The sequence below is a fragment of the Hyalella azteca genome, unplaced genomic scaffold (assembly GCF_000764305.2).
Source record: "Hyalella azteca isolate HAZT.00-mixed unplaced genomic scaffold, Hazt_2.0.2 contig10088, whole genome shotgun sequence".
In the NCBI taxonomy this organism is placed as follows: Eukaryota; Metazoa; Arthropoda; class Malacostraca; order Amphipoda; family Hyalellidae; genus Hyalella; species Hyalella azteca.
Window position 1 is genome coordinate 18,219 of NW_025940137.1, and position 68,209 is coordinate 86,427.

Below are 68,209 nucleotides of genomic sequence, written 5' to 3' on the forward strand. Positions count from 1 at the left end.
CAACAGCAAAATCCCATAAATATATTAGATGTCGGCAGTATCCTGACCGCTAACATACTGTGCTATGTGCACACTGATACCATTTATTAATATTCCCTTCAAAACTTAAACACGGTGGAAATTTACTTTAAAAAGCAAGATATGTAATTTAATTCTAACACAATGTTACAGGAATGAAAAATCGATTACTGAAGTAATTCTGCTTCAGACATCAAAGCGCTAACACTGCACAAAAAAGCTGATAAACATCAAAACTCGGCTGGGATGAATAGCTGAATGCTCTATTTCTTCTATTTTCACTTTTTCAGCACAAAGTCGCAGCTTTAAAAAAAAAGAAATGTTGCTTCGAGTTCCGTTTAATTGCTGCACATTTTTCTTGATTTCCATTGGAAGGAAATCGTGCCACATTACAAACATATCCTAATGCCACAAAGCTTACATATCTTCATGTTCGAGTAAATGTTATAGCTCAGAATACTGTGAAAAAAATTGAAATTTAACAGCCACAATTTAAATGATAATTTAAATGGCAGTGCCAAGTATCAACAAGGCACAGGCAACGAGTTCTTGATCAAGTTGGTGAAGTTCTTTGTCGAAGTTCTGAAGTTCTTGATCAAGTTGGTGAAGTTCTTTGTCGAAGTTCTGAAGTCTCTAATGATGCACATATTCCACATAGTCTCTACCAACACATATTCCATTGATTTCTAGAATTTAATAAAAACTTAATGCAAATAAATAATAGAGAATCTTCAGTAATTACTTGCGATTTATATATAAAAGAATACGGAACATAGAATGCAAGCAAATGGAATTGATAACTTATTTTTCCAATCGGCGCTTCATCTCTAGCATCTTCTTAATAGAAATCCTAGTAGTATCTCCTTAGCCCGCACATTGTTGGCACCTACAACAGAATATAATAAATTTTTTTTGTTATACGAGGCTCAAAAAACTCTCACGCGCCATTAACACTATTATGATAACATTAATTTCACGCGACCCAATATAACAGCTTGATAATTAACTCAGTCGAGTAACTAACATATCGTGATCATATTTATCGGATTGTAGTTTGCGATATAATGTAGATATTTCCAAGTAGGATTACATTTACAATATTATCGTAAGTTATATAAATATTGGTTCTTAAAAATGACGCATATCATCAAACAAATAACGTAAAGTATATATAATAAAGTAAGAATTCAACTGCAACACTAAAGGCATGGAGCTGTAGAGGCAACGTAAGACATCGGTCGCCACACTCTTACTTCTTACACGCACGTTTATTACTAATGTTATGTACAAGAAAAATAATTCCATTCGTCCGGAACTGTGATAATTAAAGTGAGAGTCTCGACCGTGTAGCTGTGGCACACGACATTCATAACCAATAACAGCACACGACATTCTCGACGAATCACAGCTGACGATATTCATGGCCAATCACTGCACACAACATTCTTGACCAACCACAGACCACGACATTCATGGCCAATCACAGCTGACGATATTCTTGGCCAATCACTACACACAACATTCTTGACCAACCACAGACCACGACATTTTTGGCCAATCACTGCACACGATATTGTTGGCCAACCACTGCACACGAAATTTTCAACCAATCACAACATGAGAAATTCTCGACCAATCACAACACACGAAATTTTCAACCAATCACAACATATGAAATTCTCGATCAATCGCAACGTAAGAAATCCTCGACCAATCGCAACGTAAGAAATTCTCAACCAATCACAACATATGAAATTCTCGATCAATCGCAATACAAAAAATTCTCGATCAATCACATCACACGAAATTTTCAACCAATCATAACATAAGAAATCCTCGACCTATAGCAACGTAAGAAATTCTCAACCAATCGCAACACACGATATTCTTGTCCAATCACAGGCCACATTCTCGACCAATAAAAAAGGGCATTATGTGGAGGGCAGTCGTGCAATAATCCAGAAAACTAACATTGAACAGGTAGCATCACAGTCTCTACTAATTTAAATTATCTCTTTATTAACACATTCCTTTAAAACAAGAGCCACATTAACACAGCCTACCCCCAAATAAACATAGAACATCAAACATTACAACAAAAAGAGCACCAAATAAATTATAATTTAGGATGAAAACGTGCCACCTCCGGACCCTTAATGTGTGTGAACGACGCCTTTAAACTTAATAAGTCTCAAATCTTAATAAGTGGCGACGCCTCAAAACTTAATAAGTTTCAAAACTAAATAAGTCTCAAATCTTAATAAGTTTCAAACCTTAATAAGTCTCAAATCTTAATAAGTGGCGACGTTTCAAAACTTAATAAGTTTCAAAACTAAATAAGTCTCAAATCTTAATAAGTTTAAATCTTATTGAGTGGCGACGCCTCAAAACTTAATAAGTCTCAAATCTTAATAAGTTTAAATTTTTATAAATCGCGACACATCAGAACTTAATAAGTAAACAACGACAATGGAATGACCGAGAGAACGTAAACCTTGACAGAAAAAATAATATTGTGAGCTTCGCAGCAACAATAACGTAATAAATTTAGAAAACATTGCAGTACAGAAGTACAATACATTCATGACGTACAATATAATAATAAAGTACAATATAATAATAAAGTACAGTAAACAAGAAGCGCACAACATAGAATACTAAGCAATGAGCAAATGTACATAATGATTCGGGGAAAAAATAAATGAATTTTCTGCATGAATATTGTTTTCATGAATATATAAATATTTACGTAGAAAATTTGTATTAGAATTTAGACACTTGCATACATCGGGTGATACTTTCAGCTGAAGGCAAATACATCGGGTGATACTTTCAGCTGAAGGCAAATACATCGGGTGATACTTTCAGCTGAAGGCAAATACATCGGGCGATACTTTCAGCTGAAGGCAAATACATCGGGTGATACTTTCAGCTGAAGGCAAATACACCGAGTGATACTTTCAGCTGAAGGCAAATACATCGAGTGATACTTTCAGCTGAAGGCAAATACATCGGGTGATACTTTCATCGAGTACACAAATGATCTCGATTTACTTCCAGATGGCGTTAGTAAAGTATGATGACATCAAAAGTATGAATAGGCATCATAAGTATGATGACATTATGAGCTGATTGTACTTTTCAACACATGCAACTCGAATATAGTGGTGCTTTCATTCATTATATTTCATGAACCGTTAAATCAATCAAACTGTTCAATAACGATGCAGAATTTTGAACGCGATTCAAGAATAATGAGAACAACTAAACACGATTAATAGCTTTTCTTTTTATAGAAAAACCTCGATTTTTTTGTTCGAGTCGCTCGGAGATTTCACTGCAAGAATTCATATTCAGTCGGTATAGAGCAGCGGACATTGACAAAGAGGAAATGAAAAAGAGAAAATGTAGTATAGGAAGTAAAAAAGAGGAAATAAAGCTGAGGAAATGAATTAGAGTGAATGAAAAAGAAGAAATGAAAAATAGGAAATGAAGCAGTATACGCGTCGCAGACGCCGACTGCGTAGGAGAAATATTCCGGCAGAATACAGGCGTTACTTGTAGATATTCAGGCAGAATACAGGCGTTACTTGTAGATATTCAGGCAGAATACAGGAGTTCTGCAGCTGTAGATGTTCTGCAGCTGTAGATGTTCTGCAGCTGTAGGGGCTCACTACACATGTGTAGCAGCTGTATTGAATGTAGCAGCAGATGTACTGGAGTCAGACAACGTCTGTATACAGGTGTTGAGCAGCAGCAGCTGCGCCTTAGCATGTTTCAGCTGCAGTTCTGCCAGCCCCACGAGGTTCTTACGGAAGTGGGCGACGCGACGCTGGCCGAACGTCGCCAGTTCTGCGGCGTATAGATCTCGGTCACGTACTAGTAGAACTTATATATCCTAAGTGCTACTGATTTCTTATGTACTAGTTATATCCTAAGTATTACCTATATCCTAAGTATTACTTATATCCTAAGTACTGCTTATATCCTAAGTATTACCTATATCCTAAGTATTACTTATGTCCTAAGTATTACTTATATCCTAAGTACTGCTTATATCCCAAGTATTACTTATCCCAAGTAATACTTATATCCTAAGTACCTATATTATTACTTATATCCTAAGTACCTATATTACTACTTATATCCTAAGTACGGCTTATATCCTAAGTATTATTTATATCATAAGTATTACTTATATCCTAAGTACTGCTTATATCCTAAGTACCAGTTATACGGTATCCTAAGATAGTGTACATAGCAAGTACCACCAAGTGTTCCTGTCAATCTACTTTAAACTACAAAAAGAATTCATTCTTACTAACTATGCGTAAAATCTCTGCCTAATTCAACACTTTTATAACCTCCTCACCCAGTGAATTTATTAATTAAATTATTATTTGTTTTAATTATTTAATTAATTTAATTTAAGCCGTGTCACAAGGCGGAAGTGTGGTCGTTTTAGTTCTAATGCATTTTGTGCTGAAGCGTTTCAGTAAAAATACTGAAGTGAAGTCAGTGAAAGAGAATGCGAATAAAGAGCGGAAGCGAGCAAAAAAATTGTTCCCCAATTTTCTTACTGAAAAATGAATTTAAGCTAGCGAGTGAGGGCTCAGTGTAACTTAACTTACTTTTTTAACTTAAATAACTAACTAAAAAGTAACTAACTTTTTAACTTTAACTTAAAGTTAACTTTTAACTTTAACTTAACTTACCCTCTTTTGCTTTCTCGGAGATCAGTTCGAAGCGTTCACAGGCGTTCTGTTGCGCAAGCTCCGCCTGTAAAAAACAAATACATTGGATTTCAAAAAAATTTAATCAAATTAATATTAAAATATACTAAGGCACTCTTAATAATCCTAGAAAAAATTAACTAGCGCAAACTCAGTCTGTAAAATACCAATAATTCAAGAAAATTTTATCGAATTAATATTAGAATATACCAAAGTAACCTTAATTTTTCTCGAAAAATTCAACTAAAATTAGCAGGCATCCATGCAGTCAGCTGTGCGTCCGAGCAAAGTAGGAATAAAAATAATAGGTTTTTAAACAAAGAATTTGAAGACAATTTGAAACAAGTAAGCATTTAAAATTATAATAATAATGAATTGTGCCATACAATCTAAATGAGAGGGATAGACGAATGTTGTTTATTGAATAGAAGAATGTTGTTTATTAAATAGACCGAATGTTGTTTATTTAATAGACCGAATGTTGTTCATTGAATAGACGAATGTTATTTATTGCATAGACGAATGTTGTTTATTAAAGACACAAATGTTGTTTATGTAGAAACCGAGGGCAAGAAATGCACATGCTACATTGAGGGTATTAGGAGCCAGTAACAGTGATACGAGGGTAATGATACTTTAGGAGGGTATCAGGAACCAGATAACAGAGATACGAGAGTAATGATACGATAGAGAGGTAACAGGAGCCAGATAACAGAGATACGAGGGTAATGATAAAGCACTCCACTTGGTCAGCTTTGATCTCGCTATTCTCATTGCTAACCACCCGCTTTTTGGCTGGCATTTGTTTGCCCATTATTGTTGTTGGTTTTATACAGCAATATGCCTTCTTATACAGCAACTCATCACACCATTAATGTTGGAGGGAAAAGTATATTCTGCCTAACCTATCAGTTCTGAATTTTTCTCAGATGAAACAGAAAGAAAAAACAGCAACAGCCAACACAGAGAAAACAGAACAAAAAAATGAACAATATACTTTGAATAAACTATCTTTGGTTAGGGGGCAGGGTGACAACACAAGGGAAATATTTACATTACTAGGTATTGTCACTTGATTAGTTTCACATGGTTACTTTGTTATTATTGGGAATGGGATTAAGTGCAAACTGCAAACCAGTATAGTAGAGTAGGTAAGCCTACATCATAGTGAAAAAAGACAGTAAGAAGCTAGTGAAAAAAGGTTAGTTTCTGCATGGAATAGGTGACAATTATGCAGATTGCAGACTTGCAGTTGCCGGCGCCGAGTAGGTATGGCCGTATTCATTAGTCACACAATTTAGTCAGTTAGCTATTCATGACCAACCACGTCCACCAAAGTCCAAAATCACACAAATTTCTTTTAATCACTTCTCACTCATGTCTCTTTCATTTACTTTTTTCTTTCATTTACTAGAACACACCACGGCGTCACGCGTGCGCCATCTTCAATTTTTGATTACTCCCAAATTTACTCCCTGAAATTTCCAATGGCAATTTCCAATTGTAGAAAATTTATTTCGGTTATTTACGGACGGATCACTTTGAAACTTGGTACACATATGTAAATGATAAATGTAAGACTTTTTTGTTCCTGTGAATTTTTCGAAAAAATGAAAGAAAATGTGAAATTCATAGAAAACCGCCAAAAAGGAGGCACTGTAGAAATTTATCTCCTCCGAGGATTTTCAAGCTACAACGTCGAGACGCATATCATTCGATGCGTAAGGACTATAGCTATATGTATCTATCGATTGGTCCTTGCTGTTTTTCGAAATTATAATTTTTGTGGGTGGGGTGGGCATTTTTCGAAAAAAATTTGATTTCTCCCCCCACCCTTTCAAATTTCTCCCCCTTTTTTCAAAATATTTTCAAAACTATAACGAAATTGAAAAAAGCTACTACCAATCTCTAGATCTTTTATTTGCGAATCGAACGGTATATCTCTCATTGCTGTAGCTTAAAAACTCTACCTAGGAGGAGGTAGGTTTGCAGTGACAATAAGTGTGAATGTTCAGTAGAGCGCGGCAAAGTCCCGAGCGCCTCGAAATAGGCATTCAAGGTGGTTTGGATGCAAGACTAGACGTTACTGGAGCTGAAATTCAGTCAAAGATGGTGTGAACGACTGCACGAGCACCATCCCACACGACAGCAGCCTGGTAACAAGATCAGCGTCTTCAGCCCTTCAGGTCGTCTATTTATGAGCCCGGCCGGTAATTTTTGCCTATATTAAATGTGAAAGAACTTCTTCACCCCAAACCCTTTCGCGAACTGTCGTCAAGGCATAAATCAACGTACAAAGATGATTTCGGTACCGTTGGATAGGTCAGAATGTCAGCTTTAAGGTGAGACTAAAAACCGGAAAAGTGAAATTTACGATTTTTGACGCAGAAATTCGGGCGGTAAAGGGTTATAGAGAGCAACTAACGTACGTCCGTCCTCCACGAAGTCCCGCGTCTACGTTTCGCTGAAGACTCAGAAAATGCTGATGAGGCGGACGACTGATCCCATGGAGTGCCGCGGCCGGGCGTATTCCGCTAACATCATACATTCCGACATTATTCATAATAAAGCATACACACTGATTACGAATTGTTGTAGGTCCTTATCTGCATGGTCCAACCATGATCACTTAACGCAGTGGAAATCTCAAATTTGTTGGCTATATTAAGCTACCGAGCAATAGAGCAATACACCAAGGAGCAGGTGAACAATGTTCATTCTATTTCCATTTTTCTTAGAATAAAGCAGATATTCAAAGCCCGAATTTTCGGAACTATTTATTGACATAATAAAGCGCACAGTAACATATGGTCATACGATTCATGTCATCATTCATCAGAGATATAAAACTGATGATTGATAAAAGCTACGCACGAACACACCAGAAAAGTCTCGGTCTCATATTTGTTACACTGAAATCGGTTCAACATGCCCGATAAGGTAGGAGTCCAGTAATCACAGTGACAAACTAGTAAGAGTATTTTTTTGTTTCTGGTCCTACATTTTTAACGATTTGCGTTGCTAAGAGCCATGTACTGACTGTACCACCTGTAATATGCTTACATTGTAGATAATCTTAATGCAGCTCTAGCAATAGCAACAGGGTGAGCATAAAATGTACCCAGCTTGCCACTAGGGTCCAGCTATTCACTACGCGCATCAAGAACAACCACCTCGGTAATAACAATAAGTATTCGTACAGATGAGTTCTGTACATAAGCGTATCACCTCTCCTAAAAATGAGGGTCAAAACAATAGCGAAAAAATTAAAACAAACACGTATGCCGTCACCATAACCTTATTTAAATGGTGAGGACATCAACAGAGGAAAGTAAATATTCCTTTAAGAAACAAAACTTAGCACTGTAACATGGTTACAACAAATTTTTCCATTGAATGATGTCAAACAGCAAAAAGTCGCAGAAGGTACATGTTTTGTCGCCACAATGAAAAAAATTTTAGGCTAATTTTATATCATCACCAATACTGAAATCTACAAACAAAACGTTCTCAAATGTGTTTACATAGCAATCGTCATTGGTTGAGCATCTTGTCATTGCAATGGTAACGTGACAATAACGTAACGTCCACGTATTATTACTATTGCTTCGAAGCATTACAGCCATTTTGCTATCACGGCTAACGAAATAAATGGGATAATTTGTAATCCTGTTATTGGGCTCTACTAAGCTAAGGCAGAGCTACGTCTAGACGTACCTGCTTACTCATCCTGACTTTACGTTTATAGTTTTGTACTAGAATAAACAAACCCTAAAAACATACCACAAAAGAACAGAAAGAAGTAAACAAAAATCAACCATCATCACCTCGAAACTGGGTTGAATCATAGCGACATTGCGAGGGACGACCTCATAAATAAAAATTTAAGAAATTTTTTTCATTCTTACATTAGAAAAAAGAAATGTCTCCACAGTGCTCGAGGATATCTCTAAAGGATAAAAATTTCTCTTATTATAAGATTAGAAGTGTGAATTTAAAGTGAATAGCGAAAGGAGATTTGAATGTGCCAAAATCTCAGTTCAATCAGGTGGAAAAATATTATTAATAAAAAATCAAGACCTCACAACAAAAGCACCCACACTTAAATCATGCACGCAGAGAAGTGGATTGGTGTATTATATACGAATGGCAATTCGAGAAAATTCAAGTAAATTAACTGGAGTCGCGATGCTTTCATGGTGAATAAATCAAGAAGTCATAATATCCTTAAATTTTGTAGCTGAAACGCGTTTTTTGATGACACCAATTAATGAAATTCATGGAACTGGTGCTTAACTTTGTTGATCCCGGAAAGCCTTATAATTTATGGCTGTAACAACAAAAAAAATTCTACGCCCCAACATAACTTTGGGAGGTTTATCCATTACCAGCAAAGTTATTTGGAGCAAAGAAATGAAAAAAAAATACTAATCCAGTTAACCATCATAATGTTTCTTAAGACATGTAAGATCAGTCGTTTTATCTCACAATAATGTACAAAGTAATATGTTAGAGAGAAAAATTACATTATAATGCCATGTCAATAAAAAAAACTTTAAGCAAAACGTCTCATGTCAGCGAGAAAACTGCTATCTTCCGTTTTTCACTGACACATTTACAGTTTTATAGAATAGATAATCATGTGTGGCATTGTACACACAAGTCAAACACAACAAACTGTTGAAGCTTTAGACTGTCTGTCCAGATAAACTCAGTCCAGTCAGATTACTTTTCCTATTAAGGTTATAATATCAAAACCAAAACAAATTACAGGAAATGTGGTTTGTCCATCATGATGACTATTGACCCGACTATGCAATAGAAGGACCACATTTGTAGAGCCTCAACAACACCTCAAGATTGAGAGACGTAGGGCGAACAACCTTCCCCGTGGACGAAGGGTGACCCGTTCAACACTGGGAATGGAGGCATGTTTGTTGAGGCATCATAGGTCTCCATAAACGGGGACGACCCATCGTTCAGGTCAAACCTCGCTCCCTGAGGAGGAAATTCGTTGGGAGTGTGGGGGAGGGAAGTAGGAGGTTGGGGGTGGGTGTAGAGAACCGCAGTGCCAGGCTCGGAGAGCGTATAATGGGCGTAGCCAGGATACAGAAAAATGGGGGTGCATCCTGGAGGGGGAGATGTCGGAGGTGGAGGGGGAGAAGCGCTCAACGCATCTTCTTCGTTCATCCCCTCGAACTGAAAGAAAAGTGAAATCAAAATCAACGATGCACGAGCATTGCAAGGTTAAATCTAAGTTAATACAATTGGTGTTATTAGTAACTTCCCATTTAAAAACATAAAACCACTTAACAACTAATAACTTTTAAAGTCATGTTTGAAGCACTAGAACCAGAGTAAAGTCACAGCTGTGTCACATTAAGGACACCAAAACCATGTCGAACAAAACAAACAACTGTTAAAATCTATATTTATCCAAAAGTTCTCATTTCTTCAATTAGATTTGTTTTCTGTACATAAATTTTATGAAATGCCCCAGCGCAGCCCGAAATGCTCAACTATGCAAATTAATAGCTCACACAGAGACATAAAATTTCAGGATTTGCATCCTTGTAGACTATCAGCATTTACATCATTCAGGATTTAGAACCAAACCACGTATCAAGAAAAAAATTTGCCTTTCACGATTTCATTAAAATAAATTTAATTAGAAATTGTAGCACTACCGCATCTTAAAAATAAAGAGCAACACCATCATGGAACTTTGCTCTACACTACACTTCGGTACAGACAACGTCATTAATAATTAGACCCACCACTTTGATGACGCGAGTGCGAGGCTTGTTTTTCTTCCTGAGTTTCTTCTCACGAGGAGGACGGACTCCAGACGTGCCATCGCCATTGTCCTGTTCCTCGGAAGGTGGTGGGGGCGGGGAGTGGATTTCCTCTCCTCCCGATGGCGAGGTCCCTTCCCCAGGCAGCACACCGTCAGCGAACCTGACGTTCTTCCCCGACGAGACTCCGCGTATTCTGCACACCCGGAAATTTTTCAGGTAAACCCAACTTGCCAAATACGCATGGACTGCAGAACAGATAGAATAAGATAGCTGGTATCTCTGATACAAGGCATATGGTTTTCAAGGCAAACAAACGAAGAGCGCAGATGCTTCTTCACACAAGCCGACCTAAATGGAACTCATAACATCTTTCTGCTATGCCGCTATGCTTCCAATCAACTGCAGCCTGAATCTGTTTTCCTTAACCAAGCCATATAATCATTATATTTGAGAGTATCTCACCAACTACCCATTTTTGAACAAACCAAAGATATGATAGTTTTGTCCCCCAGAATCTTTACATCAAAACAACACATAATACTCTACCAGCTCTCTGATTATTACATAATAACCAAACCATCACTGTACTATGAAATATCTTGTTTTGGCAGACATTGCTGGGCCATACAATACATTGATTAATTCCGTCGTTTGAGGTTCACAGTCGATTGAGTGACAGGTCAGAATTCGTGAAAGCAACGTTATCAAAGAAATCTATTCTTATGTAACTTCGTCGGGACATAAACAATGTTGGTTTCAGTTCACTTGGCAAAAAGCCAAGTGAACGTCATTGATAATGACTCATGTACGAAGCTCACCTGTAATTGGGACTCATGAGGATGCCGCGGTCAGGTGCGGGGGCGGGCATGTATTTCTGAAGCCTCTTCTCCATGGCCTCCTCCGCCTGCCGCAGCGATTCGGCACGCGCCTCTTCCGCCTCGGCCTCGAGCTCGTATTCGGCCACCGGCGAGCCCAGGTTCGGTTCCTCGCTCATGGCTTCCTGAAAATAGAGACATTCAACAGTGGAATTGTGGAATTTCTTCTCAAGTGGCGGGAAATTCGTCACGGGAAATATTTGGGCAATTGCAAGTTCTGAAGAAAAAAAAAATTTTTCAAGGTCTTAGTAGAAAAAACGTTTTATAAATTGTTCGAAGTGGACAGTTATATGAATTCAGCAACCTGAACAGCTTTTGATACTAAAATTAATATTTTAAAATATCTAAATAAAATAATTTCTCCATTTCCTAACTGAATTTAGTTGAGATAAAGAAGATTTAAAAATTCGATAATATATAATGAAAACAAATTTGAATCGATAAAATTCGTGTAAGAGAAAGACCATGAAACGATGACACACTCTGATGGTAGCCTCATCATCATCGCTGTCCTGCTGCTGCTGCTGATCAGCAGTTCTCTGCTCCTCGGCAGTGCGTCGCGCTTCTCGTCGAGCTTCGCGCTCCAGTCGCCGCCTCTCACGCCGCTCCTTGCGAAGCTTGCGCGCGTGCTGCTGTTGCTGCTTCAGCAGTTCAGCTTGTCTCTCCTGCTTCAGAAGTTCTTCCTGCTGAAGTTGAAGCTCTTCAACCGACGGCTGTGCAGGAGGCAAAGGAGGAGCCGGAACCGGTATAGCCGAAGTCGCCGGAGCACGGCCAGCAGTCTGGAATGTTCATCCGCATATGAAACTTTATAATATCGATTTCATGAGCATTGGGGTATACTCAATCATTCTTTATATCGCCATACAATTTGGTATGAAAATACATAACATTTGTAGAATATAAAAAAAAATTCCGCGCCAGAACAAAAAATATTCATTATTTTTTGTACCATGCATGAGTACAATCCAATCATATGCGTAAGCAGCATTCATACACGACAATTCACCGCAATGTAGTTCGATATGCGTCTTTAACTAAAAATAACTCGTACCATACACAACATTAAGACTATGACACGCGACTCTACCTGGAAATAACTCGTGCCATACACAACACTAGGACTGTGACACGTGACTCTACCTAGAAATAATTCGTACCATACACATCACTAGGACTATGACACGCGACTCTTTCTGGAAATAACTCGTCCCACACACAACACTCGGACTATGACACGCGACTCTTTCTGGAAATAACTCGTCCCACACACAACAATAGGACTATGACACGCGACTCTACCTGAAAATAACTCGTATTATACACAACACTAGGACTATGACACGCGACTCGACCGGGAAATAACTCGTACCATACACAACACTCGGACTATGGCACGCGATTCTACCTAGAAATAAGCAAATAGCTCGTACCACACACAACATTAAGACTATGACATGCGACTCTACAAGGAAATAACTCATACTATGGTACCAAACACTAGGACTATGACACGCGACTCTACCTGGAAATAATGCATATCATACACAACACTAATACTACAGCCCAGTGAAGGAACCTGCTGCAAGAGGGAGATGAGCTGAGCCACGGCGCTGGGGTTGGCGCTAGGGCTGCCAGCAGCGGCGGCGGCGGCAGCAGCGGCGGCGCCCGCCACGATCAGCGGTAGGATGTCGGCGCCCGAGTCTGTTTTACCGTCCGCGCTGGTCGAGGAGCTTTTCTCGAATCCAGAAATCTGAGTACGAGAATAAATTTAGTCTGAAATAGATTAACAATTATAATAGGTGGTGAGACTAACAGTGATAATGGCGTTCAGAAATAAATAGAACATATTCTTTCTAAATCGTAGTCTAAAATGAGTAAAATATATAGCGCGTACACACAATACTTAGTTAGTATCTGGATATAATCTGGACCACTACATTTATTCTTGCTGGGAGAATAGTAAAGCACTGCAAAACTGGGAGGAAAAGATTGAAGCAAGAATTTAAATTAAATATTTTCAATTGTAATACACAATTTTAATTTAGAAAAAAAAAATTTGGAAAAATTGTAACAAGAAGTCCAAGTAAATAAAATGCGAGTTTGAACAGGACTTTCATTAATTAGCATAGATTATTGTTCGTCTTATTAACGGTTTTTGGATAACAGAACATTAAAAATGCAGGAATTATTGATCCAGGGCAATGCAGGGCTAACTGCTTTTAACGATCTATATTGTAATATATAGATCGTTATTTTATTTTTTATTAATAATATGTATTAATTTATTATTTTTTATTAATGTAATAAATGCGATGTGTATAAATCAATTGAATCTACGCTGTTGCCTTTAATGAATCTTCCATCTTGTGAACTCATCATAGGCAAATTATAGAATCTTCTTCTCACTTCCTTTGAACGGCGAAATTGCAGGACTTTTAACGTACCGAAAGTGAAGTTTAAGCCGCTTCAATTGACAGAAGACTAGTAACACAACGAAAGAAAATTCACATTACTAAAGAAATTTTTTAAGTATCTGCAAAATCGGAAAAGTAAGAAGGCAGAACAATGAACCGCGCACACGAAAACACTTTTCACTCGATGCTTGCATAAATTCTCATGTGAGAATAGTGTAGTAAAAAACACACTATAGTCAAATTAAATATCAAATCGTTATAATTTTCTACGCTTTTAACAAGTAAGAATATGAAAAGCAAGCATGACAGGTAAATGCACAGGACGCGATTAAATAGGACACATTTGACTTACATCAGTAAATCAAGAAATCTAAATGATATGATAAGCAGAAATAAGTGCAATTCCTGAAATAAACCTCAAACATGTACCTATTGTAAAAAAATAATGCCGTATTAATTTTATGCATCATCGAAGCCAACAACCTGACATCTAAACTTGAAAGGAAACATTGCGATTTTTCAAGCCTCAGCACGAAATGATATGGATAATCATTCGTAAAAAATCGGAAAATGGCCATTAAGCTACGATTCCTGAGCAGAACTACGTAAGTACGAGATTCTCTAAGGAAATATTCACCACTTTGAAGTTCTGGGGCCATACTTTCAAAACTCGCTAAGTGAACGTAAGTACTTACGCTCTATTTTCTTATCTATGATTGGTGGATTTTGCTTGAAAGGCAGTCAATGATTGGCAGATGAACTTACGATCTCTTAACTTTTATTGAAAGTATAGGCACAGGAAACTTATGTTTGACTCTTAACCTACGCCAGGTCGTTAGTTCGTCCGTTAGGCGTGTCAGGTCGCAATTGTCAACACTCGCTTCCAAGAATTTCGATCACCTCATGTGCAATTATTAAATCTTAGAACAGATTTTTAATTATGCACGCTTGCATTTTACAGTAAAGCGAATACGGTAATTTATGACAGCATGCAGTTGTGAAGAGTTATTGACATCTGGTGAACCACTCATAGAATAGAATTAGAATAGAATAGAAGTGTCGGCGTTTAAAAAATAGGCCCATGGCCTGTTCCGATTCTTGAACTTTTCGTGACTTGATTCACAAGGGATCCGGCCTTTGGAACCCGATCTTTCCATAGCTGACGATTGATTGAGATAGCTGCTGGACTTATTGCCTGGTCCGTAATTTGCTAGGCATTTTAAGACTGAACATATGCTCCTGCACAGCTTCGTCTAGTCTATTTTTGAAGATGTTGCTTCACTAATTTCCCCGATGACATTTTAATCTTTCATCGACTAATGCAATAAAACAGGAATAAAATTTATAGCATTTGCTGACTTATGGGGGAATATCGAGCACGATTCTGCATTCATACAATTTACGAAGTTCAGATATCATTGCGTAACTTACCCCAGCTCTGAGCTCGTCGTTAAGCCGGGAAAGAAGATTGATGTTATCCGAGGTGAGATCCTGGGGAAGCGCAAGCATTAGTAGTGCATAAACAAAGCTGTGTAACACGTGACGGCAGAACTACACTTTAATATAATTTAAAGCCGTTCCGCCCCTGATTCTGGTAATCAGAATTTGGCTGTCGCGGCTCTTAATTTTATTGTTGTAGCAGCAAGCAAGAGAAGTGAATAATGTGACAGGCCAGCCAAGTGATTTATTCCAATAGTGCAGTGCGAGTGCACACATGATGAGTTGAGAAATCGAGAAGCGTATCTTTTAAGATATAGATTTTATTTTAAATATTTGGTTATAGTGAAAATCCTGTTTGTCGTTGATGTGGCAAGAACAAAAAAAAAATTAAATCAGTACTAGCTGCAGTGAGTGAGTGGCAAGAGAGCGCAGTTTCTTGTCCGTTTGTGAAGTCACGGACGGACGGACATGACGAGCGCAATAGCACCTTTTTTCCATAAATGAGAAAATGCGCTAAAAACGATCTATCGCCACGTACGAGTTCTATATTGATGAGGACTACATCCTATTTTGAATCTTGTTGGAATGCGAGTGACCAAACGCAAATGAGGCGTGAGTAAAAATGTAGTTTAATTTAATAATTTGCTCAGAACTTAGAGAACTTAAAGCTGCGCCGACCGAATTTCTAATGAATAAAATTTTACAAAAAGATAAATAAAATGTACGGTATATCGCGATGAAAGATTGATAATTGTTCATCTTCATAATAATTGTGAAATATTGAATGTCAGGAAAAAACGGAAATGAAAGGAACGATGACGAATTCGAATGATTGCCAATGAATTATAAAGATTATCAGAAATTTTACTCGAATTACGGTATATCCTGGGTAGATGCGATGAATATGCATGAAGTTAGGAAAAGTGACAACCACAGTAATTAGCACTGAAAACGAAGCAAGAATCTAGTCGAATCTTCAAAAAGTGATGCCTAATTTGAGTGTTCTGTTTAGAACAGTCGCATGCTACAAAAATTGGAAACTAACACAAGCAATAAATGGTGAAAAAATGACATGACATGCAAATGGTGAAAATCGAAATGAACAACAAATGATCAAAAAATGAAATGTAAAACATATGGTCAAGACAAAAGCAACCAATGGTGAAAACTCTCATGACCAGCAAATGGTGAAGATAACCAACAGAGAGTGAACGAGTTCGGATCATTGGAAATACTTACTTGGTTGGAAGCAGGAAGAGGAGGTGGAGGCGGTATTTCTTGGGGCAAAATTTGTAGCATGTTACCCACTTGGATGACGTTAGATGCAGGCGATGAACTCTGCTCAACAACAAACTGTGTATTACTTTGAAATGTTATAAGGGCGTATTTCCTTCTTCATATACCTGTATTACTGACAGTACAGATATAAAAATAAGATGTTTATAAGTGAAGACATTTGAGAGGCAGGTTTTAACATGAAACAGACAGGATTTGAAAACGGCGTAACATTTCTTTTCTCAGAAATATTTTGTATTGATTTGCTTACTTAGATTGAATAGAAACAAAATAAGAAAAACTCTAACTGTAATAAAGTCATCATAGGAACCAGAATTCAGGTTTCACTATGTCGGAACTAACACCAAGAAATCACCAGTCAGATTCACTCAAGGGAACATTGCAAGAGATTATTTTCCACGAGAGCTCATTTTGACATATATTAACAAACGAATAAATATATCATCTCACAAATTTCATTACGTCAACTCACGGGAACATTCCACGATGGTTGGGAGGCGTCAATGCCAACGACCGGCGACTGAGGCTTCTCGTGCATAACAAGGCCGTGTTCCTTAGCCAGGCGGTCGTCTAGAGAGAGCCGCTCCGTGGGAGACCCGGGCGGCGAAGGTGAGAACTCAGCACCATCACGCAGGTCCTGGGTTTCATGTACGACTTCAGATGAGTTGGGACCTGTGGCAGGGATGGGTGGTGGAAGAGGAGGAGCTTCGGCAGGTAACATGAGGGAGTTCCCGGCGAGGGAAGTGTCGATGAGAACATTGTTGCTGCTCAAGTTGCGGTTTTGCCATTCTTGAAAAACTGGTTCTTCCATTTCAGCGGCATCGTAGTTCCACTCAGGCCTGTGTTCATCGGGCGTAAATTCGCCGGATTTATCCGAGTAGTGAAGCTGCACGATAGAAGGAATCTTCATCGGCGATGAAAGCTGAGCCCGAGAACCTGGTGACGAGACGGAACGATCATCGAAACTTTCTTCTCGGCTGCGATCGTTTTGACGGAAGTCAGTCTGCCAAGGATCAGCAGGTTGTCCATCGCGGTCACTGCCGGGCGAGACGCTGCTTCTTCTCCTACGCGTCTGATCATCGCGACCGAGAGGAGATCTTCCGCGCCCTCTGGATTCTCTCTGAGATTTCCGGCTGGGATCAAGAGATTGGTCACGAGAACCATCACGCCTCCTCAAAGGACTTCGGTCCCTAGAACGATCCTGTTCGCGGTCCGGAGACCTAATGCTTTTACGAATCGGAGACCTTCGGCTCTTGTTCTCCATAGATCTTTCCTCTCTCCGGTCGGGAGATCGATCTCTTTTGTTATCAGATGATCGATCGGTTTTAGTACCAGGAGATCGATCACTCTTACTAGATTGATTTCTCTTGTTATCTGGAGAACGATCTCTTTTCTTACCGGGAGATCGACCTCTTTTACGGTCAGGAGATCGATCCCTTTTACGATCAGGAGATCGATCCCTTTTACGATCAGGAGATCGATCCCTTTTACGATCAGGAGATCGAGGTCTTTTACGGCCAGGAGATCGGTCCCTTTTACGACCAGGAGATCGGTCCCTTTTACGATCAGGAGATCGGTCCCTTTTACGATCAGGAGATCGGTCTCTTTTACGATCAGGAGATCGATCTCTCTTAATTGCCGGTGATCGGTCGCTTCTAGCATCAGGAGATCTCTTACTGCGGTCAGGAGAACGATCTTCTTCCTGGTTAGGAAAACGACCTTTTCCTCGCTCATAAGATTGATCATGCTGACGATCGGGCGACTTGTCTTTCTGGCCTTCAGATTCCTCCCGTTCGCGGACCGCAAGTTTTGCCCATTGGCCATCTGAAGAAATGTCCGTTCTACCAACAGAGAGTTTGCCACTGTTGTCGTCTAGTGTCTGATTCCTGTCAGAAATTTGAGCACCGGATTCATCGTTTTTGTCGTTCGACCACAATCGTTTACCAGAGTCGAGGTGTTCCTGAGACATACTTTCCTGGCCGGTCGAGGCGATCCGTTCTGGTTTATCTGCGTTTATGGGAGAAATTTTCCGATCAACTTCAGTTGGATCCGGATAAGACCCTCCAACTTTACTTGTGATTTCAGTAACTCCTGTCTGCGGGAAGTCAGCAATATCTGAAGTCCGAACTGCAGGAGAGCCATGGCTACTATCAGCTTCGTCGATACACTCGCGAGACGATTCGGTCTGTTCACACCGAACGCTCTCAAAGACAGGTTTCGGCAGTTTCTTACGGTGGGCTTCCTCCTCTTCAAAGCCTTGCAATGCACTTTTTCGCAGGACTTTGCTCTTGCTCGTAGTCTTGAGTGAATCAAGCTTAAAAGCAATAGAACGAATCTCTCTTTTACCGACGGGAGTAGAACTTCTCGAGTCTTCGTCTTGAGATACGTCAGGTGACGGAGTGAAGCAATCATGTTCAAGCTTAGATTGAAATTTCAGAGGTTTGGTTGCTTCGTATTGCTGAGGAACGTTTACTGATGCTTCTCGAGTTGATTGCATTTCTTTTGGTGAATGTGCGGCAGGCGGGCAAATCGAGGGCATCGGTATATCCAGCGATTGTACCGAATTGTTTTCTGGCATTGAAGAATTAAATTCAGAGGTAATCTTATGAAAACTAGTACTATGGTTTGAGTAAACTGATCCTTGATTCGAACTATCAGTGCCAGGAGCTGAGTAGGACGACGGCAATGGAGGAGGACGCACGCTGCACAAAACAGAAGCCCCTTGCCTGAACAACTCGCTGAAGTCCAGCTGATGGTGTGAACTCTGAACAGGAACTGAAGGAGGAGGAGTGCTGTACAAGGATGATGGGAGAGGAAGGGAGTGGGAAGGAATAGGAGGTGGAGGGCCACTCAGTAGAAGTTGATAATGAGGTACACTAACCGCAGGAAGAGGAGGTGGAACAGACGTAAAAGAAATTGGAGTAGTAGAGACCGTAGACGGAGGAAGAGGCGGCAACACTGAAGAAGAATCTGGTGGGAAGCGAAGTTCTGAGCCTGCAGATGGGAGAATAGATCGGTCAGTTCGCTTGCCTGTTGGAAGTGGTGGAACAGCATCAGGGAGAACGGGTGGCGAAGGTGCAAGTGAAGCATTGCGGTTACCATCACTAATTTCTTCTAGGTCTGTGGACGGAACCGGTTGTTCAGGTGAATTAGATATTGAAGAATAGGCCGACGAAGGAGAATATGGTTGAGGAGAAGAGGGCGGAGCAGTCTCCTTGGCTGGCTCTGAAAGACTCGAGTTTGCAGAGCTAGAGCAAGGAGTCTGGTACACGACTTTGTTTAGATGATCTTGGTCAACTGATGTTTCATGCTGGTCAAAACTCGACTCATCAGCAAGAGAAAATTCGTCAGTAGATTCGCTATTGGAAGCTTTCTTCTTTGCTTTCTCAGCCAACTTTTTTGCTTTTTTTGCCGCTTTCTTAAGTTTTCTAGCAGCCTTTTTGGCCTTTTTCTTTTCTTTCTTTTCCTTCTTCCTCAATTTATTCCACTCAGCAGCCGACATCATTCTTTCTGAATCATCCACGGACTCAAGCTTTGTATCATCTGCCATTTCTTCTTCACCGTGAGTTTTTTCGTCTTCAGTTTTACCGATGTTCACTGCATCTGGCTCGGCACATGAAATGTATTCTTTTGATGCTGCTGATGACCTGCCAGAATGTGACACCTCTTCGGCATAACTCTGACCTTCGAGTTTCTCTGAGTCAACAAGGTGCAGGAATGTTTCATATTCATCAGCAATTCCAGAACCCGAATGAAGAATTTCACCTTCTTTGCTGATGTTCTTCTGATTTTCAGCGTCCAGTTCACTCCCCTTGCTGTGAACTTCTTGGCTTCTTTCGTCATATTTACCGTCAATTTTTTTGTGACTTCTTTCTTCATATTTTCCATCAACTTTTTCGTGACTTCTTCTTTCATATTTTCTGTCAACTTTTTCGCGACTTCTTTCTTCAAATTTTTGGTCAACTTTTGCGTGACTTCTTTCTTCATATTTTCCATCAACTTTTTCGCGATTTCTTTCTTCATATTTTTGGTCAACTTTTGCGTGACTTCTTTCTTCATATTTTCCATCAACTTTTTCATTTCTACCTTCATATTCTTCGTCAACTTTTTTGTGACTTCTTTCTTCATATTTTTCCGAGAAAGATTGAATGAATGCTTCAGCCTTCATAAGCACATTTTTGCTTTCTTGAATATATTCCTGAAGGAGAGGTTTTTTACCAATATTTCTTGAACCTTGATCATTATTTTCTTCATCAGAATCCCATTTTGATGGGATTTGACTAAGGCTCTGTCTTGATAGCCTTCCCGAGTCGTCTGAGATCCAATCCTCAGGATACCAATGAAACTGAGAAAATTCTGGGTAATTTTCGGAATTTGTATCGGGGCACACAAGGTGATCGGCATTCCAAACTTGTTCCATGATTTTGAGATCCTCGCGGCTCAATTTCATCAATGCACACTGTCTATTCATATAAAAATCTTGATTTAAACGTGGATTCTCGGCATAAGAAATGGATGGTTTTGTGGACGTTAACTGGACAATGCGCCCTGGGAACAGGACAGTCCCTTCTTCATCTTTGCTTACGGCATTGACAGCTTCCAAAACTCGGCTTTGTCGGCTTACGTCTTTGCAAGAACTCAAAAATTTCTCCCATTGTTCCCATGACATCTTCAAGCTGCAAAATTCCTCCCAATTTCTTGGCATTTGTTGAATTGTTTTTCCAGACCTGCTGCCGCTCGAGTCTCGTTTCTTATTGTTAGTACTCGAGGAACTGGATTTTGATGTTCGAGCAGATTTGGCTTCAGATGCTCCACTGCTAGTTTTTTCCTTGTTAGCGCTCTGCTCTTTCTCCTTCAACTTTTTTGCCTCTCTAGCCTCTTTTTCTTCCTTGGCAGCCTTAGCTTTTTCAATTTCCCTTTCTTTTCTCCTAGCCTTTTCCAGTTCTCGTTCTTTCCTCTCCCGCTCCTTTTTCTCCTGTTTTTCTTTCTCACGGCGTTCTTCGTCTCTCTTCCTCTGTTCTAATTTCTGTACATAATTCTTACCTTTTTCTTCAAGACGCTTCAAACTTTCAGGATTATCAAGGAAAGTTGCAAACTGAGGAGTATAGGGGTTAAAGTTCATGCCATGAACACCCAATGCTTCACGAATACGACTTTCTTGCATGATAATTTGATCAATGGACGACACCTTTTCCTCCTTTTTCTTCTTTTTGGCAGGCTGAGCAGATTTCTTGTTTTCTGACGAAGTGCTTGTACCAGCAGCTGTCTTTGCTGCCTCCTCGTCATCTGCATCTGCGAGTGCACTCTTAGCAACAGACTTGGCTGGTCGATTGAGGGCAAACGAGGTCTTCCCAGAGAAGGCAAGAAGGCGTTTTTTGGCAGCAAGTTTCCCCAGCAGAGGACGAGTTGACAACTGCGAGGAAGAAGTGGTACTGCCCTTCTCAGCTCCTGGGTCTCCCGGTGCACTGCAATCAAAAATGATTCTTATAAGACATATAAACAGTGCAAAACAATGAACACTTGTTAGATTTGTATAAGACATAAAAAGAGTGGAAAACAATGAAGACTTGTTAGATTCGTATAAGACATATAAAGAATGCAAAACAATGAAGACTTATTAGATTCGTACAAGACATAAAGAGTGGAAAACAATGAAGACTTGTTAGATTCGTACAAGACATAAAGAGTGGAAAACAATGAAGACTTGTTAGATTCGTACAAGACATAAAGAGTGCAAAACAATGAAGACTTATTAGATTCGTACAAGACATAAAGAGCGGAAAATAATGAAGACTTTTTAGATTGGTATAAGACATATAAAGAATGCAAAACAATGAAGACTTGTTAATGATCCTGGACAGATTTTTATAGCTACGTCACACTTCACTAAAATAGAAGCAATACATAAATAACATGACAAGAATACACGTATGTAGATCTAAAGCTTCAACTTCAAAATTCCTAAAGCTGGCATCTTGACAAATGCTTTTTCTTGCTTCATCTTGCAAAAAAATGCTTCATCTTGACAAATGCTTGAAATGCTTTTTCTAATGTTTATATAATTAACAAATAAATTATCAATACCTTTCAAACTTCCTTTTTAAAATTACAAGGGAAACATGTCTTGACACCATTGAAATGTTCTACCATGTAATCAAGAAGTTATTGATAAATATCAACTAAGGTTTGTGAGAAAATTCATTTTTCTACTCAGCTATTGTTTCTACAAGAGATGAATAAAAACAAAAAAAAAAAAAATATTCACTATGACTAGTAAGGAAATATATAACAAATTTCATTGCCTTGCCTAAAACAATTCCATGTTATCAATGGAATGGTGGTATGATGTGTTGAAAATCACGCATGTTTTGCAACAAAGTTACCCAGCAACTAAACCTGGAGCCTCCAGTCTATTGGCTACTCTGCACAATACATCTACTAGGTACATAACAATACAATCAAGAAGCTTAATCTTTAAACTACAGGAATGGACTAAATTCTTCACAAGACACCTCCAATCCAATTTAGGCAACTGACACATCTTACATGTCTTAAAAAAATACACCTCCAAAGTAGAAATAAGTAATCTCACAATACAAATTTTAAATACTACATCAGACAAACTAGTCTTAGTCAATATTGACAATTAGAATAACATGCAAGTGTATTTAACGCTAAAATTAAAAAAAAATGCAGTTCATATACTGTACTATGATACCCACATTAAACAATGCCTAACAGTGGAATATATAAATGATGAATTCAGTGACTGCATTAGACAATTTAAATAATTCACAACTTGAAAATTTCAAGTTCGCACCCTCATTTGTAGAAAACTGTGGTTTAATTGAACTCCAGAATACACACAAATGGTACAAAGAGCCTAAAAATTACTTAATAAGGGTGCTTTTTTGCCTACCTTTCATCAAGGGCTTTTCTGACAATTTAAACTTACCTTATCTGTTCAGATGGTTCATTCATATTTTTAGATCCTGCATCCAGCATTTTGTTCTTCAGAGTTGCATCTCCTTCATTGGTATTTACAGATTTAAGAGTCTGGCTGCCAATTTTAGATTCAGATGTAACATTTGGTTCAGAGCCAGACATGGAAGTGATGGAGCTGGTCACAGGAAGAGGAGGCAAGGATGTGGGCAGGAAATTGGTAGATGAAGGCATAGCAACAGGAGGTGGCAGATATGTAGGGAGGCTGGGAGGAAGATGTATAGAATTTACACCTAAAGAACTGCCAGGCAGGCTTCCAGGAAGCATGGGAGGAATTGGAAGCAGTCCAGCTTTCTGCTGCATCTCAACATTAATGACAGGTGTTACGGTTGGCATCCCAGCAGGTAGAGGGAACCTACTCCGGGCAATAAACCTTGGGTCCAATGGAGATGGAACTGAACTAGGTAGGTGAATCAACCCAGGATTTTGTGGTAGGATGAAGCTACCTTTATTTAGAGATAAATTATCACTGCCATGGCTGGACATGGCTACTTGAAAAAATCTGAAAATGTTAGAAAATTAATTACTACCATAAAACCAATACATGGATGCATTTTTTATTTACCCATACTGAAATAGAAAATGGGTAAATTAGACCACATTTTTTGTTTATTTTTACTCTCAGGCAAGCAATAATTGCAGCTTTCTCAATAAAGAGCCACCGCCATCGGTTACGGTACATCAGAAAAAATTCTCACATTAGCAGAATGTTCTCAAGGGCAAATAAAACCTTAATGGAAGCCATCATTGTTGCATATCACACAAACAAGTCAACAATAAATTGAGCCTTTTCTGCATTCAGAAATATTTTCAAGTGAAGATATGCCAAAATACAGACCATAGATTAATTCCAACATCAAATGGGTAATTTAAGAAATTTTTGCAGGGCTCAAAGTGGTTGTAGATTTTTACTTTCAGTAAATCTTTTGATTTTAACAAACTGTTATAGGTATATGAAAATAATTTTCATGAAAAATAACTACACAATGTTTCAACATGTAATATCACATCCATGATATTTAATGTACCAATAAGAATAATAATATCACCACCATAAAATATATTCATTATATACAAATATAGAGTGTTAACTGTGATATTAAGCGTAATCACTTAGGGTTACCAGGAAAAGGCCCTTAGTTTCTGATAACCTCTGTAAAAAAAATAACCAATAACTTCACAGCCTTGTCTGTTGAGATACTCTTCAACTGAGATCTATTCTTGGTGTTGGATCAATAATATTTTGGCTATTTTTATCTATAATGAAAAGGTATAGCATTTAGCAAACTACATATAAACTTTTACTATTGAGTGAGCGGTCCTGCTTGTCGGCAACGAGTTATGCCCTAGTCAGACTTATGACATCAGAGTTCAGCAAGCAATGCAGGTAGGAGGTACTCAAGCTTCCGGCTGTGCTAATGTGTTTCATTTCATGCAGTTCTTGCAATGACAGACAACCAACTCACAGACAATGAGATCAAAAAACTACTGGAACAAAGAAACTAGAATAGAGATGCAGGTGCACCAGTGATGAAGCTGCACATGCACCAGCAATAAATATGCACATGTTCTCAGGCACAGGCACTCATGAATGGCTAACAGTCTCCTCCCCATGGGTAAAATTGACACAAGTTCAAGCAGTCAGAGTTTTTGTACATGGAAATGGCTCTGCTTGAGGCCACAAATGCGGTCCTTTCATTCTCAGAATTTATAAAAATTGATTTGAGTCCACACTTGTGTGTTAGAAGACTGCATTTAATAGGAAACAATCTATATTAATGGCTATATTAAATTAATTAATTTAAATAATCAAAGCATATGTAAAATATAAGAAACCTAAAATATACCTACTGAACAGAATTAAGGGCAGATAGCATTTGCAGCCAAGGTTGTAGCATGACGCAACAACACATGGCAATTAGGGTTAAAAGATGCCAGACAATTTTGCGGAAACATGGTTACCAGCCAGCATGCAATAGCAAAAAAATTGTTTTAAATAGACTACATCCTCCTGCAAATACACAGCTGAAATATACTGTCCAAGGATGGTTTAGCAAAACTATAGTTGGACATTCTTATTATTATTGTGGCATTAGTAGCTAAGGCCCTTAAGTATGCCAAAACTTGTAGAAGCAGTTACAGTTTGATAATCAATATGGGTGATGATACCAATGGGACGGAGCAACATACTGAAATTTAGTGTTGATCTAATAGTCCTTTATTACTTATTAGCCATAGGACTTTCAGTTAAACACGGATATCAATTTTAAGCCAAGAAGGCTAGGTGGAAAGCTTGAAAAATGCACCAATAAGTGAATACTAGACAGTCAGGAACAGCTGCAAGAGAAGGTGTGTATGTGTTATACTCTGTCTAGTTTCTTTTAGAACAGAGTAAACCATGAGACACATGCGGTACATAAGGATGTTCACGAAATCTTCATTTTTCTCCAGCGCCATGTGCGCCACCGGTGGTACAAGAGATTATGGTAAACCGGTGGCTTATATTGCGACAATAGAAACAGTACACATTGGATCATAATTGTTTGGTCACCGGTGGTTATAGTTTAGAGCTCTCAAAAAAGATTTTTTATATTGTAGTTAGTAGTTATGATTTTCATTTGTTAGTTTGTTATTTATAATGATACCAAGACTTATTACATACGTTTATTTCATTATTTCACTTCCTACTCATAATTGCTTTGCATTACGATAACCAATTTCATATCAAGAAACCCTTGTCGATGAAAGAATTCCAAGAATCTATTGCTCACTCACTCATAAGTCATAACAGGAAACTCGAACAAAACAAACGCAGGACGAGAACCAGCTGTTATAGGTGGGAAGAGAAACTCTCATTACCTTGTTGAGTTGGAGGGTCAATTTCGGAATGTAAGAAAAAGATGTAGAGGGTGTTACGAGGTGCTGTCGAAAAATGAAGGCTGCTCAGTTGCAGCTGCAAAAGCAAGAAGATTGAAAACAGTCTGCCTTCAATGCGAAAATGAGCCACATTTATGCCCTGGTTGTTTTGAAAGTACCCACTCTCATAAGTAATGTCTGACGTCTAATGCTATTATTGGTTCATGGATAATTTTCCAAAAGGTAATCTCACTAATTATGATCACCAATTTATGCGGATTATTTGTTTTATGAAGTTTTAGGTTTGAGGAAGAGTCTGATTTACGGAACAAAATTTTAGTTATATTTCGCTTGAAATTTGTATGAAACTATTTTTTTGAATAGTTATGCTAATAAATAAATAAATTACGACACTTGTTTTGATAATATATCCTTCTAGCCATTAAAAACGAGTGAAAAACAAATTTGAAATTAAATTTGTAAATGATCCACCGGTGGTACATATGGCGTTCATTGACAGCTTGTTTTGCGCCACCGGTGGTACATGTGGCGGTTAACGTGTTAAGTATACGGTACTTGAATTTGCTGATTTTAAGTGGTAAATAAATTAATAGATGATTTATTTAAGAGACGTTTTAGACACATAAAAACTAATTCCACACAGGGTGTCGGAATTACAACACACACTGTCACACAGGATGTCGTATTCCAAAACAGGGTGTCGGAATTAGGGTAAACACCATATTCTGACACCTTAAGGACGTAGCAAGAAATAAATTGCTATAAATAGATCACCTTATGCGCAACTCATGTTCTGATTGGTTTATGTCACTCTCAAAACACAACACAATGCGCCAGCAATAATAAAACATCACAAACTGTTGCCATATTTATTTAACTGCCTTTAGAATTCAAATCTACAAAAACGCTGAATTTGGACACTGAGTGTGACTAAATGCAGCATAATGTGAGACTAATTCCGACAGCGCTTTAAAATCGTAATTCCGACACCCTGTGTGAGCTGTGTCGGAATAAGACAGTAAATGACACCCTGTGTGTCGTAAATACAACACCCTGTGTTGGAATTAGTTTTTATGTGTCTAAAACAGTAAAACTGTCTCTTAAATCAATCATCCATTAATTTATTTACCACTTAAAATCAGCAAATACAAGTATATATACTTAAAGGATTCCTAATATATTCACAGACTAATTTAAAAGTCTCAAACCATAAGATTCTTTCTACACAAACAGTTTACCACTATTTAGTAAAGCAAGGTCAAATAACAACTTTCATACTTGTTTCGATTTTCTCACAAGTTGACTTGGACTTTCAATCTGAGGATCTCAACATTTTCCCGCTAGACCTAGTGTTTTACGGAAATCTGGCGCGCAATAGTATGACGTCACTACTCACTATTTCAACCATCTACGCATGCCTGGAACTAAGACCAAGCTTAATATAAAGGAAAAAGTTGAGGGGTGTCAGAATTACCCAGAGTGTCAGAATATGGTGCGTTTACCCTATGACACATGGTGTCGCAATTAGGGTAAACGCGATATATCCCGACACATTAAGGACATAGCAAAAAATGAATGGCCATAAAAAAATCATCGTATGCGCAACTTGAGTTCTGTTTGCTTTACGTCACTCTCAAAACACCGCACTATGCGCCACCAACAATGAAACGTCACAAACTGTTGCCATATTTATTTAAAAGCCTTTAGAATGCAAACCTACCAAATCCATATATTCCAACGCTGTGTGTGACTAAATTTGGCATTTTGTGAGACTAATTCCGGCCACGCCTCAAACTCAACTAATTCGTAATTCCAACCCTCTTGTGTTCGAATTCTGATCGCTGTGTGAGCTGTATTGGAATACAACACAGCCTGGAATTAGAACACTACTTAATTAGGCTTTTAATTAAGAGCTATTAAGCTTTTAATTAAGAAAATTTTACTTTTTGCACACAGCTCGGTGTGTGTCTAATTTCAAGCTGTGTCAGAATTAGTTTTTATGTGTCTAAAACTGTCTCTCAACTTAATCATCTATTAATTTATTTACCACTTGAAATCAGCAAATACAAGTATACTTAAAGGATTTCTAATATATTCACAGACTTACTTAAAAGTCTCAAACCATCATATTCTTTCTACAACAGTTTATCACTAGTATTTGGTAAATTGGTAGACTAGAGGCCGTACAGCCGTAGAGCAAGGTCTAGTGGTCTACCATAGTGGCAAACTGGCAAACCAGAAATTTTTTAGAATCATTTCATTTTCAATTTCCTCAAGAATTAAACCAGTTTCTTTACTTTCTTATGTATGCTAATGCTGGTATGTGGTATCCATGATACTTTGCTGGTCTAATTGACTCAAAAATGAACTTGAGGGAGAATCTAAAAAAAAACTCTCTGCTTTACCACTATGAGGTCTACTATCAATTTTGACACGTTTTTTGACGTTTTCACTGGGTGACGTGCACTGTCTCTCTTTGGATCTTAACATTTTCCTGCCAGACGGCCCTGACCTAGTGTTTTGGCAATAGTATGGCGCGCAATAGTATGATGACGTCATTATTTCAACCATCAACAAATGCGTGGAACCTAGACAAAACTTAATATAAAGGAAAAGGTTGAGAAGTGTTGGAATTACCCTCAATCTCGGAATATACCGCGTTTACCCTACAAATTACAATTTTGAATTGCTGTCGGAATTAGTATCACAATATGCCGCATTTAGTCACACACAGTGTCGGAATTCAGCGATTTTGAAGATTTGAATTCTAAAGGCTTTTGAATAAAAATGGCAACTAATGAGACGTTTCATCATTGCTGGTGGCCTGGCGCATAGGCTAGCCTACTAAGCCTAGTGTGGACTGTTTGGTGTTTTGAGTTGAGAAATTGAGAGTGACATAAAACAATCAGAACTCAAGTTGCAGTTGCGCATATGGCAATCTATTTAGGGCCATTTATTTCTTGCTACGTCCTTAAGGTGTCGGAATATGGTGTGTTTACCCTAACAGTAAAAAAATCATAAAATGTAGAGCTCACAAATAGATGATAGATCATCAAAGTTCAAACTTCAAACTACACACTACAGAATTATCTGACATAAAATAGAACTTACAAATTCTGAAAGTGTAAACTTGTGAAATCTCAAAGGTGTCATTTCTGTCCTAGGTACAAGATCAAGATGAATTGGGCTGTCTTTTTCTCAAATAAACTGCAAGTCTGCATCATGCTGCATGAAACTGAAGTCTGAAAGCATGAATGCATGATCAGGTGCAAAGTTAAAAATTTAGGATTAAAATTAGTCTGTTTACCTGGAGGCTGGAGCCAATAATGATAGTTTCAATAATAAGTATGCCTACCTTGGAAACTTCTACTCCTAAATCCTAATTCCTTATTTAGTTATTGATCAGAATTTAGAAATAGGTAAAACCTAGGTAGGCAGCATTTACCTAGGTACCTAGGCTAGCTACATATTTTACAAATGGGCTCAGTTAAAAATTTGACTAGGCCTATTTGAAATAAAAAAATAGTGCATTAAATAACAGAAAACCTACCTAGCTATGTAACTATGAATTGAATTCTATAGTTTTACGGAATATATTAATTTTATATTCTAACGAGTAACGACGATTACGGTATAGGACTATAGCATAGGCTATCAGCCGCTATCTTCTTAAAAAGAATTTTAGTCCTGTACAAAAAATGCACCTATCATTCATAGATTATAGATACTTACAGAGCAAACTTGGCTGAACATACTACTTAACATGCAAAAAATTATTAAATTGAAATAAAGGATTCGCATAAGCCTGTTAAACACGCTCGCGTATCGCATCCCAAAAAAAACACAGCAGACGCAGTCGCACAGTATTAATACTTGGGGAAGCAGTGCAAGCCTGGCAGTGAAGGGCGAAGGCACACATTTTTACGGTAATTTCCAATCCGCGGCTGTGAGCGTAATTTTTAATATACAAAAGTAATTCAGTTAGTATTCAAACTAATATATATATTTTACTGAAAATTTATTTAGGCAATCAAATTTTGTACACAATTTGTAATCAAAACTCTTCATTCTAAATATTATAGTAACACAACATGACGAAAACGTATATTGGGGACGCAGCCCTCTATGTCCTAAACTTTAAAATTTGCACTGGACCTAATGTCCAGCTTAAGCATGCGATAATTATACTCCAATTCTGTGATAAAAGCCGAAGACGACACTGGAACGCCGAACAATCAGACCAGATGGACATAGCGCCATAGGTCCCACTGTCACCGCATTCACTCACTCGCACTTAAGTCTAAATCAGTCAGAAACTCATCAAGCCAGACCCTCACGTTACGAGACTCTCCAGGTTCTTGGACCCAATAACAAGTTCTACCACCACACTAGTTCGCCTGCTCAGTTTCCCTCTGGCTCACAGCCAATAAAGTCATGTCTGGTTTGTTTTAGGTCTAGATTCAATGTAAAAAGAGTAGGTTAGACCAGATGGACCACTGACATTAGGTTCGTAAATATAAACCTCATTAGGATATAGACACCTTATTTGATTGTCCATTACGACCCGTAGTAGCTGGCTTTCGGAAAGAAGTACGAAGTTGAGTGTGAAGTTGGGCAAAACTAGGCTTATACATTTGGTTTAAACATCTTTTTAAGGTATAATTTGCTTTTTTCTCAGGAATTTTATGCGACGCAGCTTTAGATTTACTGAATTAAAAATTTAAAGTCATAAAAACTGCAATATTTAAAGTGCAGTAGTTTCAAACAGGTTCATAGCGGATGAAACCCATACGACGGTTAACGGGTTTGAAAAGCTTGATAAACTCTAGATAGAAATTTTAGGCGTTTTCCATCCTAAAAACATTTACGATAACCATACTAAGCATTAATATGGATTGTTTTAGATAGTCATTTAGACTAGCTTTTTGGCTAAGGTGGTTCCTTATGGGTTCACTTTCAAACTAGCCTTGGCGCAAACGCCCAGCCTTGACATTTAATAGCTGGACTCAGATTCGGAGGTACAGAGCCTCAGACCGAACAATTTCAGATTAATCAAAGAATGATCCCGAATGAACATCGGAGGAAGGATAAATCCGGGGGAAAACGCCTTATTTGACAGTTATTATACTCTCAGATACCGCACACCAAAAGCAACGTTCGCAATTACTCTGCATCATCAGGCCAAAGCAGCGCTCATCGTCACCAAGGGTACCTATATTTAATTAAGAGTACATAAATTACGCAATCGGGAACAACTTGAAACGTCGAAATAAAAGAAAGACAACAAAAACGTGTGTATAAATTGTTTAAATCACAAGTTTTACATATACATTTTATCAAACATTACATAGGCATCATTATACCGGTTAATTCATCGATGATTACGATATTTGTGGTTAGATGACCTGAAGAGGTCAAGCGTCGTCTTATCGTAAAACGACCATCTGTCAGGCGACATGTTATCGTATACTTGGCTTACTAGATTCACACAAGCAAGTGCACATGCACATGCTTACACATGTGCTTTCACGCCAACATGCCCTACATACACAGAGAATTATTAATGATACGGTGATTAGGGACGGAAAGGATCAGGTTTAGATTCGCATGGAAATAGGTGAGATTGTAGCAAGAGAGGAGACTATTTCTGTTGCAAAGTCAAGTCATGAAATCGGAAGACATATCATAGGCCAGTTGCTACATTTTCCTACTGCATTAAAAGATTTAGCAAGGTTTAGCTAGCTTTAGCTAGATTTAGCATGATTTAGCTTAATAGTCATAGCACTTAGAGGTTCCTACTTATGAAAGAAGAAAATTTACTTCAGACGCTTTGAGAAACCTTCGATTACTAGAAATTAAAGCAAATTGAATTTCACGCGAATAGAATTACAATTAACGTCATATAATAAACCCCAAGAGCATGACATAAATAACAACACTTCAAGCAACGACAGATTGAGCAACTTTCCTTAGGTAAAGTTATCGTCCTTTGCGACCTGTTCAAGTTTTGTGGGTGCCATGCGCACCTAATGCATGTTGTGACACTATAATGCATGTGACGCAATGCTATACTGTATGTGACAACCGCGAAACCGAACACAACTAAATCTGAAACATTAATACATTAAATATACTTCTGTAATATATGGAGTGCATTTTTCTGTGAAATTTTGTTCTACAACATTCCTGCACAGACACTACTTTCCGGTTTTGTTATGTTTTTTAGTACCGTAACGTCAGCTGGGATAAGATTGGCCCACAAGTGTAACAGAGAATCAAAGTTAGAAAAAGTTTTGTCGTGCTGAGTACAAAACTTTTTCTAACTTTGGGCCAACGTTACGCCTAAGTGTGCCATTCATTTTTATCATTCGCACGTATCTTCCATCCCAACAGCAGTTAAATCCTTATTCCAAATATTTATTTTAATTTCAAATGAAATTCCAGGAAAAGAGTTTTCAATTGGTACTAAAATCTTTAAAATTGGTTTGTGAACAACGAAGTAAAGAGAGTTTTCTCATAAAAGATTGGTCCATTTTTTGGTCATAATAGAACAACTAAAATAAATTTGAAGTTACCTGAGTTCCTGTTGCACTCTGCGTTTACATAGTATTTTTTAGATTTTTCTCTTTTAAATGAATAGTTTTCATTATAAATATATAAAAAATATTTTCTTGCACATACTTAACTTAACCCTCTACTGCCTGACATGAGTAACCGAAACAATAATTATAGTGTCAAAATCTAAAAAGACACGTTCTAGTGAGCGCAAAATGACTTGCACTGATGGTTGCCGCCACGTACGACAACTACGACAAATGTACGAAAAATGTTCTTTTGCGTTTAAACGTTTTCAGGTTGCTACAATAAATAGTTTATGTATAATTTAAGTTGAAAGTTATGTTCCCGGAGAGTGACATACGGCGGTAGAGTGTTAAAAGCAATCATATTCGAGCAGACAGTAGCTTAATAATATATGATAATAATTATTATCATAAAACGATTACTCAGATATATCAACAATTACTCATCAAAAGTTAACGCTTCAATGTATTTTTTTGTCACTTCCAGTCCTAATCTTCGTTGTGACGCGTTGCATCGTTATATATTGGACAGCAGAGCACTTCTACACTCAGCATCTGAACTAGTTGCTAGTTTCTGTAACTCATTCATAAGCATCTCATGAAAAAAAATTAGCAAGCCAATACAAAATGTTAAGGCTACAAGTTCCTGCATCACTTGTTCCTACCATCATCTACTTGACGTCTTCATGGTGGAATCAATAAAGACCTCGGCAATGGCTCTGTCTAATCCAGTATATGTTCTGTCGATTTGATCATCGGTTAACTCGACGTTTTTCTTGCGTTTGTGGTCGCGCTCATCGTCCGCTGACACGTCGCGTCTGCCGCGGCGCTTACTGCGGGCGGCGCTGGCGTCGGGACCTGCCGTGTGGCGTCGACGAAGGCGGTCTTTTCTGCATAGCTTGCGTTCGCTTCTCTGAACAAAAATGAAAATGATAGTAAATTAGGATGTGAAAATAATTTTTTTTACCGTTTAGAACCGAATATAGGTTGAAAAACTGAGAAACTTTTATAGATCAAACATTTTTGTTTGGCAAGTTTTTTCAACTAGTATGCAAAATATCAACCTATTTAACACAAAAAAAAAAAACCATAAAGGCTCCAGATAACATAAAATTTGGTATATTTAATTTGTTTACGTAAACTTGTTAACATTGACATTTAGGGTATTTCTTTTTGACAATAAAAGGTTTCAAAGAAGCAAATAATTTTTAACTGTGAATGTGAAGGTCACACAAAGCTGGCGTTACAAGAACTGGTATGTTCTTGAAAAAAGTTTCAACACATCCCCGATATCCATGACCTGACTAACACCCGATAAATATCATATTTAAAATATCAAGCACACTGTATTTTTGAGTTTTTAAACAAATTGCAGGAACTTATAATTTTCTTTACTTGTTTAGGACATCCATGCGCCTGCGAGCACCGAGGCGGCGTTTGAGAAGCACAGCCGTACGTGGAGTTCGCTGCTGCTGCTGTCACGTACGGCCAGCTGAGCGTAGAAGGGCTGGCGTAGATAAAGGCTGAACGGTTAGCGTGCCTAAACGTAGAATTGTTCCCATAGCTGATGGTAGAGGGGTTAACGTAGCTGAATGTTGTCGCGTAGCCGTACCCGGATTTTTGCGCCAAAGAAATCTGGCCGTTTTGTGTGGCATGGAAGTCCCGAGAAATGAGATGTACGGGGCGACGTCCGTAATATCCTTCACTGGCTGAATAGTATCGGGGTGCCGTGTGCTCTTTGTAATAATAAGGCAATGAGTACTGGGATCGTGGATCTGAGTAATATGAGTGAAGCGAAGGTGCTGCAGATAAAACACTCTTGGGTTTAGCGAAACCAGGAATAGAGGTCGCGTGAGGAATGTACCATAAATTCTTACGTGAAATTCGCACTGGAGGAGCCGATCGTGGAAATCTGGGAAAAGGTAAACTTCTAGGCGTCGCCAAGCACGATTGACTGTGGCTGAGAGCATTTAAGTTATTACTACGAGCTGTGGATTGAGTGTCCCGACATGACACAAGATGGTGAGACTTGATCGCGTGAGTCGGGACTTTCTTGAGCTGCGGGCTGTCCCAGTATTGGTGTGCATCTCTTTCATGTAGCTTCCGTTTCTTCGCGTGGAAATTACCCAAGTTTGCAAACTTAGAAAAGGTGTTATGATGAGAAGGTTTCAGTGCGTTGTTACTTGGGTGAACGTCATCCACACAACCATGCCGTGTGACAGCACTAGAGGGGTCATTGAGTTTCAATGGGCGGGCCAACATAAATGGATCTTGATCCGCAGGTTGGCTGGGGGCAACGGCAGGATGCATGAAATACGCAGCGGTGTTGACGTTCTTTGGACTGGATAGTGAAGGTGATGGTGAGGATTCCGTTAACGGAACGAAATGACTCACGGACGGAATGCTAGCTCCCGACCGGAGAGCTCCGCTTGTAGTTGTGCCCTGTAACAGGTTGGGAAATTAGTTTGGTCGAGCTTCTGATACAAACAAAATCCTTATTAGTCTGTACAAAATTGCATATTTATCAAGTTGGATCCATCAAGCCACATTTCCTTCATACTTCAAATTCGGAAACAAAATTGTCGTTCTTGTGTGCAGGCTATAAAAGAATAATAGTTTGTAAGCTAAATAGAAGAAAACTTTCTTCATAGTTTCAAAAAAATACAAGTAGTGATAGTTTAGCCCTTACACGTAGATGATTATTTTCGCAGGTCCCAATATCTTCAAAAATCATTCTGGTTTGAGCCAATTTAGCGATATTACTCTGTTGCTCAATCATGTTTACGTTAAGACTTTCTATGAATTATGATAACCAGCCTTTCTCTTATAGTAAATCATGATCCGTATGCACCTGCCACCATCTTAATTAAAAAAAAACAATAAAAGGGAATACAGTAATTACGGAAAGAGAAATAACATTTTCATTTAAAACAACTTAATTTTCGTTACCTAAATAGCCCAAGAGTAGAGAGTACCTACTTGAGAAAACTTCAAGATATTCGAAGTTTAGCTTGCATTATTGAAGGAAAGAAGCACGGAGCTTCTCTATTACACAGACAAAGTCATTTGTTTCATTTTATTCGCTTTGAATTGAAAATATTTGGCAAGCTACTCAGTATCTTTGATGATAGTACACTCCAATGCATACATACAGCCACACTAATACTGCCCCTTCAATTTATGAATATACCTTTAAGGATACGGAGATATGAACAAGTACAAAATATATTGTTTGTGAAATTTTAAAACTGACTAATTCAAAGCAATGCACTATCAAAATTTACGATGAAAACTTTTGTAAAAAAGCGTTTAACGCAATGATATTTGAAATTTGTCCGTAGACAAATTTGGGTTGAACAAATTTAACATCGGAATAATTTTTGATTGCAAGTTTTGCGTCTTAAAAATTATCGTCGTGTGCTTCTGAATTCGCACACCACTATTTACTCAACATTAGTATGGCTCCTGCAGTGTTACTAAAAACATGAGCGAAATATCCGACTATGGCCTCTCTAATTACCAGGCATTCATTTACGAATACCATTGAAGACGGTTAACATATCAATGGACAAAGGTTTAACAGGGTTAACCGTTGGTCTAGTGACTGCATGGTAGAACTAGTATAACTAGTGTATAAGGTTGACCCATGAGAAGCTCATTTTTGCGGGTGTATTTTGTTGCTCACCTGTGACGTCACTGATCTCAGTGATGTCACGGGCATTAACCAATCACCGAAATGCAATCAAACCAGTCAACCAATCTGTTATAGGAATGACGGGATTGTTTACGTTTCTCGATCTCAGTAACGTAACAAGAAAGCTGAACTGAAAGACGGAAATCCTCGTTGGTCAACCTTATACAGTTCAACCATGTAGTGACGGAAACTCTCTTTACCAAACCAGTAGATCCGAATATCATTTTCGACTAGTGATGTATACAAGGCTCAAAGGTTAGGTATGACAGCAAAGTCTGTTACTAAAGGAAGAATCTCACTATGGGGAAGATGGTCTTCTGTTGCCCCAACCAGCGGTACAGGCGCTCCTTGCGGCTGTGGCCCTCAGCAAGTCTCCAGCGTCCGCCTGGTCCCGCCCGCACAATGCAGATCCTGCACGGAAGTGTCAGCTTTAGTTGAATATTTGGTTCAGCGCTACAATGATAGTGGTTTCAGCGATAAAGTATCGTATATAGTACAGTGTTTTCAGTGACTTAGTAAACCGTATAGTATAGTGGCTCCAGCGATATACCTAGTATAGCGTATAGTATAGTGGTTTCAGCGTTGGATAGACCACATGTGTCATATTGCCGATTCTTGACATCGAACAATTCGTTACAGCATGCAGAGGTTTCGAACCCGCAACTTAATATTCCAATCTTGTTACTCTGAATTGTGATGGGCCACCCTGCCCCATGGTTACAAAGGTACAAGCTTCGCTGTACAATCATAGTTTAGTTGTGGAATTAGTAGATGCCTAGATTGTGTACACCATGCGCATGTCAATTTGGAGAGTATCTGAGTATCTAGTGCGAACATCATACATATTATCCTTAGATTTTAGAGAGCATCTAGTGCGAACATGATGGATCTTATCCCCAGAATTTGGAAAGTGTCTAAAGCGAACATCATGCTTATATCCCTAGAATTTGGAGAGAATCTAGTGCGAACATCATGCTCATATCCCTAGAATTTGGAGAGAATCTAGTGCGAACATCATGCTCATATCCCTAGAATTTGGAGAGTATCTAGTGCGAACATCATGCTCATATCCCTAGAATTTAGAGAGTATCTAGTGTGAACATCATGCTCATATCCCTAGAATTTGGAGAGTATCTAGTGCGAAAATCATGCTCATATCCCTAGAATTTGGAGAGTATATATCTAGTACGGACATCATGCTCATATCCCTAGAATTTGGAGAGTATCTAGTGCGAACATCAGGCTCATAACCCTAGAATCTCAAATGGACAACTCCAGTATCCCAATTCTCGGTCAGTGTTTCGGATGTAGCAGTCAAAGGCCAAAGTAGAGCGCTCCAATGTAGTACTTGAGCTTGTACTCCAACTTTACGTCCTGTGTGGTATGTAGATATCCTACTTCATAAGGATACCACAGCAAATCTATAAGTAAATCATGCTATCATGTGTTTAGAATAATCAAAATGGATAATTGAATGTGTTGTACATTTTTTGCGAATCTCAAAATGCACCACTTGCCTTGGAATACAAAATATTCTATTAGAATAGCACGCTTACAGCAGATGAAGCAGTCACGTACACGTGCTATGCATATCCTGTGAAATTCAATATATTTCACGTGAAATATACGAATAGAATAACACGCTAAGAACAGATGAAATAGTAACGGAAATAAGCTGTACATATCCTGTGAAATTGAAAATGTACAAAGTGCATTCTAATAAAAATATAACTCAGTACTCACTGCAGTGAGTGACAGAGAGCGCATTTTCTCGTCGACGAAAACTTGAGGTCACGGACGGACAGACAGACAGACAGACAGACGGACGGACGGACATGGCGAGCACAATAGGGCATTTTTACTATAAATGAGAAAATGCGCTAAAAAATACTCTTATAGAAAAGCATGCATAAAAAACATGCATTCGTAACACAACGCAGATCAGAGACAACCTAGCGCTGAAGGCGGCCGTGGTCCGTGTTCCCCGGAATACGGAGCGGTCAACGGAAAAGTGGAGTGCGACGCTGTGACCGCTACGAGCATCGTATCCCTGCCACGCTCTACTAACCGAGACACGTTAAACCATAACGTGCAGCACGTCCAGCTAGACCACGACACGACTCCGTCAAGACCACTGGCGGGCCATAAGACCATGCAGGACCCACATGGATTTAGGCCTCTAGTGCATGTGCGTGTCTGTGTATGTATCTAGGCCGCCGCGTGACACATACAAGAAGACACATCCCAGGTAAGTATAACCATGCAGGAGTGGGACTACTACCTAATACACGCTGGTAGGTCACTGGCTTTCACTGCTGGACAATAAAATCATACAGCAATTGCAGGTAAGCTACCAATGCTATAGACAACAGTTTGCTCGAGCAGTTGTTATTGTAACTTTATCCCATTTCTATTCTCAACACTGAAAGCACTAGCAATTCACGAATTCAAATTCAACTTCTCATGTGCTAGTTAACTCAAAGACCTTATCGCTTTTCTAAGTAAGTAATTTGTCTGTTTGTAAATATTGTTGTACTGTTGTTGGAAAAATGTCATCCACTGTACGACTGTCCACTAGTTTACCATGCAGTATATGTTAACAGGTACATTTGAAAACTCTATATGAATGTAGCACCTGCAGAGTTGTCTGGCTGCTATGGTGATGCAGAGAGCAGACACGACGCAGTCTGCCACGGCGAGCAGACACAGCGTGGCAGACGCCGCGACACTCCCGGTCTCCGCAGGTCCGGACGAGCTCGATCCGGACGGCTGCCTCCACTCCAGCTGTTAGAAACGCTGAGTTGTTAGGCGAACATGGGGGGTATACGCGATCACAATATGGACATGAGAATACATGATGAATAAAAGTAATTAGGATGGATACGCAAACACGGGAATATGGGACGAAAATGAAAATACCCGGGCTTTTGCCACCACCAGTTTTAGACAGATCGAGTCGCCAGGCCCTTGGCAACTTTAAATAAAGCCGCTACTCGGTCAGCTCGACTTTGCGCGGCCACAGCCGCGCTTTTTCACCCTCACGAATCACAGCCAATAAGTCCATACCCACTCAGTACGGATATGGAAATACTGGATGGATATGGAAATTCGGGATGGATGGGTAACTAAAAAATTGATCCGTGAATATTGGATGGATCATAAACATAGGAGTAATCCGGGAACGATGAATGTATACTTGGACACAAGACGAGTACATGAATATGGGATAAACACAAAACACAGGAACGGCGGATGGATGCATGAACACAAGGCGAACAGGATCCAACATACAAATGGAATTGAGATAAAAAAAACACAATTGAAATATCGAAAACATAAACCTATTATGCAACCAATTAAGACATGGCTCTATTTTTCTCGGTAAACGATAAGTTAATTTCGATAATTTTGAGAATTACACAATTGTAAATTGGCTTTAACTTCAAATAATACAGTGAAATGATGGATGAAAAGGTAACTCGACGCTGCTCAAGTTAAGCAAAACTTTCGTCCTATTCAGAATCATTCTTTTCAATCTATTATAATCTAACAAATAGTTTTTTATCAAAAAATCAAGAGAACAGAAATCGTTTCCACAATAGCAATTAAGATCATTTTCTCTGAATTATTAAAATCATTCTGATAGAAAGAAGTCACTATCATTCAAAAGTCATTTAATGGGCAATGTTGTATATGAGCAAATTTTACAATAATTTGTTGTACTGATCGTTCAACTGATAAATCAAGGATATATTCGTTCAAAATCACGCGTTCAAAAATTGACACTCGTTCCGCATGTAGAACCGTATAGCAATTCTTTTCTTGTATTGCCGTACGTGTCCAGAAAAGTAGCGCCTATTATGCAAATAGAGCAAACTTGCACCAAATAATAGAAAAATTATTCAGTGACTTCAGCAATAACAGCTACAATATCAGTTATTATTGTAGCAGTTATGGCAGCTATTTCCTTCCCGTTACCGGCAATCATGTTAAGAAAAAGTTCGGTGTTGGGGCCGTCCCCTAAATTGGCTTGCCCCGAGCTCCCTTGCATCCATGCATTTACTTGAACCGCACAACTCTTCCGGTCCTGTTATTCCTACAAATTATCGACTCCTTGAACGAAACGGGTAATAAAATCTATTAAAAAGGTACGCTATGGCGACATGTAAGTTGTAAAATATCGCCAAACGAAGGAAAACATGAGAAGTAAGCGTGAATTCCATGGAAAATTTGAAAGTTCTCGAAGTTAGTGATTGAGTATCTACGCTTATAGGGAAGCAGTGAGCAGATTTTCTTCTATTAATAAATTTCAGTTTGTGCACTTGCACAATTTGGATTACCGTCGTAAACTGCAAAAGGATAATATTCAACATACTCAAAGTCTATGACCTGTCGATAACGCCAAGGCGTAACCACTTCAGTAACTCAAAGTAATCCAAGTCAAGAAACTCCATGCAAGTGATCACTTCGAAGTGTCTACATACGTCATGATTAGTCGTAAAAGGCAAACATTTCCTAATAAATCACAATGACACTACGTCATCCGAAATAATATAACAAAATTACAATTAAGTGCATTTCTTAATGTGTGATAAATACAGTAAGTACTATTGTGCCTTTGTAACATTCCTACTCTAATTCAAACAAACTGTTTCGGGAAACAACAGTAAAAACGCATGAATTTTTCATCTAACCGAACGAAAAAGTTGAATTCCATGGAGACTATAGGACATATCGATATTATTTATGCACCAACTGTTGAACAGTTGAGCAGTCAAGGCAAACAAAAGACAACGGCCACAAAGTAATAACCATGGACTCCGGAGTCACAGCTGGAGCCTCATATAACGGCAGGCGGCCACGCAAGTTGTCGTACGGAATTCAGACTGAAACTGTGCTCAGAAATGACGAGAAAATTACTCCAGAGCTCCGACTCTTAGACATAATAAGCGCGTCCGCAGGCACTTTGCCCCTAAGTAGGCAGTTCAGGACTTCGACTTGAAGAGTAAGCAATGACGATTGACGGTTGCCGGCTGGTTGCGCTTACGGGATTGAAATAATAAGTGAATTGCTCTATAAATCTTGATCGAGACTTTGAAATTCGAGTGAGAAGAAAGTAAGAAATAGTTTTCAACCTAAATAATCATCATAACTAGGATTTTAGTAACAGCATCGATTTTAGTACCATGATCGAGCAGTTGTTCATGTACCAGGTGCATTAAAAATGTACCAGTAATATTACGTCTCTAACATTATCGAAACTCTACAGACCATCTTCAGTTCCAATGCAATGTAATTTCGTTATCATAAAAAAGCTCCATCAAATTTTTGGCTGAACAAGAGCGCAAAATACTCATTTAGCATATAACAGATTGCGTAAAATCTCCCAAGCGTCAACAAATACAGACGGCCAAGATGACAAGAAAAAATTTCCAGTTATTGCTAAACCTTCACAATTATTTCTGATCATGACTTAAGCGCAGGTATAACAATGGAGATGGCATTATGTCTATGCTTCTGGTGTCGACTTTAATCTCTGACGGAACTTTTGTTCTACCACACAACATATATTGCGGAACATAATTACGTTCTGCAATACATGTTGAAAACGCAATAATCAGAGGCTCGTTTGAGTGTCAGGCACACTGAAGTGTTCAGCAGCTGCAGCTCTAATAGCCCTTCCTGCGAGCGTCTACAGCTGGGAGGTAACCAACCGCAAGTCATCCGAGCACCGTGAGTCCAAAGCCCTCGTAAACGACTATCTTCTGGCGACTGTCGAGTCCAAAGCCCTCGTAAACGACTATCTTCTGGCGACTGTAGAGTCCAAAGCACTCATAAACGACTATCTTCTGGCGACTGTAGAGTCTAAAGGCTTCGTAAACGACTATCTTCTGGCGACTGTCGAGTCTAAAGGCTTCGTAAACGACTATCTTCTGGCGACTGTAGAGTCCAAAGCCCTCATAAACGACTATCTTCTGGCGACTGTAGAGTCTAAAGGCTTCGTAAACGACTATCTTCTGACGACTGTCGAGTCCAAAGCCCTCGTAAACGACTATCTTCTGACGACTGTCGAGTCCAAAGCCCTAGTAAACGACTATCTTCTGAGGACTGTCGAGTCCAAAGCCCTAGTAAACGACTATCTTCTGACGACTGTCGAGTCCAAAGCCCTCGTAAACGACTATCTTCTGACAGCTGTAGAGTCCAAAGCCCTCATAAACGACTATCTTCTGACGACTGTCGAGTCCAAAGCCCTCGTAAACGACTATCTTCTGACGACTATATAGAATCAAAAGCCCTAACATACGACTATCTTCTGACTAAATTAGAACGAGATTTAAAAAAAAGGTAAAATACTAATTTTACAAACATACACGTCTTTGAGTTGACGAACACCTGAAGGTTTTTGTTGAATTCCGTTTACTAAATTATTTATTATCAACGCTGCATTATGTATCATATGTTCTAATGTTCAAAAATGTTCTAATCCAACAATTTGAAGGAGTGGCAAATAGGCCACACTAAATCTTGAAACGAAATCCAGAAAGCCTCAGATAACATCGTGAACAATTCAATAACATATATAGCTTTATGCGCTTGACAAACTGGGATAGCTTATGAGGTTTAACTGAGAACAAAACTCACTAGCACCAAACTGGACAGGATCTCCTAGCAAACACAAGAAATAAACGACTAATTTTATAACCAGTTAGCAAGGAAATTGCACCTCGATCAGTGGCCATATTAGGAGCAGTGTCCTAGCTTTTATTCGGCAACCCAAACGCTAAAAAAAATCATCTATCTTTCTGGTAACTAATTCCTTAGTTATTGCTGTCAGAAAATTTAGCCTTTTATATTATAATGTATATTTACTTCTTCTTAACCTGTAATATCTTACATGATATAAATTTCACAGGTTTTAACCAATTACGCTATGGTCGATGAGCACGAAGCTAATTAAAGAAACGTGAACCAAGCTACTGTTCTAACAACACAGAATTGGTCTTAATTGATAAGCAAAGATAGAAGGTTCAATGAATCCTTAATACGGGCGAGGATGACTCGGTAAATCCTAAGGGCGGTAAACCGTGCAAGAAAAGACAGCCATTGGCCAATGAGTGCGTCCAGCGTGACATCGAAACAAACGGCGTGACAGACGCTGGTCAGGAACAGCGTGACCAGCGGCGCTCAGGAGCTGCGTGACCAGCGGCGCTCAGGAGCTGCGTGACCAGCGGCGCTCAGGAACTGCGTGACCAGCGGCGCTCAGGAACTGCGTGACCAGCGGCGCTCAGGAGCTGCGTGACCAGCGGCGCTCAGGAACTGCGTGACCAGCGGCGCTCAGGACCTGCGTGACCAGCGGCGCTCAGGAACTGCGTGACCAGCGGCGCTCAGAGACTGCGTGACCAGCGGCGCTCAGGAACTGCGTGACCAGCGGCGCTCAGGAACAAACGCGTCTATACTCCAGCACTCACTTATCCATCATTTAGCGCTTGCGTATCCATCATATTTTATCCCTGAGGACGGTGCAACGTGAGTAAAAACACACAGTAACAATTTTGGAGCAATGGACGATTTTGAATTCGTTATTATTTTTTTTCGCAGAAATGATGACTCCATAACACAAGATAATCTGGCAACGATAAGCTAACCGTTATCAAACGCAAATCGCTTGGCACGAAGTAAAAACAATGGAAATCGTACATTAAACTTAATTAATAACCTAAATATTTGCTCATAAATTAAGAGAAAATGTCACCAGTAAGAACTGCTATTTGGTAGCTGGCGGAGGGCGGCGAGCTAATGGAAATACAGTAAAGCCAGTCAAGTGGTAACGTGAATTAGATATTTCACTATTTCAGAGGTTATTATTATTTTTATTATTATTATTATAATTATTATTAAAATCGTTATTATTATTATTATTACTATTATTATTATTGTTATTCATATTATTCATGCCTAGAGACGTGATCGCTGCACCCAAGGCACGGGCATGTTCGTTTCAAACAAATAAATAAGTATCATATTCCTATTGTGAGTAACACTTGCACAGAAAGTCACTGACACATCTTTAATATTAGCAATAAGAAACAAGTAGTGCAGTTAGTGTGCTAATTATGTGGCCTGGAAATGCGTTCTCAAAACCACTAAGAATTTCAACGCAAATTTAATTACAGGATAATTTGAAGTCAGTCATCCGGGAAATGCGAAGCGGTCATCAGGAATGTATTATTGATGGCCATTTATGAGTCCTAACTGATGAGAAATTGGATCATTAGGCAAGGGAAAAAATCCGGGACCGTTTCTAACTGTCGGTTGGAAAATAACGTTTGACGGAGTACCTAAAAATTGAATGCGGCATTTAATAAAAGATTATTTCATCGTCAAAACAAGTTTTGAACATTAACCAAATGAAAAAATACAAACACACAAGATCCATATAAATTTCATCGAACTTTTTTAGTCCTACAAAAAAGTCAATCAAAAGGAAAGACGCTGAGAAAATGAAAGAGGCTGTCAAAATAAATGCTAAAAACTAAAAGAAGTCGCAGTAATTGTTCCAAGTGCACATAATTATCAAGTAACGGTCTTATATGAACTGGTATTACGATATTATTACACAAATATCGGGTTAATGTTTAAATCGAATTTGAAATAAAATACGACCAAATGATGTGAACATTACCGTAACATTGATAATTGACGTTCACGAAAATGTCTCAAAAACCTTGAAATTATTGTCAACCGCTCGATTTAAAAAATACGTATACATTCATTATATCGAATAGGTTGCAAGTGAAGTTCGGAATAGATATAAACAGTCGTGAAAAATCCACGCGAATCTTTAGCATGTATTCAATCATACCAAGCATAGCGAGCTCAGCTGTGGTTCGCATGAACGGCCGACTCCATGCAAGCCTAGAGTCGATGTGACAGTTACTGTACAGTTATGCCTTAAAAAAAGGAAATACACCTGCACCTGTAAAAACCCGCGGTCAGGTACCATCGCAGGTTCGATCACGCGAGCGACCCGCCGGTGCCTCCAGGTCGAGTGAGCAGCAATCTAAATGGCAGGTTGCGGGAGGCATAAACACAAGTGCAGTTCCGAGGTTAGCAAGTCACGCATAAGGTTTTAGGCAGGAACAAATGTTGAAAATTAACCCACCTATAGTGTTTAATATTATGTATAAATTTGAGAGTTATAGTAAGAGTAGAAAAGAAATTCGCATATGATCGTTGTACACTTGAACGCTAGAATAATATTGAAAGATACTTGAAATTAACTAAGGGTAAATCCTCATATGAAACTTGGAAGATGTACCTCATATGCAGACTTAAGACATCATCGGTTCATAAATTGTTTCGCTCAGAAGGTAATAAAAATACATTTATAATAGCACGGTACGGCAACGAATTAATCAAGGATACTGCCAAATTTCCCAATTTCGAGCAGATTTTCCAACTATTGTCAATGCAAACTTCAACGAGGAGACATTAATTCGCGAAGTAGTTATCTCGTGACGACTGATCAGAGACAACCTGCGTAACGACTAGTAATCCGTGAAAATAAATCTCCATAAACAAAGTCTCATATTTGTGTTAATTAACACTTGTTTCACTAAGAAACGCGGCCATTTTGTGCACTTATAGAGACAGAGCAACAACATTTGATTGCAACTCAAGAAGACATGTATATAATTATCAAAACCATGCGGCCAAGTGCATAATTTTAAAACATAGAGGTAGCTTTCTCAGTTGCAAAACAGCTTGCAACAAAACAACCCCTACGGGCATGGGCGGGAAGGTCGAATAGCAGGGCATAACTACCTAATCACAAGCTATATGAACTTTCCAGACGAAATGACGATGGAAAGATTGACATCGACCGTGAACTTAAGGCTCGACAAAGTTCCATCTGAGAAGCTTATGTCGGCTGACTATGTGGTAATTTTTACAGAGTCACGCTCGTACACTTGATCAGAATTGCATGAGGTAAAATTACATCAACATGTAATAATAATAATGAAATAGATAATTGCAATATAATTTTAAAGTCTACTTTAGTGATATCCATTTACAGTACCCAGACTTCGATTATACTGCGTAGTGCGTAAGTGAGGAAATTTTTATGAAAAAACTGGTAACTTTCCCAGGTCAATAGAGAATAATTCCATTTTCAAACAGTAAAATTGCATTTGAAACACAAAGTCGCAAATAATAATAAAACAAATGCGTATTCTTGGACGTAAACACTACAAAAGACGAAAAAAGAGAAACATGAAGTTAGCATCCATTCCTAGCCTCTCGCTTAATCTTAAGCCACGAGTAGAAAATCTATTCGTCGTGACAAAGAAATATACCCAAAATATTATTGATGTTGCAGCAGGCAACGCGATGCAATAGGTATGGATAATTAATGGTTATGATATTGTGCACGATCTGTTGAAGCTCTCTCAATGCCAACAATAACAGGGCCTGCGTCACGATAACAATTATGCAATAATTGACAATCTCCTCAACTCACGTCAAGGTTCTGAGACACTACGGTGGCCTTTAGATCAAATCGCTGTTATTGAACGTCGCATTAAACCATCGAAAGCCCATGTACGCCTAGGGCTACAAATTGAATAAATACGACCTTTATAAAGAAAAAAAAATTGCCACGCTGTTTTGTGAGGTTTTCAATATTTGACTTTATTTATAATGTTTCTGTACATATAAATTTGATGCGCATTCGTTACTCTGACACAACTAAATAGAATAATTATAGACATAATTTTTTACCCTTTTAACAAATTCAGCCCTTTGGGCATAAAAAAAATCCATTATTATCAGGAAATTTACTTTAGTGCGTATCATGTTCAAAACTTAATCTATGAATGCAATTCTTAGTGTTAAGGACGACAAGAAGCTGGCACGGATAGAAGAGTTCATTAAATCTTAAGTTCGGAGCCGCGTTCACTAATGTCACGTTCTGACATTCAGTGATGGCCGCAGCCTTGATGCCGGAGCGCTCAGCGGAATCCAAGATGAAAATAATACCCAGCACAAAGTCTCGTTTAAATTGAATAAAATTCCCAGTAAGCAAAAATTTCTCGTGTACTCACTGGCAAAAAATTGGATAACAGGATACATGAAGCAAAATTACGCAATTTTGGATGTCACACTACACACATTAAGTCAAGAAAGACAAATGAAAAATTGTCAGCCAACACTGAAGTAAAAAAAAAACCTTTAAAACGTGAGGGAAAATCTTTGCTAATACGGAAGCGAAAGACACATTACCGACGTCGCACACCAGACAGTAACTCGCTCACAGTTAAGTGGCTTCTGGTGAAACTCACGTGGATTTACACCACACCAATAACGCATGTTTAGCTTGTTAACGCAGCCGGAAATGTGGAAGTGAGCCTCTCCACTGAAAAAAACGACCGCGTCTTCAGGCAGGTTGTCAACCAGCATTTTACATGCATTTTGAGGGGCAACAAAATCGCGTTCAGTTAATTCTTGCACTACAGCAAATTTATTTGAGAAACTTTGAGAAACAAACTTGGGAACTTTCCCCTTCAGATGCACCCCCTCTCGCCCCTCTACCCGATCAACTAACCGCACAGGAATTTTTTCAAATAAGTAAGTTTCTGTGGCGCACCCTGTAGTTCTACGACAGTCACTGGCTTGCTGACCCGCCAGAACCATTTTATTGCATTACACAACAACACGGAACAAGCAACAAACGCTCGGGAAGTGACTGATTGTCACTTCCTGAGAGGACAAGGGGACATATTGAACATTTAAAAATATGTATAAAATTTTTAATCTTTTACTTTCTATTGGTGTATAAATTTTCCATTTTGAACATATACTTAAATAAAAACGAATTTATTCAACTGGGACCATCATTTAGAATAACTCTATACTTGGAGTATGAATCGTGTGCAACGTGCATCGGACCATGTTTTAACAGTGGTTACATGTACGAAATAGAGCTTAAATAAAGTACGAAATGTGTGCTTCGTACTAGGTCGTTCAAGAGGTAACATACTGTATGAAAGAAAGCCAGGTCGTTTCAGCGCTTACGTACAGTATTATATGAGTAGAGAGCATATATACTTACACCAAGAATTGGAGCTGTTATAAGAGGCTAAAATAAGCGAGGACTGGAAAACCTTACATTAGGAATGTGGTATTCATCTCACTTAAATGTGGCATGCAAAGGGATTAGTTCTAACATGTACAGAGGTTGAATTATTTTAAAAATAACACTTGAAAATAGGAAACACTTTTCAAACAATACAATAGAATACAATGGTTAAAGAATATTCCAAGATTGGAAACTGAAACACTTCTAGTTCCCTAATTGAAGCCTACTTCTGATGATGAAGCTAATGAACATAAAACACTAAAATACTTTTTTTTGGTTGTGTGGTTTTTAAGTCCACCAAACCACACACCAAAGTTTTGGTTGTGTGGTTTTTAAGTCCATCAAACCACACACCAAAGTTTTGGTTGTGTGGTTGTTTTAAGAACAAACAGAAACAAACAATTTGCAAATTTCCAAAGCTCGCACTGCGTCTCGTCAGGAGCAGGAAACAAGAAAAAAATAACGAGCAAAGGTTAAAGTGGAAGTGAACAATGTCGTGCGGCAGTGGTGACAAAATGCATGGTATTCAAGAAAAGAAAGTACGAATGGTAAAAGCAACGAGTTGTGAAGGTCACATGCTGATTTGATTCGTAATGAATTATTAGACCTTTGGGTCTTTTGGTATATGGTTAGTCTGCTTTAGATAACGATGCTCAAATAAATAATTTTATTTGTGTAATCAAGCAATATCTGAGCTCTACTTTTCATTTAAGTTTATATTCCTCGATCTCGAAGCATCATTTTAGAAAAAAAGGTCTTCAAAAGTTCGTTTTATGCAATCTGATACCGGGAACACATTGGACGGAAAAATACTTTGAAACACATAGGATAAATACGGAAACACATTGGACGCATCTGTAACTGTTGCTTTCTGTTGATTTATGTACCGCTTAACTTCAAGGTTTACAGAACTTTGATTAGTTTGCTTTGGTCACCACAACCAATAATTGATTAATCAAATATTCAATGTATTTTAAGCATTTTTCATGTCGATCAGTTCCCTAGCATTATCCGCTTAATTCGTAAAGTTAGAAATGAAATTCTTACAAAAGACGTTCCTACGCGAACACATTTTTATTTTCGGATTTCTTTGCCGTTTTTGTGCTTTCATTTCTGAATATAATCCTGTAACTGCTTCACATGTTATTTGCTCAATCCTTTTACTGCCTGATTAAAATTATTTCTCAAATCATGACTATTCGCTTTACGCAACTCTTTTCTCACATTCGCGAATTTTTCAAAGCATTTAATTTAAATTAAATTCTATTTTCAATACCTTAAAATTTAGGAGTTGATTTTCCTTCACAAATGAATACAAATCAATCACAGTTCTCAAGTTGTATTACTTTCATCTTTATTACGTCATATCGTTTCGTCTCTCATGATTTCTGAGTTAAAACATACCTTCAACACAACTTCTTAATCTAACTAATATACCTTCTCAAAGTTATTTCTCATGTTAACTTAAATCGCCAAATGTTAAGAAAAAAATATAACTCAGTACTCACTGCAGTGAGTGACAGAGAGCGCATTTTCTCGTCGACGAAAACATGAAGTCACGGACGGACGGACGGACAGACGGACATGGCGAGTACAATAGTGCATTTTTTTCATAAATGAGAAAACGCGCTAAAAACACAAAAATATCCAAAATGTTGATAATATTAGCAGCGCTTTAAAAATTCCAGTCAGGGTAAAGGCCTCACCTGCGTCAGGAAGAGCGGCGGGCTAGCAGCACCAGCGTCAGCCGCGGCCGCAGCAAGTGACAGCAGCAGCAGCAGACCTGACGCCAGCAGCGACAGCGCCCCCACACACAAGCTCACCAGGTACACCTGACAGTCAGCATACGATAATTGATTAATAATACAATAATACGATAATTAATTAATAATACAATAATGAATTAATAATACAATAATACGATGGATAAGTAATAATACAATAATACGATAATTAAGTAATAATACAATAATACGATAATTAAGTAATAATACAATAATACGATGATTAATTAATAATACGATAATACGATAATTAATTAATAATACAATAATACGATAATTAAGTAATAATACAATAATACGATGAATCGATGATTGATTAATAATACAATAATACGATAATTAAGTAATAATACAATAATACGATGAATCGATGATTGATTAATAATACAATAATACGATAATTAAGTAAAAATACAATAATACGATATTTAAGTAATAATACAATACGATAATTAATTAATAATACAATAATACCATAATTAAGTAATAATACAATACGATGATTAATTAATAATACAATAATACGATGACTAATTAATAATACAATAATACTATAATTAATTAATAATAAAATAATACGATAATTGATTAATAATACAATGCGATGATTAATTAATAATACAATAATACGATGATTAATTAATAATACAGCAGTAATTAAAGCTGGATCACAAATATTACGCGTCAAATATTACAAATATTCGTTACTGTATGAAAAAAATCATCTTGAATTTCAACACAGATTAATCCAGGAAGTCACCAATAAAGAATCCACCTGATCATCACGGTCGTTTTTGCGTATTTTTCAGAATAAAAAATCAAAGGCTGGTCGTATACCACTAAAAAAGCTTTAAAATTTTAAACTCTAAAGAAGATATTGACATCTTTCCACAAAATAAAGCTTTGAAATTTTGAATACTAAAAAGTTTTGAAATTTTAAATAATAAATCGGATTTTGCCATCTTTCTACAAAATAAAGCTTTGAAATTTTGAATACTAAAATACTTTGAAATTTTTTAAATACTAAAGAAAATTTTGTCATCTTTCTACAAAATATAGCGTTGAAATTTTCAATGCTAAAAAGCTTTATATCATAGTAAGGGAAAATTTTCGATAGCCCCCCATTTTTAATAAAAAAAAGCTTTGAAATTTTAAATACTAAATAGGATTTTGTCATCTTTCTACAAAATAAAGCTTTGAAATTTTGAATACTAAAAAGCTTTATATCATAGTAAGGGGAAAATTTCGACAGCTGTAGCTCCCCACAGACCTGCGAGTTGGGGCGCCGCGCCCCGCATACAGAAAGGAAGCCCGACAGCGAGACGACAGCCCCCACCCACAGCCCCCCTCCGAGGGATGAGAACCGAGCATCGATGGCATAACTCACTCCCCACACCCCGGCCACGGCAACACCGAGTATAAGTTTGACTACTCCTCCCCAGAGGGCCACGTGTGAGGGGAAGAGAGGCATGGATGTGAGGGTAGCTCCTGAACTCATGAGGAGTCGTTTGTAGGTGAGGGGAGGAGCAGGAGGGAGAGGAGAGGGAGGAGTCGAGGAACTGTCACCTGTTCTTAATAACGATCTGCTGCCCATCGCTGGTACGATGGCTGGGTGTTGGCAATTGAGGAAATTGATGTTGTTTTTTGCGCGGAAGATAGTTACTTATCGTATCAATACAATGTGTACGGAAGATTGTTACTGAACACTGGACGTATTGATACAGTGTGGACGGAAGATTGTGGACTGAAAACTGGACGTATTGATACAGTGTGGACGGAAGATTGTAGATTGAATACTGACGTATTGATGAGGAGTTGACGAATGTGAAATCTTGTTCCTTCAGTTATGCATGGGTCAAAAAATTTCAGAATACGTGCAAAAGGCATACTTCAAAAAAAGTGTGCCAAATGAATTAAATAATTTTTCACATCATTATGTACCACAGTTGATAAAACAAACGTAAGTCAAATTGCCTCGACAACGGATTGATATTATTAGATTTTACAGTACATTATACGCCTCTCGTATTCACCACTTTATTTGTTTGTGCAATGTTCTTCGTCACTACAACTATATATGCTTTGGCATTATTCTTCTTCACCACAACATATGTTTGGACAATGTTCTACTTCACAACATATGTTTGAGAGTTGCTTTCTCGACACTCAAAGAATTCTATCACACCAACAGATAAACCCGAAATGACGTGCATAATTTCAAGTAGTGTTATAGAGAAAACAAAAATTGCTTAGTTTTCATTTGTTAGTTTTTTATCATTCTAACTTTCACTGCAATTCTTCGATTTACATTCCTAATGCTAAATAATAAATGTAGTTCAAAAAAACGTTGAGGATTTCATTTTTCATTGTATACTTCAGAAAAATTGTAGGTTGATTTTTTCAAACACTAAGAAAATCAATTGACTCACAGTACAAGTTTTTCCAACTAAAAATTTTCCTTCTGCCAGCATCACAAAAAATTATTAAAGTTCAGTCCCGAAGTTCCATCGTGATAATAATTATATAGTATAACAGTCGTCTACTGAATACAGGTCGATTAGCGTCTTTATATCTGTGGGAAATTGAAGGCAAAGTAATAAAGAATTTATTTAATACATGGGGAACATAAGCGATATTCGGCTGAAAGGCTGAAAAATTATGATTACCATCGTCCAACATGAGTGACGTTGTTAACATGCAGTTAGTTTTGTCGCTTAACATGTTATGAATGAACCTGAATAATTTGTCCAAGTTCTGTTCGATTTCCATCATAAAAAATTGCAGGCAAGTTGAACAAATACAATTATTAAATACAACACATTTATGCACATTGATAAAACTGAAACGTCGCAAATTTTCCGTTGTACTGAAAATTATCCAACTTCTAAGTCAATGACGACCGACAAATAAGGGGAAGGGAAGAAGAGTATATACCGGTACTATAAAAGGCATATGGAAAAGTGGGATACGTCAATTAGTTATATATTTTTTTATTAATGGGAAATATTTAGCAACAGTTTAGGGTAGTAATGACACGTAAGCCAGTGCATTGTTTGTCGTGGCAGAGAGAGATGTACCATTTAATGTTTTATTGATAGTTTTATACAATGTGATCGAAGCTTTCCGCTGTTCCCCGCATCCCTCTCCCTACCACTGAAGAAAAAACCGTAAATCTCAACATTAACGACATCGAAATCAATATAAGAAGTCATACCAAACACAATTAAAGTTAGTAAATATGGCTACACATTATTGGTGCATAAAAATAAAAAAAATGTTAATCAGATTGTAGCATTAGATGCGTAGTAAGAAAAAAAAAGTCTACGTGTTTCGCAGGTCACGAATAAACCGCTATTAATTTATTTATTACCCAGTGCATCTCAAATCCCAACGCATTCTAAAGTAGACAGGAAATCGTTCAGAGAAACGTTAGGTAATTAATTAAGGAATCATAGCCTCACTAGCACAGCGATCACCGCGTTCACATAACGAAAGTTCCCACGCAAGTTCCCAGCAATTAGCGAGCGGGCCTGGAAAGATCGGACACCGACGTCTCGGATTAAAGCTTTGCGAGAGCAGTGAATGCATCACTTGTTCTTTCCTGACTAAATGCTCAAATACGCACGGTTTTTCATTCCGAACGTCCGTGCCACTAACGTCGCCAGAGTACATATATATTTCGCCGGCCTTCAAAGTAAATAACCTATTTTGTAAACACAATAAACTACAACTTTCTAGCGCGATCGAAACAACTTCTTAGTTATTACGTGGTAATCGAACCCTAAAAATAGTAGTTATTCTGACCAGTGAACAGTATTCTACAGTTTTTATCGATGAGGAGCGAGTGAAATGCAGTAGCTATTTAGTGGCGACTTATGTCATTAATGATAAATGAGTCCTTATTAAAAAAAATTGTAAGCGTGGCGGAGAATTAATATGTATTAGTAACCGTCATATAAATTATAAGCAAACAAACAGAAAATTGAATTCGCTTAGCTGAAAAATTGAAAAACAGGGCATCAATGAATCATATTGCACACTAAACAAATATGTTAAGCGGTAATCATAATGTTATGAATCTGATAAGGAGTTCAAACATCACAATCATTAAACATGACCATGATTACTACGGCGCTTTTTCCATCTAAATCTATTTTAATCGCCACTTTGTTCAGTCATAAAAGTTCGGAAAGTTGCGTGCAGGAGCAAAGTAGCAAATTCTTCGCTTAATAATTGAATCGAAACTTAGTCGCAATAAATATCACCTTAGGTAATATTTATTAATTTTCTGGCACCAAAACGAAAAGTAAAGTGCTAAATTCGAACTGACCGATATCAAAAATTTCGTTCCCGCCAAATGAACTTCAACCTAAATTTATTTGAATCATGTACCTAGAATCTTTGCCTAATCGCCACCACCAGCACTCCCAAATGTTTAAAACTCTTTGCTTTGAAAAAATTTAACTTGATAGATAGCAAGAACGTAAGGTTATACTTATAGGTACTAGCTACGTAGGCTTAACGTAGTAACTACAAAAAGATCTCAAATTTCAAACATACAATACTTCAATTAAAATAGAAAATGCTAGAGTTCAGAATTGCGAGTTCGGTACGCGTTAATTTAACATAGGGTCCCGGGACAGTTGCACGTATTCGATTTTTCAGGCAGGTAAGAAAAATGCGAGGTGACCCCTCCTAGAACTCTTCCACATTCCACACAATCTCGTCAGCTTTTAACACACGTACCACCGACACAACGTCCAAGCCGGCACTGACGAGCCAAGTTTTCAGGGGTTGCCGCTTGCCGGGAGCTCGAGGCTTCTCGTTATTGCAATGCTGACCTCAGTCAGCGTCACCTAACTTGTACGACTGACTCTACTTGTGAACCTATACAAAACGCAGTAAACAAAAAATAATTTTACGCTGCTTCTCAATAAGGTGAAATGAAATAATGTTTACGGTATGCGTTCCATCTCGGACATTGTTTCATGTCTTAAATGTACCCACTCATAGCAACTTAATGCAACTTTAAGCAGCCAAATTCCGAACAAAACAGAGAAAATGTAGCACAGAAAAAATAATAAATTAAGTTGAAGGCTGAAAGTATAATCCACAATAAATTAAACGTCCCAAAAATATCACGGTACAAGAAACCAGTGATAGCTACTAGTTGACCCACTAGTAATTTCAATGCTAATTGCTGGCAGAATACAGGAATCGCAAATCGTCAATTAGGTTATAGTTCACTGTGGGAACCAAATCATATTTCAATTATTGTCAAGACACTGCACAATTTCGGTCGTTGTCAATAGCAAGTCAATTTCATCTACAACATTATGAACTTGGTATAAATAGTATTAGTATAGATATAACATAGTATAGAGATAAAATTCAGGCATCACAACCCACTAGCTCGCACAACAACATTAATCCTGTGGCCTATACGACACTGTTGCCATTTACGTGGGCCAGACCCCGATAGAGGAGGCAGACCGTTACGCTTTGCGCCAGCCACACCGCGCTGGGCTAGCGAGTGCGGATCGCTGGCTGCGGGCAGTGAACACCCCTAATGAAAACCATCCGAGGTTTATACAGGTGGGCAATTGTCAGTCTTACACTGAAATCTTCTCGGACACCACAAAATTATGTATCGAATGACTTTTAAAGCATAAAATTCGCCAGAATTTAATTGAAACTGTTTTAGCAGACGGGTTCCATCCTCAGTTCATTCTTGAATTAGTGAACTGATGATGAAGCGGTCTCCGATCCCATTTGATGACATGACATTCTGATTAATTTACTCGTTTCTTTTTTTTTTGCTTTTTAGCGCATTTTTCTCATTAATGGAAAAAAGGTGCTATTGTGCTCGCCATGTCCGTCCGTCCGTTTGTCAGTCCGTCAGTGACTTCACGTTTTCGTCGACGAGAAAATGGCGTTCTCTGTCACTCACTGCAGTGAGTCCTGAGTAATGTTTTTTAATTCTTGGTTAATATAGCATCTAAGCAAAGGTAAATTCATTATTATTTAGATCAACCATATCGTTGTTGGTGATCAGATTCCCCACATTTACCTGATCAGATCGACATATCAGCAAATTTTTTATTATTTCCAGAATGAGAGACCAATACAAATTTCCATTTAATTCTATGGTAACTAAGTTAACAGTAATTATCGTGCTTTTATGATATTAGAAATTTGGCAGAAAGTAATATTAGTTTGAATTTGTCAGTTCCGAAATCGCACACGGTAATTTGTAAACTGGAATTGCAAAATCAGCAATTAAGTTGTATTACAAAATCGATAAAAATATTATTTAAATATAATAGAAGTAAAATTTTAACATGTACTGTGACATACGCATTGAATTTTTCCATTATATTCATGTATATAAAAAAATCTCCGACGAGGTAAATACGATCTAAATAGTCATCGTAACAGTTCACCCCTGAAAATAATAGAAAGTAAAGAAAAAATAAAACCCGGTACTCACTGCAGTGAGTGACAGAGCGCGCATTTTCTCGTCGACGAAAACTTGAGGTCACGGACGGACGGACAGACAGACAGACGGACATGGCGAGAACAATAGTGCATTTTTTCCATAAATGAGAAAATGCGCTAAAAATAGTATTTTTGGGGTATTTTGGGGCTCATCGCACCTCATTTTTGTTTGATCACAATGAAGCGATATGAAACCCATGGTATCGTTGTAAACAACGAAAGCTCAGAAGGTAGGGCATGGCTACTCCTAGCCTGGAGGCGTTCAAACGGTGAGCTCGCGACCGCTCGGCAAGAGGAATGCCGTGAGGTCGCAAAGCAGGTTATGTAGGCTACTAAGATAACTGCCCTTATCTATTAACGGCAAAATCAACCTTTGAATAAATTGTGCTATGAGTCCGACATTCGGCACACTACTCTCCAACGTATGGCCAGTATTATGGTGGATTAAGTTTAAGATCCATCTGTATTAAGATATGCCCTTATCTATTAACGGCAAAATCGACCTTTGAATAAATTGTGCCATGAGGCCGACATTCGGCACACCACTCTCCAACGTATAGCCAGTATTATGGTGGATTAAGTAAGGAATTTAAGTATAAAGTATATTATTAAAGTAGGTATTGAAGTAGGTATAAGGATTTAATCTAGTTCTAGAAATTATTGATAACTAGGAGTGCAGCTTTGAAAATTATGGCATTCAATCATTTCGATTCAAGATTATTAGATTGTTTCAAACAAGTTCAAGTGTTCAAACTTTCAACAGAAACCGTATCGTATCATAAGTACGGAGGGAATATTCAAACGAAAATGAGTGGCGACAGAGTTCAGATTAAGCGATTGAATATAAATTTGTAAAAGTGATCGGTCGAAAAACGAACGAAGTAGAAAGGTTGCTCGCGCGATATTGCACCCAATAAAAAAAGTCCAACTCATTGATCATATAATATAAAGAAGTAAATGAATTTTTTGTAAACGGTAGTGAGCTGATTCCAATGACAATCGAAACTTGGATACCGAGTTCCATGCAGTCATCTCAGCAGCAAAAAAATCAATGGTGAAACGTCTTTCGTAAATTGGATACTCGTAAAAGCCTTACTTTGAACTTTTTAGGAATCGAGTTAGAAGCGTGAAAAATCGCAGCTGTTCATCTCATCTCTAATTTAAATCTGCAGGGACAACTGAAGGGTAGCAGACGCATTTAGACAAAGGAGTCTTCACAATTTCTAATTTGAAGACAACACCAGAACGATTTCGAATCTAAAAATGGCCCATTGGGCAACAGATTTGGTTGCTTTCTTCTGCATCTTCCTCCTGGTTTTAATAATTCCGTGGGCAATAATAGAGTTTTGGAGATGGTAGCTGTCTCCTCTCCTCCGAAGAATTAGAAATTATTTCCGGTAGCGGCAGCAGGATTTGAGCATGGAGTCGTAAGATGATAGAACAGTTGATTGGAACCAAGTAATCATCACGTTTAATGCAAGCAGTGGCATTTCAACAACCGGGAACCTCAGCTAGAACACACAAGCAGAACTCGAGGAATTCAGACGTTAAAAGCATGAATACGCACAAGATCCTCCTCGCTATGAAGAAATTTTCAGATAATAAGTTGATCAAGAACATGTCATGACTATAGTCGACCCACAGTCAAGCTTCGTGACCCGAGAACAGGAATCTACTGGTAATTAAATTTCCTCGGTGGTATGGAATCACTTAAATCAACTCCATGGACCAGCGGAAGACGCAATAAAAGGGAACTTTCAGGATTAAAGCCAACTTTCCCACCAGAATTCTTACGGACTCTTCGAGCAGGTCGTTTTCAACCAATTACAAGAAGATAATCCAACCCGCGATCATTCCGAAGATACTTCCTGTGATGCTGTCACTTAAGAATATTTTTCTACGGGATCCTGCATTACCCAACTCGAGACCAATAATTGTTCCAGTGAGCAGCAGCTACCCATGTAGATTCATTCTGTTCTATCAGAAATATCCAGGGATGTTGCAGTGGAAAACGAAAGCGACTGGTAAGAGAAGACGAGTGAAGGTGCCGAGCCATCAACGGCTCATGAGTCGTCAGTTGCACAACAAACCAACTCCCAATGACAAAAATGTATCTCTGGAAAATGTTGGCCATAGAGCAAGTGGTGATCGGGAACGAAGGACAAATGAGTTATTGAATGAATTCTATGTTAAAAGAGATTTGTTATAAAGCCCAGGATACAAATTCATCAATTATACCAATAATATATCAATTAGAACGTAGACGACCACTTTAATGAGTATAATAATTTGAATTTAAGAAAATGAAATGAAAATTTCCACGTTGAAAATGGAAGCCAGGAAGAGAAAGCAGAAATCATTAATTCAAAAACACTTATTGTACAGAAAAAAGACGAAAATCAACGTGCGTATACGCCGAAGCCGTCGAAATAGTCTTCTGTTGGCTGATTAGTCCCGTAAAGTTGGTGCTCCTGGAGGCGGCGTAGGCGCTGTTGTTCTGCCAAACGCTTGTTTGCTGCCAGTAATTCGGCCTGTTGACGTCTGCTCGAAATTGATACGCATGAATACTACGTGATGATGAACATTAAGAGAAAAAATTTATTTCTAATGGCAAACTAGAGAATAATTTCATACTTGAGAATGTCGAATGTACCTTATATAGTGACATTAAGATGGAGCATTGGGTTAGCGTTTAATTTTTTAATCAACTATGGAACTACTTGACCATCAACTGCGAAAACATAAGCGAACAAAATGAATGCGTTTGCCCAAGTATTTTATTTATGCAAAGAAATTACTATGGAAAGTGTAATGGATAGAAAATAAGAATACTTCAAAAACTGAAAAACATTTTCATTTCATAAGCTCGGCTCGAGATAGATAGGAATTCGTGAAAAATTCTCAGAAAAAAACTCATGGCCAATTTCAACGGAAAGATTTCACTGAATGACGTATTCTCGCTTTTTCCAACCGTGATTATATTTTGAGGTGTTATAATAAATGTTTATCGAGGGAAGTCAGGTTTATTTCTTTGTAGCTAATTTGAATTGGAGTAAAATTAGACAACAAAAACTGAATTATTTTACCTTTTCTCTTCCAAAAAAATCCTGAATTGTTTCTCGGTCTTCTCGTCTACGTGAGCAGCGTGAGCCTCCCACTCTTTTTGCTCTTTCTGCAGCAACTCCTGCCGAGCCTGCAAAAAAGTTCAAAAAGAATAATTAACAATTAAGACGATAATTCGAGTTGTATTAGTCGAATAGCTGTTCTTTCTACATATTCTTTGTCAACTTAATTGAAGCTATTTAACTTACAAATATTTTCTTGCACGCTATTTGGGAACTTTAATGAAGTTAAGGTGATACATTCAAGATGGAACGTTTGCACTTGGGATACCGTTATCAAAGATTGCAATAACTATTTGAAACGCTAGAAAAATGTGTTATATTCTATTGATCCTAAAATTATAATACTAATTTTATTCATTAGTGAATAAAAAGATCCGGATAAGAACAATGTTATCCGGAAAGGAACTTACCTTATTTTCTCGGATCTGACTCTCCAGTTTATCAAGCTGCTGCTGCCGCTGTTCTGGCGAGAAGCCTTTCCATCTGCCACATGAAAATATTGTTTTAAACGTTTGCAGTTGTGATAAATATTTACATTTTTGTCAAATGACAGAAACTACATGCAAGTACAGACTTGATGAAATAAATTGATAATTGTGAAACTAAAAAGCAAAAATTTACGCTTATGGCTAACGGTAAATAAATTGTTCTCGGAAGAGTTTGAAAAGTGAGCTCATAATTATCTACAAATAATTAAAACAAAGTGATGTATAGCCGAGAATTGCAACTAAAATAATTTTTTGGTAATTTGAGAACGAATGAATGATCGCAATCTTTCTAGAAAAAGAACACGTTTGTAGGAATACACGTGAGCATAAGTCAACACGCAACTGTTCACTGTTATTTACCGCTATTTAAAATCACTATTATTTTCGTAGCCTGTCAATTAAACAAATGAAAAATGTCCATAAAGCTCGATTTTTTAATTCAACTTGGCCAATTTTGGTACTAAAACAAAAGATTCATAAAGCTCGATTTTTTAATTGGACTAGTATAAAAGGAAAATATAATTCTAGAATGAATATTTTTTATTTATTTCACATACTTGTTGACCAACACCCTGTGAGGACCCAGCCTGCTAGTGGCCGCGGCAGGATCTTCAGTCAGTAGACTGCCACGCACGGCGCCCTCCACGTGGCGACGCTCCGCCTCCTGACCGAGCCTCCGCTCCTCTGCCAGACGCGCGGCTGTGTCGCTCGCCTGTGGTCCATTTATAATAATGATAGCTGTTTCAGCGTTTAGTAGGCCGTAGGCCTGTCGCCGATTCTTAACATCGCAGAACATTCACAACATTTTGCGGTCTCGAACTCACTGCTACAATTCTGCTATGCTTAACCGCCCGGCCTCCTTGCCGATTCTGACCAGAAACTGGCGCACAGAGCTGGGATCGAACCCGCGCCTCTCTACTCCAATCCTGGTACTCTGAACTTTAACCACTGGGCCACCCTGCCCTACGTTCAACTCACATGCACAAAGACATTAAAAACAATAATTCACCTGGCATATAATTGTAAAGGCAATAGTCTAAAGTTTACACGATGGTTCTTGTTATGTTTTCGATCGTACTCAATGCTCATTGTTTCTTTCACAGAGCCATGAGTATCACTTGAGCTTTTTCCACCGCATCCTGCCAATTCCAAAATAACAGAATTAGGCCGAAGGCCTGTCGCCGATTCTTAACATCGCAGAAAATCCACAGCATGTTGCGGGCTTGAACTCGCATCTCAGTGCTTCAAATTTTCTTTCCTTAACTGCCCGGCCTCCTTGTCGATTCTGACCAGAAACTCTTTGCTCCAATCTTGGTACTCTGAACTTTAACCACTGGGCCACCCCCAAATAATTCACATTTTATACAACATTAAGCTAAAACGCATTTATTGCAGATGAAAGGTCTCGTATAACCCAAGAATTATTTAACTTTGTACATTAGACGTTTTACTGTTATGTATTATCGCATCACTCCTGAGCAGTTTACAAAAAATCTGTTAAAACGTACTTTTTAACATCTTCAAAAACAGACTAGACGAAGCTATGCAGGGGCATATGTTCAGTCTTAAAATGCCTAACAAATTACGGACCAGGCAATAAGTCCAGCAACTATCTCAATCAATCGTCAGCTATGGAAAGATGGGGTTCCAAAGGCCGGATCCCTTGTAAATCAAGTCACGAAAAGTTCAAGAATCGGCAACAGGCCATGGGCCTATTTCTTCAACGCCGACACTTCTATTCTAATACCAGATGCTGCTAATTAGGTTCACGTATCTGTGGTCATATTGGCAACAACAGGTCCTACTGCAATGAAATTAAGTATCGATATACATCTGTCTATGTATGACTTATGAGCACGATTTTAAACTTAATTCCTAATCAATTGAATGTAAAATATATGAAAGAACTGCGATCTCATGGAATATCAGTTCAAGTTAATCAAGAAGTACCGATTGAAATGTACAGTGTACTAGTTACTTTTTAAACTCATTTCATAACGCTTTTCTTTTGACGAATACCAAAAACGTTATTTCATGGAGTTTGTAAATAGTGGTTTGTTACACATACGTATGTTTGCTCTGTCGCCAACCCACATACAACAAATGCACCAGGAAACGCTCGTGTGAAACAAAACCTGTTGTTGTTTCACATTTCAATTTTACCGTTAACACATTTTATGGGCGTTATTTATGTATTTAGCAAGATGTTAATTAATGTTGAGATACGCCGCCGTACCTCTAGGAATTTAAAAATTACTCAATATCTACTCCAAAAATTTCATGATCTTCATATTGCTACTTAAAATTTATTGTTCCGAGATTTTTCCCAATTCCTGGTATCAGGACAACGTAATTTAGTTCAGTTTAAAGGCTGTCAGTTACATAGCATTTAGAATACGTAACAGTAACACGGAATTACGTATTGAATGATAAACTGATATTATTTCCTATGAATAACTGCTTATGGAACACATATGATACAGAGTTTCATATTATAGATTGATTCAGAGTTTCATATTAAAAATTTGGTATTAGGTACTCCGAAAAGCTACACTCACGAGCGCCGCGTTGGCTTCATCGCACGCCAGCTGTTGAGCCTGCCTACACAGCTGCTGCATCTGCTGTAGCTGTCCTGCCCGCCGCTGCAGAGCTGCCTCTACAGCTGCTTCTTCCCTATATGCAAATTACTAGTGCTTAAATGAAGAAGTATTTATTATAAAATTCGTATTTATATTTTATTTTATTGTGGATATTTATAATAATATAATATTTACATATGTAAATAATATTCATAAGTAAGTATTTATTAGTAAATATTCAAATTCTGTAGAATCTGCGGATGATAATCAGGGAGTTTGATTTTAACTTATTAATCAAAGTACCTTCAATCCATTCTTATTCTATGATTAATATGAAACAATTGAAAATAGAGATTCACCATTGTGATCCATGCTAACAATTAAAAAATCTACGGCATTTTTATATCAAAAGGATTATTAAAAAGTTATGATTTTTAAATTTTTGAAAAATATTTCACTTGAAAATGAAAATTGAAAGGGCTACGCAAAATTGAGAATTATTTGGGTTAAGGCATGCAGTAACCCTTTTAATTTCTATGTGCTCATCTTTCACGGGTTCACAAAATTTTAAAATGGAATTTCATCTCTTGTACGATCGATATTAAAGGAAAATTTAGAAAATGTTAGTGATATGTTCTGAAGACAAACGTTACAGAATGACTAATGTAGATTGTGAACTGGTAAGAGTACCGGGATGTCTTTAATGCTATTATTACTAGATAAGTGGAAATATAATTCTTTCACATAGCTGAAAATCTTTGTTGCGGGTATTTTTTTAATACATCTCATGCGTAATATGAGGGATTTCTTTTTGTAAAGCAAATATGATAAAATTGCGAACGAATATTAAAGAAAAATCAATCTATCCAGAAATCATTGAACATACAAAAATATATAACATTAATGAGTAACCAGTTTTAGGTTAAATAAATGCATTTATCCTCACTGTTGGCGCTGCAGCTCACGTTGCTTCTCCGTTTGCTTCTGCGAGATCTGCAGGCTGAGCCACTCACGAGTCTCGGTCTCTTGCTGCTCGCGTCTCGCCTTTGCTTGCTCGTCTTCGCCTGCAAACCTCAAGTGAAAATTTTAAATTAAAAAATCACAATAAAAATAAATAATCTATTTTGATTTATTCAATTTTGTGTGATTTTATCGTAAAATCTCTCGAAAAATATAATTTCATGTGATTGAACTGTTAATAATTGTTACCCTTGTTAAAATTATAAAAATTTCATTATAAAAATGTTAGCTGAATTATTACAAAGTTTTCTGTACGTATAATAAATAATGCCCTCGTTATATCGTTATAAAAATGTATACTGAATTATTACAATGTTTTATGTACGTATAAAACAGAGTATAATATCAAGGCACAAAATCAATATCGAGGCATTTAAAAAAATTAAAGGCTGGACGAAGGGTTAGTTCTCAATCAAGAACCGACGTTCGCAAATGAAATGTCGGCAGCACCATCGGACTGTGGTGGGGCGCTAATTAGTAGCCATGCCATATTTATGCTGTGAATATTTATATCAGCAAGATATCCTGCCTACACAACAACCAAGCCAGCCCGGGTTCGAGTCCCACTGAGGACAAGTTCTACCGGGAAGCTCAGCTCACGGTCAACTCAGNCCCCCTCCCTAGTCGTCACTACCAGGATGGGCTATTACAACAATAACCAAGCCCCAGACCTGAGACCTGCAGTGGGGCACATTGAGCTGGTGTGTCTAATTAAAATAATTAAATCGTTGAATTTCGAGCTTTACATCGGCCTACTTCAAATCGTAAGACACTTCAGCGGCGGCCGCCGCCTTTTCGTCGCTTCGTCGGTGCAGAGCTTCTCTCTGCTGGTCTGCCCAGGTCTGCAGCAACTCTGCGTGACTTCTCTGCAGCTCCTGCAGATCAACAATTAATTTGGCACTGCGTGTTGCAGAAATATTTTTCAACCACAAATTCACAGAAAGATTTGTAAAGGAGATACTAAAGACAGTTTCTTTTTTAGCAATCGCAAAGGTGGTCCAGTACAGGTCTGATCAGGCAACATAAAAAAAAACATTGGAGAACCTCTAATGTAGATTTAGCTATTTGTTAAATAAATCGTATTTAAATAATAACTTATGTTCGGAATGAGCGATCAATCACTCAATCCCTTCAGCTCATTCCTAACGAGCACCAAGCACTAATTTCTTCGTTTTCCCAAAGATAAATAACCTTTAATGCAGAATTTCCCGTCAATTGAAATATCTTATTATTAAGTATTGCTATATCATTAAAAATAACTGTGAATGTTCATATTAAACGAATTTAAACCTCTTGCCGCTGCTCCGCACGCTGCTGCGCCACGCGATCGTAACGCTGCATCTCGCGCTCATGACGCGCATTGAGATGTTGCTCTGCCGCTTGCTGGCGCTGCTTCTCCAGCAGCTGCTTCGCCAACGCTTCTTTGTCAATCTGTAAAAAAAAAACAAATATATGACTGATATTATCAGCATCTCACTGCCACTTGCATGCTAATATCACGATATAAAACTATCTATTGTATTACTTATTTGATAAGAGTCGTGATGACCCTAGTATATTACTATTATAGATGATGCTGTTCTTGAACGTTTGCAGCTACCGAGAAACATTTAAATCGTTTTAAGCTAAGTATTCATCACTGAAGGTACACTGTTAGTCCAGAAAGTACACCAATTAGTTTTTCTCATTCAGAATTACAATTATCTAGTTTCTACATAGCTAGGGCATAATATATTAGCTGATAATGAAGAAAACCATCAAATTCATCGATTGTAGACATTTTTCAATAAAATTTATTTAGCCTTATACAACATTTCGCTCCATCCATTCGTGTTTACAATACATATTAGAGGGAAAAGTGGCAGCCCCAATAATTAATTAGTTAGCCATAAAAGACACTCTGTTTATGCAACTCCACGGAAATTACTACCGAGTTTAATTAACGTCAGATACTAACGGCTTTTGACTAGATAGATTATAAAGCAGTCGGTACTCTGTACATGCTGAAAAAGACATCAAGAATAAAATTGAATTCAAATGGATAGAAAAAATATTTGATCTTTACGGTCCTCTTGCGGATTTGGAAAAAAGTCACTTTAGAATTTTTGAAAATAATTTTCTTATATACGTACCTTAGTTGAAAAAATTGTGATAAGATTATATGATGTGTCAACATAATCATCATTTAGAAATCATCATGCTGCTTAGTATATATTAACACTCCCGAATTTCGAGAATTTTGAACAAAATCTTAAAATTCTGAAAATGAGACGCAATGAAGTGAGAACGCATAACAGAGTTGACATAATCTGTTCATCGATAAAAGGGGGAATATTTTGGAAAAGAGGTGAAAAAAATTTATAAGAAAATTCTAATCGAATTATTTTCGATGAAATAGAAGGTTGAAGTCCACTGAGAGAAAAATAAAGTTTAAAAATGGCATCTGAAGGCAGGAGATCCTACAAGAAAAACAGATAAAACAGTGAATATAGGCAGAAATGGAATAATAATATAAATGAAATTGTAGCGAAATGTAAACTTTGAGACGAGTGAAAAATATGGAACTTTGGAAAAAGGAAGCGAGAAACCTAGGGGAAACGAAATTGGTGGATTTGAAGTAAAATTAAGTGAAGAAGTTGAAAGCAAAAGTGGTGAAAGCGAGGATTGAAACGTGGAAGACGAGAGCTGGGGAAATAGAGACGATGAAAACTGAAGCTATGACGGTGGAACCGAGGAAGAGATGGAAGACAGCATGACGGAGGATGGAAGTGAAGTTTGAACCGATGAAAATAGAAGTGAGGGAGGTGGAAGTGAGGGAGGTGGAAGTGAGGGAGAGGTGGAAGTGAGGGAGGTGGAAGTGAGGGAGGTGGAAGTGAGGCAGAAGTGTAGTACACAGGAACACTCACAGCGATGCTTGTGTTCCTGACGTCTTGTAAGCGCATCGCGCGCTCGCGCAGTCGCGCTTTACGCGCCCGCAGCTTCTTAGCTTCAGCGTCGCTTAGCAGCCACCCGAGCTCGTCGTCCAGTTTCATCATCACCATGCAATTTCTGATATTCATATCACGATAATTATTTACCGTAGAATCATTTATTATATCAATAAAAATAACTTAACCAGGGATGAAAACCTCCTTAGATTTATATCACGATAATTATTTACCGTAGAATCAATTATTATATCAATAAAAATAACTTAACAACGGATGGAAACCTCCTGAGATTTATATCACGATAATTATTTACCGTATTATCAATTATTATATCAATGAAAATAACTTAAACAAGGATGAAAACCTCCTGAGATTTATATCACAATAATTATACAACGTAGAATCAATTATTTTATCAATAAAAATAACTTAACCAGGATGGAATCCTCCTTAGATTTATATCACAATAATTATACAACGTAGAATCAATTATTATTTCAATGAAAATAACTTAAACGAGGATGAAAACCTCCTGGGATTTATATCACAATAATTATTATTAAAATTCTTATATATTGCGCATATATTTATAAATTTACAGCAAATCCTTCTTGTCTTTGTTCAACTATGATTTTTTTACGTAGATTTTATAGCCAATTATCAATATCTTTAAAGACATTTTGTTTAGATTCAATAAGTCTAATAGTAATAAAATTTCTTGCAGTAACAGAAAAGAATCTTCATAAAAAAATCTCGCGTAGTTAGCCAAGACTCGTTGAATTTTAGTCTGTTTATGGTTTTATTTTGGCGTCAAATTAATTTAAAGTATTGCAAGAATACCTAAAAAACTGGAAAAAAAATTCAGCAGTTGATCTTAATAAACAAGAACCAATTAGGGATACCAGCAAATAAGCTAGG

General features: G+C 38.0%; 4 protein-coding genes across 5 annotated transcripts; all 4 read right to left on the bottom strand.

Annotated features, from left to right (window-relative positions):
- Positions 1–3,550: 3,550 nt before the first annotated feature.
- Positions 3,551–5,565, bottom strand: LOC108678869 (sorting nexin-6). Its single transcript, XM_047882282.1, has 3 exons — positions 5,497–5,565; positions 4,734–4,797; positions 3,551–3,870 (listed from the first exon to the last, which is right to left on the bottom strand). The coding sequence occupies exons 1-3, from the start codon at positions 5,563–5,565 to the stop codon at positions 3,692–3,694; spliced, it is 312 nt and encodes a 103-aa protein (XP_047738238.1). The 3' UTR covers positions 3,551–3,691.
- A 1,951-nt stretch (positions 5,566–7,516) lies between these two features.
- On the bottom strand, positions 7,517–30,309 carry LOC108678870. Of its 2 annotated transcripts, none has more exons than XM_018167366.2 (10): positions 30,186–30,309; positions 23,530–24,078; positions 17,047–22,039; positions 16,518–16,616; positions 15,270–15,329; positions 13,001–13,174; positions 11,907–12,203; positions 11,368–11,549; positions 10,529–10,742; positions 7,517–9,950 (listed from the first exon to the last, which is right to left on the bottom strand). In XM_018167366.2, the coding sequence occupies exons 2-10, from the start codon at positions 24,060–24,062 to the stop codon at positions 9,606–9,608; spliced, it is 6,897 nt and encodes a 2,298-aa protein (XP_018022855.1). In that variant the 5' UTR covers positions 24,063–24,078; positions 30,186–30,309; the 3' UTR covers positions 7,517–9,605. The 2 variants fall into 2 exon arrangements, with proteins under 2 accessions (XP_018022855.1, XP_047738234.1); XM_047882278.1 differs by having other exon boundaries at positions 30,182–30,309.
- A 2,851-nt stretch (positions 30,310–33,160) lies between these two features.
- Positions 33,161–53,217, bottom strand: LOC108678871. The gene is made up of 6 exons (XM_047882280.1): positions 51,922–53,217; positions 50,574–50,699; positions 39,364–39,512; positions 37,028–37,139; positions 34,430–35,476; positions 33,161–33,947 (listed from the first exon to the last, which is right to left on the bottom strand). Exons 1-6 carry the CDS (start codon positions 52,243–52,245, stop codon positions 33,702–33,704), a joined length of 2,004 nt encoding a protein of 667 aa, XP_047738236.1. The 5' UTR covers positions 52,246–53,217; the 3' UTR covers positions 33,161–33,701.
- A 6,331-nt stretch (positions 53,218–59,548) lies between these two features.
- Positions 59,549–64,851, bottom strand: LOC108678872 (RIB43A-like with coiled-coils protein 2). Its single transcript, XM_047882279.1, has 7 exons — positions 64,812–64,851; positions 64,288–64,405; positions 63,321–63,435; positions 61,320–61,474; positions 60,685–60,757; positions 60,236–60,342; positions 59,549–59,690 (listed from the first exon to the last, which is right to left on the bottom strand). Exons 1-7 carry the CDS (start codon positions 64,849–64,851, stop codon positions 59,549–59,551), a joined length of 750 nt encoding a protein of 249 aa, XP_047738235.1.
- Between the last annotated feature and the right edge of the window lie 3,358 nt (positions 64,852–68,209).

Bases quoted from the DNA above. Each gene is read 5' to 3' on its own strand.
- LOC108678869 (XM_047882282.1), bottom strand. From the start codon at position 5,565: ATGGGCAAACAAATGCCAGCCAAAAAGCGGGTGGTTAGCAATGAGAAT. The intron at 4,798-5,496 runs GTGGAGTGCTTT...TGTTTTTTACAG, and splicing joins GCGAGATCAAAGCTGACCAA to GCGGAGCTTGCGCAACAGAA. The intron at 3,871-4,733 runs GTAAGTTAAGTT...TATACGCCGCAG, and splicing joins CTCCGAGAAAGCAAAAGAGG to AACTGGCGACGTTCGGCCAG.
- LOC108678870 (XM_018167366.2), bottom strand. From the start codon at position 24,062: ATGTCCAGCCATGGCAGTGATAATTTATCTCTAAATAAAGGTAGCTTC. The intron at 12,204-13,000 runs GTTCCTTCACTG...TGAACATTCCAG, and splicing joins TCATCTCCCTCTTGCAGCAG to ACTGCTGGCCGTGCTCCGGC. The intron at 10,743-11,367 runs GTGAGCTTCGTA...CCGGGTGTGCAG, and splicing joins CTCATGAGTCCCAATTACAG to AATACGCGGAGTCTCGTCGG.
- LOC108678871 (XM_047882280.1), bottom strand. From the start codon at position 52,245: ATGGGCAGCAGATCGTTATTAAGAACAGGTGACAGTTCCTCGACTCCT. The intron at 50,700-51,921 runs GTCTGTGGGGAG...GCTGACTGTCAG, and splicing joins CGCGGCGCCCCAACTCGCAG to GTGTACCTGGTGAGCTTGTG. The intron at 37,140-39,363 runs GTGCTACATTCA...ACTTCCGTGCAG, and splicing joins GCAGCCAGACAACTCTGCAG to GATCTGCATTGTGCGGGCGG.
- LOC108678872 (XM_047882279.1), bottom strand. From the start codon at position 64,851: ATGGCATGGCTACTAATTAGCGCCCCACCACAGTCCGATG. The intron at 64,406-64,811 runs GTGCTGCCGACA...TGAGGTTTGCAG, and splicing joins CGCCCCACCACAGTCCGATG to GCGAAGACGAGCAAGCAAAG. The intron at 60,758-61,319 runs GTATGTGAAATA...TTCATGTGGCAG, and splicing joins CACAGGGTGTTGGTCAACAA to ATGGAAAGGCTTCTCGCCAG.